The sequence below is a fragment of the Quercus suber genome, unplaced genomic scaffold (genome assembly GCF_002906115.3).
Source record: "Quercus suber isolate HL8 unplaced genomic scaffold, Cork oak 2.0 scaffold_919, whole genome shotgun sequence".
Taxonomy (NCBI): Eukaryota; Viridiplantae; Streptophyta; class Magnoliopsida; order Fagales; family Fagaceae; genus Quercus; species Quercus suber.
The window spans coordinates 23,419-75,071 of record NW_027070342.1 but is presented as its reverse complement, the minus strand read 5'-3'; the positions used below and the strand labels follow the sequence as shown (position 1 = coordinate 75,071).

The 51,653-nt window shown below is 32.1% G+C and overlaps 4 protein-coding genes and 1 long non-coding RNA gene across 6 annotated transcripts in view; 4 read left to right on the top strand and 1 right to left on the bottom strand.

Annotated features, from left to right (window-relative positions):
* LOC111985158 (clustered mitochondria protein) overlaps positions 1-9,833 on the top strand; it is a gene marked incomplete in the record, with an annotated part of 14,347 nt that extends 4,514 nt beyond the window's left edge. For both annotated transcript variants that reach the window (XM_065768288.1, XM_065768287.1), the window contains 14 exon segments: positions 2,628-2,759; positions 2,886-3,056; positions 3,225-3,311; positions 3,610-3,744; positions 4,091-4,246; positions 4,686-4,754; positions 5,788-5,946; positions 6,403-6,459; positions 6,539-6,579; positions 6,879-6,998; positions 7,726-8,035; positions 8,118-8,225; positions 8,326-8,397; positions 9,290-9,833. In XM_065768288.1, coding sequence (XP_065624360.1) covers positions 2,628-2,759; positions 2,886-3,056; positions 3,225-3,311; positions 3,610-3,744; positions 4,091-4,246; positions 4,686-4,754; positions 5,788-5,946; positions 6,403-6,459; positions 6,539-6,579; positions 6,879-6,998; positions 7,726-8,035; positions 8,118-8,225; positions 8,326-8,397; positions 9,290-9,757 — 2,085 coding nt within the window.
* A 6,172-nt stretch (positions 9,834-16,005) lies between these two features.
* On the bottom strand, positions 16,006-16,731 carry LOC136065293 (uncharacterized). The gene is made up of 2 exons (XR_010626915.1): positions 16,419-16,731; positions 16,006-16,225 (listed from the first exon to the last, which is right to left on the bottom strand). It is a non-coding gene; the product is annotated as an uncharacterized LOC136065293 (long non-coding RNA).
* A 3,887-nt stretch (positions 16,732-20,618) lies between these two features.
* LOC111985166 (cuscuta receptor 1) lies at positions 20,619-26,078 on the top strand. The gene is made up of 7 exons (XM_065768291.1): positions 20,619-21,118; positions 21,308-21,463; positions 21,659-21,814; positions 22,040-22,114; positions 22,231-22,377; positions 23,707-23,745; positions 23,834-26,078. The coding sequence occupies exons 1-7, from the start codon at positions 20,740-20,742 to the stop codon at positions 25,993-25,995; spliced, it is 3,114 nt and encodes a 1,037-aa protein (XP_065624363.1). The 5' UTR covers positions 20,619-20,739; the 3' UTR covers positions 25,996-26,078.
* Positions 26,079-33,452: 7,374 nt separating this feature from the next.
* LOC112008463 (receptor-like protein 15) lies at positions 33,453-39,980 on the top strand. The gene is made up of 5 exons (XM_065768302.1): positions 33,453-34,044; positions 34,224-34,382; positions 36,438-36,515; positions 36,645-36,791; positions 37,863-39,980. Exons 1-5 carry the CDS (start codon positions 33,666-33,668, stop codon positions 39,851-39,853), a joined length of 2,754 nt encoding a protein of 917 aa, XP_065624374.1. The 5' UTR covers positions 33,453-33,665; the 3' UTR covers positions 39,854-39,980.
* A 6,594-nt stretch (positions 39,981-46,574) lies between these two features.
* Positions 46,575-49,412, top strand: LOC112004871 (cuscuta receptor 1). Its single transcript, XM_065768301.1, is given in 3 exon segments — positions 46,575-46,940; positions 47,021-48,134; positions 48,136-49,412. Coding segments are annotated over 3 exon segments (2,439 nt in total). The 5' UTR covers positions 46,575-46,765; the 3' UTR covers positions 49,286-49,412.
* Positions 49,413-51,653: the final 2,241 nt, after the last annotated feature.

Sequence of the window (51,653 nt, the reverse complement as noted above, 5' to 3'; positions counted from 1 at the left end):
ACATGTTAAATTGCGACATTGCTTTGCTTTGTCTTTTAGTATAGATGCTTATTGCCTGTGAGAATTATTTACATTCTGTAATGCACTATTATGCAGTCTTATTATTGAGATAAAAAAAAGTCTTATTATTTAAGTGACAGATGCATTAATTTGTCAGATTAACATTAGGTTGTATCTTTTTATTTTTGGATATAGGTATGTTCACAACAATATATTCTTTAGTTTTGCTGTGGATGCGGACCTTTGAGCAGTTGTCCAAGAAGCGTTCATTAAATGCTAATTCAAACATTGAGAATTCAAGCTTGTCAAACAGTTATCATCTGATAAGGCTGTCCAGTTCTGTTGCTCGGGTAGGAAACAGTGAAGTATTCCCTAATGGGGAAATAATGTTGAACCAAAAAGTCATTTATGAATGTTAGCTCAGAAACTCTATGGTCAGACATACAAGAATTTGCTAAACTCAAATATCAGGTATCAGTTTTTATCAAGTCTCTACAAGGACACTGGATATTTCTAGAAGGTTGAAGGAGTCATTTCTTGCAAAAAGTATTTAAAATAAAAATATTTTTTTTGGGTTGCATCTTAGTAAATTTATTAGGCTATATCAAAAAAAATTTAATTAGGTGATTATTATTATTACTTTTATTTTTCCTTGCTTAGCTAAAAAACTTGTGCAATTGGGAGATCTTTTACTGTGATTTTTTTTTCCCAGTAGTACATCATCTGACGTCAAGGGGCCATATTCTGAAATGGGGTCACATTTTAGATTGGTCCTTTTCCTTTTGATGCTGTAGAAAATAAAATGGACTAATCTGTATCATATGGGATCCTCAAGCACATTCTTTCTTCCTTCCGTGATTCATGTCTAATGTGTGTTGGTATATGTTTGAAATATATTTTCTCATTGTTGTAGTTCTAGTTGCCAGAGGATGCAAGGTCACGTGTAATGAAAGTTTCTGTTATACGGAATCTTTGCCAGAAGGTAATTATAAGTTCATCTTCTCAAATTGATTCCCGTTTGAATTTCATAATGCCACAATATATTGCGGTGAAAATTAGGGGTGTTGTCCTTCTATAATATGATTGCCCATTCTTTACAAAAAAAATTGATTGTCCATTCTTATGCTACTATTGCCTAATGTGTAAAAAAAAAAAATTATGTTGAGCACATGCTCTGAAGGATGGACAATAGTTTTAAGATTAGTTCAATTACATATTTATGGTATATGATTTCTTACATTTACGCATTTTCCTTCTTATGCTTGGCGCTTTCTCATGGTATTGTCTGCTTTGTCTAGATATTTTCTATTATACATGTCAGGATTTCGGGACTTTTATAGTTGGACGTGTCTAGCTTATTATGCCTTAAATAATGTTCCACGAGTATTGATTTGTTAATATCTGAACATAAGGAACTACTATATATCATAGGGGTAAATTACTGTGCTTAGAGTCCCAGAATATGCTATTTCAGTCACAATATGTATAGTTGCAACAACAGATATGGATGTAAATATTTTGCCATTTTGGTTCCCGTGTTACCTGTCTGAACAATGAAAAATGATGTTATTTGTTACTTCATTGCCGAATTTTTTTTCTAAATAACAATAAATATTAAAAAATTTAGTTAGTTGTCACGTTGTAAAAGAATATTGAAAACTAGCATCTCGAGTGTCTAAAACTCGAGTTCCAAGAAAAAAATCAAGTTTTTAAGGCTTGATTGTAAAAAAAATGCAGCTTTTGATTGCTGTATAGTGGTGTTTTTGTTAGGAGTGTATTGCATCCTTGAAAGTTTATTCTGTGATTAAATATTTATTTATATTTTATTGGTTTTGTCCCCTTTTTTTCCCCACCTTGTATTCTTGGACTACCTACTGCTAACTCACTTTATGTGCCAATTATATATGATGCGGTATGATTCACAATGGAATTAGCAGTGATTTCAACTTTTTCTGTGTGTAATGCATGCATATTTATTAAATGACAATATCTCAATGCCCTTGAATTAGCAGAATCTGTCATGTTTGTGTTTCTAGAAGCTGCTTTGGTGTGAATATAGCTGCTATAGTTGAAGCAACAAATTGAGTTATACACTTAACCCCCATTGGAGTCATTTTTAGCAATTTGCCTATTTCTTGCAGTAAAGGTTGCCATACTTGAAATCGTAACTCTATGTGTTCTCACTCTCTTTCTCTCATTTTTATTATTATTATTTTTTCTAATGGATATGGTTCTGGAGTAGCACCTCCATCATGCCTGTGGTCCGTTTCTTGTGTCATTATTATTTCTGGTTTACTAGAGTGTTTAGTGAATGGGATATTTATGGGGGCCTATAGAATTAGCACATTCCAAGGTTGAATTGGAGTATATATTTTCATATTTTGTTAAAATTAATTGACGGAAAAAAATCTGGTGGGTGCAGTGGTTGTGGGCGTATATTTTCATTTAAGGAATTGTGTATTTACTTGGATTTGGGCATGAAACTATAAATCACATGTTTATGTTACTATCATCATGTAAGACCAGTTCAATTTCTGTTCGGTATATATTATAATAAGAAATAGCTTGTGCCCTGAATTTCCTCTTAGTAATCTGCAATATGTGGTTCTCTCTGTTTCTGTTCACAGGATGTAACAAAAGAAGGGAGGGATGAGAATGTTAAGGATTGTGCTTCTTCCCAAGCTGAAACTGAACCACATGAGGACATTCTTTTCAACCCTAATGTCTTAACTGAATTTAAGTTATCCGGGAGTCAAGAGGCAAGTTTGAACCTATTAATATTGTTTGTCAAGTTCGTTGGATTCTAAATTTGCTAATATTCAGTCAGAAAATAAAAAAAAAGAAAAGAAATATCTGATATGTTTTTGATCCTATGCCTTCACCAGGAGATAGCAGAAGATGAAGAAAACGTAAGGAAAGTGAGTTCATATCTTACGAATATTGTGCTTCCAAAGTTTGTACAAGATCTTTGCACGCTTGAAGTTTCACCTATGGATGGACAAACATTAACTGAAGCACTCCATGCTCATGGAATTAATGTTCGCTATATTGGAAAAGTAAGCGTTTGTGAATGCTTAAATATTAGCATATAACTATGGGAAATATATATAAATCAATGCCTGAATTGAAATTTATTATTTGTGTTAAAGCTGTCATGTTCATAACTTTTCCATCTTTCTGCAAATGATTGTATTGCTTTTGACATGTCTGGAGCTTTGCTACAGGTGGCTGATGGGACAAAACATTTACCTCATTTGTGGGATCTTTGTTCTAATGAGATTGTTGTTAGGTCTGCAAAGCACATCCTCAAGGTGATAAGCATAATCTAAGCAGCTTCTACATTATAAATGGTGTTACCAAACGTATACTTTGTTTCAATTAATTCCTCAGTTTCACCACAATACTTTGCAAAGAGGTGTCGCATGTTACTATGTCAATTGTAAAATGTGACATCTTTTTCCTGAAGTTGGTGTTAGAGACAGAAACCATCAACTTTGCCTACAAGAGGGCAGTCTGGCATAGCTTGCACACGTGCGTGTGGAAACACATTTCCTGTTCACATCCACTCTTCCCTTCCTAGTCTGATTAAAATGACTCCATCTTGAGCAGGATGTTTTGAGAGATATAGAGGATCATGATATTGCGCCAGCTATATCACATTTCTTCAACTGCTTTTTTGGAAGTATTCAAGCTGTTGGCTCAAAAGTTGCTGCCAACAATATGCAGTCCAGAACCCACAAAAAGGTATGTGTCACATGGATCGATAGTTTCAGGATTTCTTATGGTTTTTTTTTTTTTTGGCTTTTACTGCCTTTCAGCTTTGAGCTTTTTGTGAGCTAACTCTTGAGGCCATATGTTCACTCCATTTGTGGTCTGTCATTGTAATTGTACAACAATCAAAGCAATTTAGTTGCATCTTTTTCTTCAGAAGAAAGTTTAAATTTTTTCTTAAATTATTAAATGATGTTTAGAATCTAAAATCTTTACTAAATTCACTCAATTTTCTTAAATGGAAATGGTAACATGAAATTTTACTCTTGATGGAGAAATCTTGACCCAAGGCTGTTCTTTATGTTTATATTTTTTTTAGGACCAAGGAGGCCATCAATCTTCAGGAAAGCCTTCTAAGGGGCAAGGAAGGTTTAAAGGTGGGGCGTCTGCAAGGAAGAATCAATTGTCATTTATGAATGTTAGCTCAGAAACTCTATGGTCAGACATAAAAGAATTTGCTAAACTCAAATATCAGGTATCAGTTTTTATCAAGTCTCTACAAGGACACTGGATATTTCTAGAAGGTTGAAGGAGTCATTTCTTGCAAAAAGTATTTAAAATAAAAATATTTATTTTGGGTTGCATCTTAGTAAATTTATTAGGCTATATCAAAAAAAATATAATTAGGTGATTATTATTATTACTTTTTTTTTTCCTTGCTTAGTTAAAAAACTTGTGCAATTGGGAGATCTTTTACTGTGATTTTTTTTTCCCAATAGTACATCTGACGTCAAGGGGCCATATTCCGAAATGGGATCACATTTTAGATTGGTCCTTTTCCTTTTGATGCTGTAGAAAATAAAATGGACTAATCTGTATCATATGGGATCCTCAATCACATTCTTTCTTCCTTCTGTGATTCATGTCTAATGTGTGTCGGTGTATGTTTGAAATATATTTTCTCATTGTTGTAGTTCGAGTTGCCAGAGGATGCAAGGTCACGCGTAAAGAAAGTTTCTGTTATACGGAATCTTTGCCAGAAGGTAATTATAAGTTCATCTTCTCAAATTGATTCCCGTTTGAATTTCATTACACCACAATATATTGCAGTGAAAATTAGGGGTGTTGTCCTTTTGTAATATGATTGTCCATTCTTTATAAAAGAAAAATGATTGTCAGTTTAAAAAAAAAAAAAAAATTATGTTGAGCACATTCTCTGAAGGATGGATAATAGTTTTAAGATTAGTTCAATTGCATATTTATGGTATATGATGTCTTACATTTATGCATTTTCCTTCTTATGCTTGGTGCTTTCTCATGCTATTGTCTGCTTTGTCTAGATATTTCCTATTATACATGGCAGGAGTTCAGGTCTTTTATAGTTGGACATGTCTAACTTATTATGCCTTAAATCATGTTCCACAAGTATTGATTTGTTAATATCTGAACATAAGGAACTACTATATATTATAGGGGTAAATTACTGTGCTTAGAATCCCAGAATATGCTATTTTAGTCACAATATGTATAGTTGCAACAACAGAAATGGATGTAAATATTTTGCCATTTTGGTTCCCATGTTACCTGTGTGAACAATGATGTTATTTGTTACTTCAACAGTTTGTCTACCAGGATTACTCAGCTTCAAAATTCATTTTAAACCCAAGTATTAGATGGAAATTTCACTTCCAGAATTTGGAAAACTTATACCACACTTGCCAAACTAGCTGGTCTTCTTGAAACTAGCTATCGTCCAACACTTTGAAATAGCACTTTTCTAATATGTTTTTCTTGGTATACACTGCCTATTTTGATAAGTACTTGTGGAATAAGATTAGTTCTTGGAACCTGAGTACAGCCACCTAAATTCTTAATATTCTGGGTCCTGGGATTGCTTAATTTGATTTAGTTTGTACATGTGAGTTTCCTGTTTTGCAGCCCTGCTCCATTCTAGTTAGTTCAAGTGCTAAAATTTATCTGCCTTGATGAAACTAATCGCATATCTCATGTTAATATTTCTATAGCTTAAGCTTCTGAAATAGCATACAACTTGCTTGAATATTGTTTTCTTTACAGGTAGGCATAACTATTGCAGCTCGCAAATATGATTTTAATTCTGTAGCACCTTTCCAAACGTCCGACATCATGAATCTCCAACCTGTAGTGAAACATTCAGTTCCCTTGTGTTCAGAAGCCAAGGATCTTGTGGAAACGGGTAAAATCCAATTGGCTGAGGTATGATTTGCGCTTTGCTCTATTGTTGAGATCCTTACACGAATATGTATTGTCTAGTCAACAGAATGCCACATTAATCATAAAAAAACTTACAATCCCAAACATAATTTAGGATCACGAATTTGGTGGCCATTGTGATATTCATCTTGAGTATAATAATGCTTGGTCAAATTGGTTTAAAATTGAATCAACATTGGTTTAAGCTATTATTTACTATTGAAAGAGCATATAATGTATTTTGGAGTCATTTGAGTCTTTAAAAGAGTTTTTCCAGGGCATCTGTTAAGATAAAACGTACACTAGGTAGAACCAGTCGAGATAGATTTCATGAAACTTACACACGACTACCTATTGCAGAAAATTAAAAGTTCTGCCGAGTGATTGTTGTCATGACTTTTTATTTCGTATTCTTGTATGGAAAGATATGTTATTTAGTTGTGTGACTCTTTGTTCCAGGGAATGCTTAGTGAAGCCTACACATTATTTTCTGAGGCATTTTCAATACTTCAGCAGGTATGTTATTCCATTATTTTGCCCTCTTTGAATTCCTTTGGTATGGTTTATAATTTATTTATTTTTAATTGTGTTGCAGGTTACTGGACCAATGCATCGGGAAGTTGCAAATTGCTGTCGGTAGACATCTCAACTAAAATGATTCTGCATATTTGTTGCTAATATTGTTTGGTTGATCTTAGTGATATAAAAATTTATGCATCTTGTACTTTGATTTTGATCATAGCTATCAGGCACTAATGTTCCCCTGCAAGACACGACTGATTATAAAATTATGCATCTTTAAATTAGCTATTATTTGGTTATAAGATTGATTTTCAATTCATTGATCTGCACTTACAAGAGTAAAACAGATCAATATAAAAATTTGTTTATGATTTGCTTGAGCCTGACTGGTGTTCCCTTTCTTAACTTTTCAGGTATCTTGCCATGGTTTTGTATCATGCAGGAGACATGGCTGGTGCGATAATGCAACAGCACAAGGAACTTATAATAAATGAACGGTGCCTGGGTTTGGACCACCCTGACACTGCTCACAGGCATGCTCTTCTATTCTTTTCTTTTGTTTAATGCATTGAGGTGTTTGGATGGTATCTGTCAATTTGTAATGTTTGATGATATAAACTCATTGAACGTAGTTATTTACTTATCCACCCCCAAAAAAAAAAAAAACAATTACGGACGTGGTTATTTCATTTACCACAAGTTACTATTTCAAATATTAGCCAATGAGTTCTTTCTCAAACGACTCCTTCTGTTCTAAGTGCAAGTAGGAGGGTGAGGTCATGAGTTCAAAACCTACTTTATGCGTACGTAATTTACCAATAAAAACTAAGAATTCTCATATAGTGTCTGTTTGGCAAGATTATTTTTGCTAACTTATTTTACTATTCAGCTTATTTTTGCCATTATTCATGGGTTCTATTATATTTTTTGGTACTATTTATAGGTCCCATTGTACTATTTCGGCTAACTTTTACATTTATTTACAGTACTTTTAGCAAAAAGTTTTCAGTTTTAGCAAAATAAGTAGATCTCAAACAGACCCATAATGAAATCAAAGTGGATGCAGTTTTCAGAATGAGTTAGAAAATCATGTGTAACATGAAATAGATTTGTTTCTATGTATTACTTATCAAAAAAAGAAAAGAATAAAGATTTGTTTCTATTTCTGTGTATTAATAGGAGAAAATTTTGTTTTCTTTTTGGTGTCCAAGCAACCCTCTCTTACAGTCACATAGAGATCTAATTCTTGGTTAACTGCAGTTATGGCAATATGGCTCTTTTCTACCATGGACTTAACCAAACAGAACTTGCATTACGGCACATGTCTCGGGCATTGCTCTTGCTAAGCTTGTCATCAGGCCCAGATCACCCTGATGTCGCTGCAACTTTTATAAATGTTGCAATGATGTACCAAGACATTGGAAATATGAACACAGCTCTTCGTTATCTGCAAGAAGCTTTGAAAAAAAATGAAAGGCTTCTAGGTGAGGAACATATCCAAACTGCTGTATGCTATCATGCTCTTGCCATTGCATTCAATTGTATGGGTGCCTTCAAGCTTTCTCACCAGGTATGTGCCTTAGTAAAATTTAATTTTTATAATTGGGATACAATTAATTATAATTCACTAATTATTGCCTTTGGCATGCCAGCATGAGAAGAAAACCTATGATATACTTGTCAAACAACTTGGTGAGGAGGATTCAAGGACACGGGACTCCCAAAACTGGATGAAAACATTTAAGATGCGTGAGTTACAGGTAATATAGGATCTATAGAATTTCTTGGACAGTTGTTGTGTTCTTAACAAGATTTTGTATTCCCTTTTGGTTTCTGAATTTTGTAAACCTTGTTCGACAGATGAATGCACAAAAGCAAAAAGGCCAAGCTTTGAATGCAGCTTCTGCTCAAAAAGCTATTGATATTTTGAAGGTACTTTTGTTTCTACTTATTTGTTCTGGACATTTTCATCTTCATCCAAGATGAAAGGGAAGCGATCAGATCTCAGAACTGCTTCTGCTTGATAGATATAAATGCTTTCCTGTGCTCATGCTTTTTTCCTTTTTTGCATGTTCTGTTTCTCAATCTCTGTATGGTGTCTACAACCCCTACATTTCTGGTTTTGTGTTCTTAAAAACCAGGTCTTTTTATCCTGGTACTACAGTATAGCGTATTAAAATCCCTTGATGGATTCCTTTTCAAATTATTTTTTTTGTTAAAAGAAAAAGGCTTTAAATACACTGTCAACTCCTAAAGTTTAGTACGCAAGAAATTTTTTATTTTTTATTTATAAGTCCAGCGCACAAGAAATTTTAGCCCTTGAAGTTTAAAAATGTTGCTTTTACTTAGATGATGCGACCAAATTAAAAACTGACATGTCATCACTCAATTTGACACATTAGGAACTAAAAGTGATCACTTTTAAACTTTAAGCTTTCCAGGGACTAAAAAGGATCTCTTTAAGTTTGTAGGGACTAAAAGCTAGCACTTAAAACTTTAGGAACAAAATTGTTCATGGACTAAAGTTTAGGGACTAACAGTGTATTTTGGCCAAAGAAAAAAAAGAAAAAGTAAGAATTGCGAAGAGCTTTGTAGCTCAATTGATACCTTTTAGTGTTTTTAATGGAGACATCCAAGGTTCATATTCTCTACCCCCAAGTATTGAAGTATCAAAAAGAAAAATTGAGAACTGTAAAACGCTTCTGGGTGTCAATCAGGTGTTTGTTTCTTGCTTGGAGCTGTCCTAACTTCCCCAAAAGATATATTGTTTCTTTTTTGGTGGGTACTTAGAATTTCTCATTTGATATTTGATGTTGCACGACAGGCCCATCCTGACTTAATACAGGCATTCCAAGCTGCTGCAACAGCTGGAGGGTCTGGGAGTTCGGGCACCTCTGTCAACAAATCTCTTAATGCTGCGATAATTAGTGACAATCCTCCTCGAGGGAGGGGAGTTGATGAAAGAGCTGCCCGTGCAGCAGCTGAAGTCAGAAAGAAAGCTGCAGCTAGGGGCCTCTTGATACGTCCACATGGCGTTCCGGTACAAGCTATGCCACCACTTACTCAACTCCTCAATATTATCAATTCAGGTATGACCCCTGATGCGGCAGAAGGTGGGGAAACGGATGGAGTGAAGAAGGAAGCCAATGGCCATCCTTCAAATAGCCCAGTGGATTCCAAAAATGATGAATTGACATCAGGGCAAGAAGATCAGGCTCCTGTTGGATTGGGCACAGGCTTAGCATCATTGGATGCCAAGAAACAAAAAGCAAAAGCCAAAGCTGCTGCTTGAATTGTTGCACAGTTGAGATTACGCTGATCGGTAAGGAAACCCCTTATTTATTTATGAGAATTGGAATGATTTCCAATATGGCNTTTTTTTTCTTCACCTTTTTGTTTTATATTGGTTGAAAAAAAAAAAAAAAAAAAAAACTCTCGAGCAGGTGGGTGGAAAGATATGATAGGGTGCGAAGTCTTTGACTGTCGCGTTCTAGGTTATCTCAAATAGTTCAAAGGGGGTGGGTTGAAAGATATGATAGGGTTCGAAGTCTTCAATTGTTGCGTTCTAGGTTATCTCAAATAATGCAAAGTTCAAGACAAGTATTCACTATGAAACACTATCCAAGAAGGTAAGATACAAATTTACTTTTAAATTTCATGGTTCTTAAAAAAAATAAAAAAATAAAAATAAAAACCTTCATATTATGGAAAATTATTAAGTAATCATGATGTATGAAACACTTTCCAAGAAGGCAAGATACAAATTTAGCTTTAAATTTCATGGTTCTTACAAAGAAAAGCCTTCATATTATGGAAAAATTATAAGTAATCATGGTGTGTAATTGACGTGGCACTTCAAACCAATAAGAAAACCTTGCCTGGTTCAAAAATATGACATAACAACAAACAACTTTTCAACTCTTATCCAACGTACTTTTCCACTGATAGTATCATTTGAAAATGTCACATTCATAAAAACAATAAGAAATTAATAACCTCTTTTAGTTTAGCATAAATGATAAGAAAGTCATTATTTAAAGTAAAAAAAAAAAAAAAAAAAATCCTAGAGATGCCTTATTGGAGGAAGCTATGCCAAGTTACTTTTGTGGGAGATCAATGACACATAAAGTGAAATTATCTTATAAGACAGTCTTGTTATGATGTGTCTTTCTTATAACATGTGGGTCTTATAGGTGTATGAGCCTACCAAATATGAGAGGGGCACTTCATGAGATGTTCTAATAAGATACATTCTCCCATGCTGTCTCATGCAATTTAAATGGTGTATTTCTTACAGGTTATCTAATATCAAACACATGATAATTTTTACCTTGGGCCTTTGAGATTTTTCTTTTCTTTGGAAAATATTAAAGATATTATGCATTTTACCATATAACCTTTACAAATTATGATGATAACAGGTGTGATTGATGGATTTTAAAAAACATAATAATTAAGTGTTTGAATTTTCTTTTTTAAATTTTGGTGATTGGTAACACATTAGTTTGTAATGACAATATAGATTTTTTATTTTTTATTAGAGTATTCCTAGTATCACCCTTTTTGTTTTGTGTACAAAGATGTAAATTCATCTCCCTAGTTGTTATGTCGTTGTGAGGGCCGGCCCGAGACAAATTGAGGCTTAAGGAAACAATTTTATTTGAGGTTTTTATTTATTTATTCATTCAAATATCATAAAAATATCATTATTAAATTTTATATTGTAACTTTATTGTTATTTTTATTTTTCTAGCTTTTTGATATACGAAATTACTTATTTTATTTTTAAATTTAAGTTTTTCTAATATCTACTTTTAACATTTTTCAAATGATTTTTTATTTACCTTAAAGAAAGTGATACACGGTGAAAGAAAATTGAAATCTAATTTCCAATTTGATTTTGAGAGTGAGAGAGAGAGAGAGAGAGAGAGAGAGAGAGAGATTATTTGGTGTACGGTCATGTGAAAGATTGGATGGCTAATATTGACATTCCATTGTGTGGGAGAGGGGCATATAAAAAATTGAAATCTAAAGTCATTATGAGAAATTAACTTTAATGATAATTTGATGCATTCATATGATTTTATTTTTGTTAAAAAGTTTAGGATTTCAAATAAGTTGGGTTTTTACTTATTACTGAAAACTAAAAACTGAAAAAACTGTACCAAAATAATTTTTAAATGTGTGAATAGTGCTGTGAAACCCAGTTTTAAAGAAAAATTTATTGAAAAAGGTACTTGTGAGTCTCGTGAACAATACACTGAACCCACACAAAAACGCAAACTTATTTCTACTGCAAATGCAAACGCTATCCAAATGTATTCTTTAGAGGCCTTCTTGAAGTGAGGGAGTTCACATTTTTTTCTAATGATAAAAAATAATTATTAATTTAAAATTTTTGCTGCCCTAGCCAATGGCTTAAGTGGCTTTGCCCAAAGGCCAGCCCGGCTCATTGTGCCAATATTTTTTATTTTTTCATGTTGGAGCTACATCCTTATATCTTTTTATAATATCATATCACTTTCGTCTCTTTCGTGAAAGCACATATCTTTTGTCTTTTTTTCTTTTCTCAATGAAAGTAGATAATTTTTTCCCACCTTTTATTTTAGTTGAAAAACAATTTCCATGGTGGTGGCTGTAAGGATACAATTTACGCCAAAGTCTTTCAACTCTTGTGGCCCAGGTGCAAAGTTCATACTGCTAGTGATATAGACTAGGCATTTACCATTAAACACTTTCCAAGAAAGCGTAGGATATGAATTTATAAAAGGTAGTTGATCTGATGAGGCCTAAGTGCTCGGCATTTAGTTGAGTCCAAATCTCCAAAAAGAGGGAAAAGTTAAGGGATGGCCTGACAATTGCCCCCAAAGTCTTTGGCCATAATTTTCTCGAGTTTGTGTATTCTCAATTAATCTCACCGCATTTTGTGGTTGATCTTCATAATATTTTTACACTCTTTTTATAGGAATTTACCTAATTCCTGAATCTGTGAGAAACAAAAATAAAAGAAAATAGAAAAGAAAAATAACACATCTTATTTATTTTATTTGTTTTGTTTTTATCAAATTCATTCACGTTTTGCTCTCTATCTTAGTTTTTGTCTAATCCATTCAACAAGCAGGAAAGCTACATCACTACTAATACAAAGGTACGCAAGAGATTTGACTTTTTGTTGATTTCAATATCATTTTCATAATGTTTTTGCTTGAGTCCCAAGATGTAAAATTATATTCATCAGTAGTTGATCATGGAAGCTTTGAGTTGTAAGAGAGCTATTCTCTCTTGCTCCTAGCAACCAAAGCACCCTTTAAAATCTAATTGAACAAAACGAACACCACCAGCACCAAAAACAAAAACGTCCCAACTCATCTAATTTTTCTTTTCCTAAATTTCCGTGACAAAAATAAGACAAAGTTTTCTACAAACAAAGTGGCCTTCAGTTAAAATAGGCCACCAGCATGCTACATATTATACGGTGATTTTGTTTTCTTTCATTTGTAATTTGCAGTTACGTCCTACTCAAGAAGAGGCCAAAGTCTTTGGTTTGAATGTGCTGATCCTAGTTTTGTCTCTAGTTGACTAGTACTATCTTGGAAAATGTTTCGTTATGACTATTCTATTGGTACTACCAGCTTTGCATTAATTAAGAATACCCAAACTCAAGAAAATTAAGGCCNTATGAGATCAACCAAAAATGCGGTGAGTTTATTTATTTATTTTTTATTTTTTTATAAAAATTAAAATATCATTTAATATCATATTTAAATTTTATATTGTAACTTTATTTTTTAATTTCATTTTTCTTGCTTTTTTATATACAAAATTACTAACTATGTTTCTAAGTTTAAGTTTTTCTAGGATCCAGATCCTCTAGATTTCCTAGGGTACTCTACCAAATAGATTTCCATAAATCCTAACCACTCTTTAATGATTTAATGGTGTAAATTCTGCCATGTCAACATTTCACTAATAATAATCTTAATTGTTTTGTTTGCAACATTATTTTATTATTTTAAGAATATTGTAAATGGAATGCTGACTTCGCAGAATCTAGACTATTAAATCATTAAAGAGTGGTTATGATTTAAGGAAATCTATTGGTAGAGTATCCTAAAAAATCTAGAGGATCTGAATCTATTTTTCTAACATCTATTTTTCAAATTTGAGCCAATTTTGTAGTATCATGTGGAAGCATATCAATGTTTGATATATAAATAACTGTTAATTTCCCTCTAAAATGAGGTGAGTTTATTTCCTTTTCTTATGTAAAACAACATGCTTTTAATGTGGTATTATCTTTTTGCATATGCCTTTTAAGGGTGTGAGATTATCTCATACTGCATCCCTCTTATAGCATGTGAGTCTTCAAGTATGTGGGGACCATCAACCATGAGAGGAATGATCCATGAGATTGTTTTATAAGGTAATTTTTTTCTTCATTGACAAGGAATTTTTTTCACCTTTTTATTTTATTTTGGTTGGAAAAAAGAATAAAAAATAAAAACTCTCAAGGGGTGGGTGGAAAGATATGATTAGATGTGAAGTATTCAACTGTCGTATTCTAGGTTATCTCAAATAATGCAAAGTTCATGATGATAATACTTGTGATATAGACTAGTATTCACCATAAAACACTTTTCAAGAAGTTTAGGATTTCAAATGAGTTAGGTTTTTATTATTCCCATCATTTTAGAGGCCTTCTTAAAACTAGGGAATTTAATTTTTTTTTAAATTATAAAAAAATAATTATTAATTTAAAATTTTTGCCATCCTAAGCAATGACTTAAGTGGCCTTGCCCAAGGTCCAGCCCGGCTCATTGTGCCAATATTTTTTATTTTTTCACGTTGGAACTACATCCATATATTTTTTTTATAATATTCATAGCATTTTCACATCTTTGGTGAAAGCATATATCCTTTGCTTTTTTTTTTCTTTTCTCAAAGAAAATAAATAAAAATTTCCCACCTTTTATTTTAGTTGAAAAGTAATTTCCAGGGGGGTGGTGTAAGAATACAATGTACGTCAAAGTCTTCAACTCTACTCTAGTGGTCTATGTGCAAAGTTCATAGTACTAGTGATATAGACTAGCATTTACTATGAAACACTTTTCAAGAAAGCACTGGATATGAATTCATAAAAGGTAGTTGATCTGATGAGGCCTAAGTTCTCAGCATTTAGTTGAGTCCCAAGTCTTCAAAAAAGAGGGAAAAGTCAAGGGATGGCCTAACAATTGCCCCAAAAGTCTTTGGCTTTAATTTTCTTGAGTTTGGGTATTCTCGATTAATGCAAAGCTATTAGTATCAATAGACTAGTCATAAAGAAACATTTTCCAAGATAGCACTAGATATGAAATTAGGATTAGCAAGTAGCTACATTCAAACCAAATACTTGGCCTCTTGAGTGTTGGTCAACTTGGTCTTCTTGAGTAGGACGAAAGACAACAAATCACCGTATGTATGGAGAAATTCAGGAAAAGAAAAATTAGATTAGTTGGGAAGTTTTTGTTTTTAGGTGGTGGGTGGTGTTAGTTTTGTTCAATTAGATTTTAATGGGTGCTTTGGTTGCTGGGAGAAACAGAGAATAGCTCTCTTACAGCTCAAAGCTTCCATGATCAACTACAGATGAATATAATTTTACATCTTGGGACTCAAGCAAAAACATTATGAAATGATATTGAAATCAACAAAAAGTCAAATCTTTTGCGTACTTTTGTATGGAAAAGTTTAGGACTACATAATTTTTCACAACTTTTTACCACAACTGTAATGTGGCAGAGTGTGATTGGTAAAAAAAATTATGAGTTTATGTGTAAGTGATAGTTAACCATTCACAATCTGCCACGTCAGAGTTGTGACAAAAAAATTGTGGAATAATTTGTGGTCCTAGAACTACTCACCTTAGTAGTGAATGTAGCTTTCCTGCTTGTTGAATGGATTAGACAAAAACTAAGATAGAGAGCAAAAAGTGAATGAATTGGATAAAAACAAAAAAAAACAAAAAAAAAAAAATAAGTGTGTTATTTTTCTTCTATTTTCTTCTATTTTTGTTTATCACAAATTCAGGAATTAGGTAAATTCCTATAAAAGAGTGCAAAAATATTATGAAATCAACTAAAAATGAGGTGAGTTAAAAAAAAAAAAAATCAAATATCATTTAATATCATATTTAAATTTTATGTTGTAACTTTATTTTTTAATTTCATTTTTCTTGCTTTTTTATATACAAAATTACTAACTATGTTTCTAAATTTAAGTTTTTCTAACATCTACTTTTAAAATTTGAGCCGATTTTGTAGTATCATGTGGAAGCATTTCAATGTTTGATATATAAATCAGTGTTAATTTCCCTCTAAAATGAGTTNCAAAAAATACTTTTTTATTATGTGGAATAGTGCATTTGTGAAACGCCACTATAGACTCTACAAACGCCACTATAGCCAAAAAACACCAAAAAACTTTTTGATGACCAAAAATTAATTTTGGTATCCAGAATTTTATTTTTGACGTGAAAATTTTTTTTTTAATTCAATTAAGATGTAATTAAATTAATATTACAATTTTAATTAAATTAAAAGATACAAAACAAAATACAAACACATCCCAGCAACTCCAAATACAAACACTATGGCTATCCCAGGAAATTCAAAATAAAAACACAAACCCACCTAAAAAAATTCAAAATCAAACACAAAAAAAAAAAAAAAAAAAAAAAAAAAATAGCAACTCTACCCAACACATTCAGCCACCACAGACCAATAACCTGCAAAAAGAAATCATCAAATTGATTTTGAATTTTTCACTACTTGAGAAAGATATTATCACAACACTTGAGATCTCTAAACCTTAGAGACTCATGAAGCAAAGTTAACAGCAGACAAAGAATAGACCAAAACTATTATAAAAAAAGGAATAGACTTTACAAGCATTAAAATTTAAAAAAAAAAAATACTTACTTGCAACTATACAACCAATAGCATTCTTCCTTCAATCACAAATCCCATAATAGTAGCAACATTTACAAATTTGAACAAAATTAACTAGATGCAACTCCATCTTCAAATCCAAAACCCACTAGCATTAACACCACCACAAATAAAATAGGGGAAATAAAATCAAATAGGAGAGAAAGAGAAAAGAATAAATCCAGGTGTGTAGTGAAAGAAGAGTGAAAGAAGGAAAAAAAGAAACAGAAAAGAAGAGAAAGAAAGAAAGAAGTCTGATGAAGTGGAGATGAGGGAGCCAGAAAAAGAAAAGAAAAGAAATAAGAAGGCTGAAGAAGTTACGTAGTGGAGACAAGGATATAAGGTGAGTGGGGGTAGGTGGGGTTAGGTGGGTTTTGAATTTCGAATTTAAAATTTTTTTTTTAGTTCTTTTATATATATATATATATATATAAATGATATATACACAATATTCTTACAATAAATTTTAAGTGGCAAATTGTTACTAGTTGTTATTATTAGAAAAAAAAAAAAGTAATCTTAGTATTAAGTTCAAATTTGAACTAATAACAACTAACCACTTGTGATTTGTTGTAAAAATATTGTAAAAATGTTGTGGACGTAGCACCTCATATATATATATATATATATATATATATATATTTAAATAGAGAAATGACATGTTCACAACATTTTTGCGACAAATTTTAAGTGGCATATTGTTACTGATTGTTATTGTTGTGACAAAAAAGTAATCTTACTGTTTAGTTCAAATTTGAACTAATAAAAACTAACCATTTATAATTTGTTGTGAAAACGTTATAAAAATATTGTGAATGTAACACTTCTCATTTAAATATAAATATATAATAATATATACATTTAAAATATATATATATTAGCTGAACAATCAATTCGGATTTGAGTTTTTTGTTTTTTTATTTTTATTTTTTTATTTTTAGGAATAGTTTGGAATATGCCATAGAATATTCCTAGGATATTCTATGGCATATTCCTAGCTAGAATATATCACAGTTTTTTTTTTTTTTTTTTTTTTTTACGGATTGATTTTTTTTTTCTTTTTAAGAATAGTTTGAAATATATTATAGAATATTTTACAACAATATTTTTACAACAAATTTTAAATTGTGAGTTGTTATTGGTTCCTATTGTTGGGTTAAAAAAGTAATCTCAGTGCTAAATTCAAATTTAAACCAATAACAATTAACTACCCATGATTTGTTGTGAAAATATAGTGAATGAGGCACTTTTTTTTTCCCCTTAAAGAACCTATAGTGGCATTTGACAAACACCACTATAGGTCCTACACTTACAAAGGCCTATAGTGGCGTTTGACAAACGCCACTACAGGAAGGCCAATAGTGGCGTTTGACAAACGCCACTCTAGGTCTTTTTCTCTCCTACACAAATTAAAAAATCCCAACTGGGAAAAAAAAAAAAAAGGACCCATAGACTATAGGACACTTCAAACGCCACTATATGTACCCTATAGCAGCGTTTATGGAAACGCCATTATAGGTCCAGTTTTTTGTAGTGGCAATGGGTTAGTCATCACTATGAAACATTTTCTTTGAAAGCACTATTCATGAAACCAAAGTTTTCAGCCTCTTCTTGAGTGTTCGTCTTCTCAAATAATGCAAAACTCCAAACCATTGGCATGAAAGTCTTTGGCACCTTCTTGAGTTTGGTATTCTCAAATAATGCAAAGCTAGTAAATTATGACTAGTCATTACAGAAACATTTTCCATAGTAGTAAGATACAAAATTGACAATCAAAGTTCTCTAGCCTCTTCTTGAGAGTGGATCTTCGCAAATAATGCAAAACTCATAATATCATGAACTAGTGTTCACTATGAAACCCTTCCCAACAAGGCACTAAACTCTAAACACAAGTTGGGAAAGCACAATTGATTCCAAGTCTTTGTTCTTTTGTTGAGTCTAGGTCTTCCCAAATAATGCAAAACACAAACCTCATTCCAAAATATGACTTAAGTTCAACAGGCAATATATATATATATATATATATTGCTTTCTTTTGTGGTTTTATTTTTTATTTTTTATTTTTTAGATGTGATTTTTTTTTTCTAGACATGATTTTTATTTTTTAATAAATTTAGGCGATTGATTTTTTTTTTTTTGGTTGTTTATTCTTTTTTTGGATTTAATTGGGCATCATTTTTTAACAAGAGTATATGCGTAAATTTATACAAACTCACTTTTTACATCCTTCCATTTTTCCACTCTCAACCAAACAAAAAGGAAGGAAATTACAATATTTCTATCCTCCCATTTTTCCATCCTCCAACTTTCCCACCTTCCCACCCCTCCAACCAAATAGACGCTTAAGGGATCCTACCAATTGCCCTAAAATTCTTTGGCCTTAATTTTCTTGAGTTTAGGTATATTCTCAATTAATGCCAAGCTGGTAGTATCAATAGACTAGTCATAACTAAACATTTTCCAAGATAGTACTAGATACGAAATTAGGATCAACACCATTTAAACCAAAGACTTTGGTCTCTTCTTGAATATTGGTTTTCTTGAGTAGGACATAACTGCAAACTTATAGACGAAAGAAAACAAATCATTACAAAGAACACGCTTTGCATTATTAGACCAACCGCAATAATATAACATGGACCGTTTGATATAAGTATATATGTAGCATGCTTGCTTGTGGCCTATTTCAACTGAAGACCACTTTGTTTGGAGAAAACTTTGTCTTATTCTCATCACAGAAATTCAGGAAAAGAATAATGAGATGAGTTGGGACTTTTTTGCTTTTTGGTGGTAGGTGGTGTTAATTTTGTTCAATTAGATATTAAATTATTAATGGGTGCTTTGGTTGCTGGGAGTAAGAGAGAATAGCTCTCTTATAATTCAAAGCTATCATGATCAACTATAGATGAATATAATTTTACATCTTGGGACTCAAGCAAAAACATTATGAAATGATATTGAAATCAACCAAAAGTCAAATCTCTTTCATAAAAGTGTATCCGCAAGGCCATTGATTCTTTTTTATTCCCTCAATGAAAGTATTCATTCATTAAAAGAAAAGAAAATATCTTCTTGAAACTTTTCAATTTAGAAAAGGCTGTCATTGTGGTGGGTGGAAAGACACCACGATGTAGAGTTTTAGAGTGTGTTTGACATCAACTTTTAGTTTTTAGCTTTATGTACAACTTTTTAAAACCTCACTTTTTCAAAATTTTTTAAGGTACAAATATACTTTAACACACTTTTTACAAAAATTTTCAACAAAAAGCTATATAAATTGTTCCCAAATGGACATTTGGTCTTACTCATCTTGTTTCTCACATGGAGAGAAGAAATAAAAGAAATCTTAGTCATCTCAAATAATGGATTTAACTTTTTTTTCTTTGGAAAAAAAAGCACAAATATGATATGAGAAAGCTCCTTTGTATAGGGATGAAGCCAGGTGGGGTCCTAAGGGGCCCAAGTGGAAAGAGAAAAAGTATATTCTCCACAATTTTATATTTGGCTCCATTTTTCTTATAATTTTACAATGAATTTATTATAATAATGTAGTAAGAAATACTGATATTTTGTGTCTTGTAATGTATTACATATAAAACAATGTTTTTGTGTCTTTGTCTTTGTCTTTGGAATTTTATAATTTTTTTTTCTTATACTTTGCCTTCCTAACTTGAAATTCTGGTTCCATCCTTGACTACCTTTGTATTAGTAGTGGATGTAGCTTTCCAGCTTCTTGATTGAATTAGACAAAAAAAAACTAAGATAGAGAGGAAAACGTGAATGAATTAGATAAAAACAAAAATAAATAAATAAATAAGTGTGTTAATTTTCTTCTATTTTCTTTTGTTTTTGTCTCTCGGGGATCTAAGAATTTGGTAAATTCCTAGAAAAGAGTGCAACAACATTATGAGATCAACCAAAAGTCAAACTTGATACAATGAAACTATATCGATAAGTCCATTGGTTCTTTTTACTTCCCTTAATCAAAGTATTTATTGATCATCAAAAGAAAATAAATTATCTTGTTGCACTTTTTTTATTTAGAAAAGATCGTCATTGTACATAGCTGGGTGGAAAGACACCACGATGCGGATTGCAAAGTCTTAATCCAAGTCATTCATATAATGGATGTAACCTTTTTGTTTTTGGAAAAAGGACGGGATATCTGAGAAAGTTGTATATGTAGTAGGTATATATAGGATGGTGGTAGTATAATTTCAACTCAAAACCTATTGTGCTTGGAATTATAAATCAGAGTTGAGCAAAAACTTTGTCAGTCTTATTGTTATAGAAAGTAGGAAAATAAAAATTAATGGAGTTGGGATGTTATTGGTGGTGGCCAGTGGTGTTACTTTTGGTTCATTTAGGTATGAATGGGTGCTTTGGTTGCTGGGAGCAAGAGAGAATTGCACTCTTGCAATACAAAGCTTCCGTCAACTACACTGATGATTATCATGTTACACCTTGGGACTCAGCTGACAAAGAGAGTGATTGCTGTGAGTGGGAAGGTGTCAAGTGCAACATCACTACTGGCCGTGTAATCCAACTTGCTCTTAATAGCACGATTTCCTATTGGAGTGGAGAAAGTGGGGGAGGTTCGTACTTTAATGCCTCTCTGTTTCTTCCCTTTGAAGAGCTCCAGTACCTCGATTTGAGTGAAAATTGGATTCGTGGATGGGTCCCAAATGAAGGTACCGAGTTTATATCCTAAGAAAAGTAGGAAGTATTTAATTTGTTGATATTCGAATTTTATCTATTACATCCCTTTTTTTTAAAAAAAATAGTTGAGAAAAAAAATAGTTGTATTTTAGGAATCATTTTATACTGTTTTCTGGGAATATAGAGTTGCAGATGTAAAAATTGAAGCATCAAAATAACAGGTTTTGAAAGATTCTTTGCGTTGAGCAAGTTGGAGGTGCTTCACTTGGAGTATAATGATTTCAATGACAGCATTCTTTCATCCTTGAGTGGAATTGCTTCCCTCAAGGAACTATATTTGGGGTACAACAATTTGAATGGATCAATCCCCATCCAAGGTAAGCCTTTTGGGTAAAATCCTCCTACTAATTTGTTTGACCAAAGTAAATTGCTTGAAATTATTTTTTTTCTTTTTTACCTTCTCTTTAAAAATAAATGTAGACCACAGATTAGTTGCATGTTAAGATTCATTTTGTATTGTTTTGTGGGAATATAAAGTCACAGATATGCAAATTGAATAATCTAAATTGCAGGTTTTGAAAGATTCTCTTTGTTGAGCAAGCTAGAGGTGCTTCACTTGGATCATAATAATTTCAATCATAGCATTCTGCAATCCTTAAGTGGTATTGCATCGCTCAAGGAACTAGATTTGAGTTACAACAATTTGAATGGATCAATCCATATCAAAGGTAAAACTCTCATTGATTTGCAAAGGAATATTATTGGAAGAGTGTTTCATGCACGCTTATTGAGCATGTAACATTTCTTATTTCCCTCCTATCAATCATTGATATTTATGCAACTAAATTTCACCCCTTTTTTCTTATTTATTTTAAATGAAAAGTATTTATGCACCTAAAGTTCCTTTTTTTTTTTTTTTTCTCACGATTTTTTATGTAATTTTTTTATCGTAGAATTTAAAGCATTTAGCAACTTGGGGAAGCTTTACTTGAATCAGAATAATATCCATGACTTCGTGACAACAAAAGGTATATAGGCTATACAAATATATGTTCATTGATTCAAATCAAATACTTCTTTGGTATGGTATGCCAAACGAAATTATCATGTTGATGTTTTTGAGATATTTCTTTTTGTCCTATAGATTCAAACATCTTAACTAAGCTGCAACTCCTAGACTTGAGTGGGAATGATTTCAGTGCACAAGTTCTTGAGTCATTAACTGCCTTCCCATCGTTGAAGACATTAGATCTTTCAAATAACAATTTGGAGGGATCGTTCACCACTAAAGGTAAGTTATACCATTGACATCAAGGTGGCGTTGTTTTGCATTTTACTTTTAATCAATGGCATAATAGTAGAAAATCTCTATAAAAACCCTATTCTAAATATCGATAATCAAATTTCTTGAAATTCAATGAGACTAAACTTATTGTCATAAGTATCATAATCTATTTTTGTCTTGTTAAAATTATGTTTTCAAAATGTTAAAAACAAAGACTACACTGCAGAGATTTTAATATCGGTTTTTTAGCGTACCTTTCTTGGCCTAAACCAACAATCACATAGGAGCTCCAAGGTCGTTTTACGTTGGCCAGACTGAGCAATTCAAACTCGTTCTATATTCCTACTTTAGTAACCTACGAATAGGGTTCCAGTTAGCTCAACTGGTAAAGTCTCTAATGGTTGTATAAGAGATATGGGGTTCAATCCCCACCTAAGCGAAAAACCGATTGGTGTCTTGGTCTGATGATAAATAGCTATTAGTAGGAGCGGACGCCATAGGTTGAAACTCTCTCAAAAAAAAAGAAAAAAGAAAAAGTAACCCAGGAATAAAATGTTTCTCCAATGGTGTTGCACACGACTAAGAGTAATGCAAACAAAATCCACGCCCTAAGAGCCTTACAACAATATTACAATAGATTCATATTCTAAATTATATTAATCTTAAAAAAATACATTATCTATTTTTATAATGACTTGTAAATAATTGAAATTCATTAGTCAAATATTATAATACTTATTTATTATTATAAATTGATCATAAAAATAATTTCTTATCAAATATTTCAAAATAAACTTATAACATACACGCACATCAAATGGGACACTAGCTAGATTTTACAAATTGAAGAGTTCAAATAAAAAAAATGGTTTTGATATGATTTGTGTAAAAAGGAATTTACCTAAATCGGAAGTAACTGTAGCAAAAAAAATGATTTAGATGTGGTAGAAAAAGGGGAAAAAAAAAGGTTTAACAACACACTCTTAAAATAAGACTGATATCTTCAAGGAAATGCATCATCTTTAGTTGAAATAAATTAATTTCATAATTTGAATTAAATTCTAAAATATGAAAGTATATAGACTGCCACATTACGTGGTAGTCTATACTCTATACACTATTATTAGATAAAATAAAATAACTTTCTTTCAAAGAATCTTAGTTACGGAAGTGGTCTTGGCTACTTTAACACTTCTGTGTGGTATCTAAATAATTTTGAGCAATTAGTAATACTTTATGCTCTACCGTATCATATATATATTTTTTAATTTTTTATTGATTGATAAAATTCTTCTTCGTAAGATTGGAGTTATGACTTCTCTAATGTATTGGCAGCGAGTTTTTCTGGACTGAATGGCACCCTACCTGATCGAGGTAGGGTTTTTTTTTTTTTTTTTTACAATGATATTACTTCCAATAATTACAATAGTAGAACCTAATAGCTAATTATCACATTATACAGGCTGGTGTGAACTTAAGAAGCTCCAAGAGATAGACCTCAGCAGCAATAATTTTGAAGGGAGACTACCTTCATGTATGGCAAACTTGACATCACTCCGGGTATTGGATCTCTCTAATAATCATTTCAATGGGAACATTGTCCAGTCTCCATTATCAAGTTTGACATCAATTGAGTACCTTTCTTTCTCAGATAACAACTTCTCGATCCCATCCACATTGTCCTTCCTTTCCAACCTCTCAAATCTTAAGATCCTATTAAGTGATAACAATATATTAGCTTTGGAGCCTGACTCTCTTACTTGGATTCCAACCTACCAATTAAAGGTTTTCAGTTTGTCAAATTGTTCATCTAACATTCACAATAGGACACTTCCCAGACTTCTTCATTACCAATATGATTTGCGAGTTATTGTTCTCTCTCACAACAAGTTGGTTGGGCAGTTCCCTAACTATTTGTTAGAGAACAAGACAAGATTGGAGATTTTTATTGTAAATAATAACTCTTTCATGGGGCCTTTTATGGTGCCATATGATATTCGTCCCAACATGTTGCGCATAGATATTTCTAATAATTACTTACATGGTCCAATTCCCACAAACCTGGGTTTAATTTTTCCAAATTTGGAATCTTTAAAAATGTCAGGAAATGAATTTGAAGGCAATATTCCTTCTTCTTTTCAGAATTTGGTTTTCTTATGGGGTCTAGACTTGTCTGAGAATCATTTCTCAGGAACCATACCAATGCATTTCATAATGGGTTGCTACAATTTAGAATTTCTCATATTATCAAACAATAGCTTTAGTGGCCAAATATTTCCTGCCAATTCTAATTGGACTAATCTAAGAAATTTACATTTGGACAACAATCACTTCTCAGGCACGCTTCCAACATGGATAGGGAATGTGACATCTTTAGAAGATATTGTTATGGCCAAAAATCATTTTGAAGGTCCTATTCCAATTGAGTTATGCAAACTCGTTGATCTTGCATTTCTTGACCTTTCTGACAACAATCTTTTTGGCTCTGTTCCATCTTGCTTCAATTCCTCAAGTATTAGTTTTTTTCAATTAAATAAAAATTGCTTGAGCGGTCCAATTCCAAGCTCTTTCCAAAACAACTCCTATCTACTTGCACTGAATCTTCGAGATAACCATCTAACTGGAAACATTCCCAATTGGATTGGTAGCCTCTCATCATTGAGAATTCTCCTCTTGAAAGCGAATCATTTAGGAGGTCAAATTCCAATTCAAGTATGCCTTTTGCAGAATTTAAACATTTTGGATCTTTCCTACAATAAATTTTCAGGTCTAATTCCTCATTGCTTGAGTAACATTACTTTTGATGCATCTGCCCACAAAACTTCTTTAAGAGGTTTATCTTCAGGGGTAACTTTTTTAAGGAGTTTGTCATTATATTTGAACACAAAGTCAAATATTATCAAATATCTCCCTTATGATCTATCTACGTTTGACGGATTTGTGGATCTTGAAGAAAAAGTAGAGTTCACTACAAAAACTAGAACTTACTCCTACAAGGGTGACATCCTCGAGGACATGTTTGGAATTGACCTCTCATGCAACAACCTAGCAGGTAAAATCCCACTGGAACTCGGTAGGATGAGTAGCAACATTCGTGCATTGAACTTGTCACACAACAATCTATCCGGACCCATCCCAGTAACATTCTCAAATCTAAATCAAATAGAAAGTCTGGATCTTTCCTACAATAATTTGAATGGCAAAATTCCACCTCAGTTGACTGAAATGACCTCTCTAGCGGTCTTTATTGTGGCACACAACAACTTATCAGGAACAACACCCGACAGAAAAAATCAATTCGTTACTTTTGGTGAAAGCAGTTATGAGGGGAACCCTCTCTTGTGTGGACCTCCATTACATAAGAGTTGCACCAAAATGAGACCACTATCTCTAATGCCAATGCATATTGACGGGGAAGAAGGTGATAGTTTCATGGACATGGGTATCTTCTACATAAGCTTTGTGGTGGCTTACATAACAGTCCTGTTGGAAATGGCTGCAGTTCTCTACTTAAAACCATACTGGCGTAGGGCTTGGTTTAATCTCATTGAAGATTGTATTGAGACATATCGCTGTTTTTTTGTGGTTCTTTACCGTAAGTTGTTGAATTTCAGCCTTGCATAGCCTTGTATTGCTACTATTTTGTTGTGGTTTATTATCTTAAGTTGTTTAATTTCAGACTTGCATAGCCTTGCATTTTAATGATTGCATGTATGTGTGTCTCTTCTTGTTGGATTTTGAATCTAAAGATTGAATTTTAATACTACGTTGTACAAAATCTGTATTTGCTGTGTAATTTTAAAGGACTAAAATTGTATTTTTGCATTGTTGCTTTAATTGAATATATGAGTTATGCAAAGACAGAAATACAACTACCCCCAAAGGGGCTAGGAGTCTAGCCATGAAGTGCCATGTAACGGTAAGAAAATCTTAAATCTTGCAAATTATTTTGAAATTGCAAACTCTTTTTCTGCTCACCATGAACTCTGCCAAATCACATAAAACATGCTCATGAATTCACAATGTTCAAAACCAAAATATGGGGACATCCAATCCTATGTAGAAGCACTTGTCTGATCTGACAGCTCCAAAGAAAGCCAATAAATAGTGTTTTTTCTAAATGCTTCAGTAAATATTCAAAAAATTTGTTCCAAGTGACATCTAAATATCCATGTACGAGACATTATTCATAACATAATACAAAAATGACAAATAAACTGATTTGACGTTCTTGATAGTGAAAAATATTAAAGAACAATAAATAATATGTACAATAACAAATTAGATACTCTAGATTCAAGTGATCAAATGTTGTCGCCTCAAATAAAACTACCATTGTGATTTGTAAGAAAAAAAATTACCCACCCCCAAAAAAAAAGGACAATAACGACCCAGTCACTCCTACAAAACTTATAGAGTGGGTGGGTCTTTCAACAATTGATGCTTTTTCTTCAGTTGCCTATATCCTTTTTTGCTAAGAATTAGAAACAAATGACACCAATTGGTCTACATTTTACCCTGATGCTCCAGCAGTAGCATGCTTATCATATTCCCCTTGCTCTTCTTTGGCAAACTCTTCAATCAATTCACGTTGCCTTGGGGTCAAATTCCTGCACAAATCAAGCATTTTAATCTACTATAAAAATAAGAGGCTGCAAACACATTCCCATACGATGCTATAGTTTGTATCTTTAGTATTACTCTTAATGCTAAAGTCACTATGAAATATTTTCCAAAAGAGTACTACATACGAATTAGGAATTAAAGCACGATTAACGCCAAAGTCTTTGATGTCTTCTTTAATTTAGTTTAGTACTCTTTCATAGAAAATGCAAAATTTATAACACAAATGGTACGAGATAGTCATCATTAAACATTTTTCAAGAAAGTAATGGATACGAAACTTGGAAAGCACCATTGACGCTAAATTTTTTGGCTGTGCAGTTGAGTCAAGTCTTCTTCAGTATTTTCTCAACAAAAAACACAAGTCCTCTTGAGCAGGACCTCATTGAAAAATTAAATCCGAAAGATATAGGAGTAAGTCAATTAAAGTATTTACTTATCAGAAGAGAGTGAATTATCTTTTTGGGGAAAGTACTTAAAAAAAATCTTAATTTTATTCTTGCGACACACTAAATCCCAGACTTTTAAATGAGACACGTTATACTTCATACTTTTACCCAAAAAAAAAAAAAAAACCCCAATCTAGGGAGGTTTTAAACTTTAAAGTGTTTTATTTATTTAAGTTCGTTGTTTAAACTTTGAAGTGCATGTTTCATTTAAAATTGTGAGCTTAATTATTTATTTAAGTTTGTTCTTTTCTTTTTTTCTTTTTTTAACGTACTTTCCCCAATCTCTTCTCCCACCTTTTTAGTTTATATTAATAAAATAGAAATATATTATCACGGTATAGGGTGGAAAACTCACCATGGATGCCAACTCCTAGTCTAGGTCTTCTCAATGATTTTCAAAGAAAGCACATGAAGAGTTTGTATTTTTTTTTTTTTAACTATGTTTTCATATGTTAAATTTGCAAATTTTTTAAGATGGACAAAATTTAAGTACAATACTTAGATGCTGTTTCTTAGTTTTTCTTCTTAAAATTTAGTTATGTGGCTGTACTTAATTAAAAATATACTTTCATCTCATAAAAAAAAATCACATGGTTAAATCTTAAGAGGAGAACTTAATGAACAACACTTAAGTACTATACCTAAATTTTATCCTTTTAAGATATAAACATTTTTGCATTCAATTAGGAATATTATGTAAAATAGTAAAATGAAAATTTGAAGCTTTAACCAACACGCTATGCATTATTAGAGCAATTGTTCCCAAAAAAAAATAAAAAAATAAAAAAAGACAATCAATTGTTTTACTGTGACGTGGACCGGTTTTATAACATTATATATAAGTAGGACGCTGGTGGTATATTTTAACACAAAAGCTATTTTGCTTAATTGGAAGCATCCATGAGAGTTGGATAAAAACTTTGTCAGTCTTTGGTAGGGTTGTAAAACTTGTTTATGTTTTTTTTTGTTTGTAAACAAGTCAAGCTTGTTCATTCTTTTGAGACTTGTTTTGTAATCAAGTTGAGCTTCAGAAAATTGTTTTGTTTCTTAACAAACTCTTGAACACAGAACCTTAGAAAAAAAACAATCCAAACATGAATCAGGCTTGCAATTTAATTGGTTTGAGCTTCAAAAAAAAGAGCTTGGCCCAACCCATAAACATGATTCTACATTCCCAACAAATAGGAGTAAACAAAAGCTCAGCTAAGCGAAAAGGCAACTCATAACTGTCAACAATCTAAGGAAATTTTTAGCTGGAAGCACATTTCGCCATATGGGTTAATTTGTCAAAAAACAAACTTGGTAAAAGTTATGGTGGTTGGTAGAAACTGGAAAGACACGAAGTCTTCGACTATGAAACACGCTTTGCATTATATAAATCTCTAGCCTCTTCTTGATTTTGGGTAATTATTCTCAAATAATGCAATGCTCTTAATACCAAGGGCATAGGTTAGTCATCACTAAACATTATCTAAGAAGAAAGTATTGGATACACCGACAAAGTCTTTGGCTTCTTGTTGAGGGTCTTCTAATTGCAAAATTATTGGTGAGAGGAAACAAATAACAGAGGTCAATGGTTATCACCACAAAGAACTAACGTGCGAACGGACTCAAAAGGGGCCGGAGTATAACCAAAAAAAAAAAAAAAAATTTAAATAAACATTCACATGGTATTAACAAACTATCAACTAAGACAAATACAAAAATCATTGTTTCTTAATATATTAAGAATTTAAGATGTTGTTTCTTAACACATAACACTATTATTTCTTAATACACTACAATTAAGGGAGTCAATTTCATACCTAAAGCTATTTTAGTTTGACTAAAAAAATAATATATATTTCGATATCAACGAATATTGTTGTACTATTTCACAATTACCACTATATATATAGATATATATACATTTAATAAATTACTAAAAGGAATGTAAATTAGTAAATATATTTATTTTTAGTCATATCTCAACCACCAACCAACAATTTTTTTTTAACTGTCTCTCTAAACTCCTTTATTCAAATGTTAAAACTTAATCCTTCATAAGTCCACACCTACCTAGTCTACGTATTATAGTTAGCTCTACTTTTAATTAAGTTTTATCTCTTTTTTATATTTTTTATTATTACTATTTTTTATCTTTTGTCTTTTAGTAATGTGGTCATGGGGTGTGCATGGGTCGAGTTGGGTCGGGTTGAGGGAATTTTTTGACCCAACCCACCATGGTGGGTAAAAAATAATTCAACCCAACCTAACCCATCACATAAGTTCAACCCAACCCAACTCAACCCACATGAGTCGAGTTGGGTCGGGTTGAACTCATGGGTTTGATAAATTATTATTATTAAATTTATTAAATATATTATTATTAGTATATATATATTATATATATACATATAATATATTATATATAAGCACTTATAGTATATAATATTATTATTAGTATATATTAAATTTACAGTTGATTTAAAAAAAATTATTAAATACATAATATATTTTAAATATATATTAAACATGGGTGGGTAGGGTCGGGTTTGGCGGGTTTGTAATTTTATGACCCACACCCAATCCGACCCGCTATAAAAAAAATTTGTGACCCAACGTAACCCACCAAGCCTTAAAAACCGACCCAATCCAGCGGATCGAGTTGAGTTGGATCGAGTTTGGTGGGTCGGTGGATTTTCTACACACCCCTAACGTGATGTCACATAAAATAATATAATTTGTGTTAAAATTTATTCACATAATGAGTTTTGATCGGTAAAAATGTGTCACTATCATTACTTTTTTTGCCTTCATTTTTTTTCTTATACACGTTTTGCATTTCTTTTCAGTCTTGTCACTTTTTTTTTTTTTTAGGAACTTCAGTCCTGTCACTTTGCTTCAATTTATTGCCCTTGACTGACTACTCAATAGAGTCAATACTCAGTACTCACTGCTCAGTTTCACATGAGGGTGACTATCTTTGAATTACGAATTCATTTGAATCCAATGGTGTACTCAGAGTCAGTTTCACTTGTAAAGACACCCAAAACAAAATAAAATAAAAGATACAGAATGCTAAATGCAGTACTTACTGAGATAGAGAAAAACAAAGAAGACGCATAACAGCACTCACACTGTGGCTGTCTCACACAGTCAACAATTGTGGCTGTGAGACACTCAACAATGAGAATTTCCCTCGAGAATTGTCTCACACAGCCACTGCACTCACACAGTCCGTCTCACACAGTCAACAATTGTGGCTGTGAGACAGTCAACAATGGGGAATTCTTAAGAATTTCCCTCAAGAATTGTCTCACACAGCCACTGCACTCACACAGTCTGTCTCACACAGTCAACAATTGTGGCTGTGAGACAGTCAACAATGGGAANCCTTTTAAGATATAAACATTTTTGCATTCAATTAGGAATATTATGTAAAATAGTAAAATGAAAATTTGAAGCTTTAACCAACACGCTATGCATTATTAGAGCAATTGTTCCCAAAAAAAAATAAAAAAATAAAAAAAGACAATCAATTGTTTTACTGTGACGTGGACCGGTTTTATAACATTATATATAAGTAGGACGCTGGTGGTATATTTTAACACAAAAGCTATTTTGCTTAATTGGAAGCATCCATGAGAGTTGGATAAAAACTTTGTCAGTCTTTGGTAGGGTTGTAAAACTTGTTTATGTTTTTTTTTGTTTGTAAACAAGTCAAGCTTGTTCATTCTTTTGAGACTTGTTTTGTAATCAAGTTGAGCTTCAGAAAATTGTTTTGTTTCTTAACAAACTCTTGAACACAGAACCTTAGAAAAAAAACAATCCAAACATGAATCAGGCTTGCAATTTAATTGGTTTGAGCTTCAAAAAAAAGAGCTTGGCCCAACCCATAAACATGATTCTACATTCCCAACAAATAGGAGTAAACAAAAGCTCAGCTAAGCGAAAAGGCAACTCATAACTGTCAACAATCTAAGGAAATTTTTAGCTGGAAGCACATTTCGCCATATGGGTTAATTTGTCAAAAAACAAACTTGGTAAAAGTTATGGTGGTTGGTAGAAACTGGAAAGACACGAAGTCTTCGACTATGAAACACGCTTTGCATTATATAAATCTCTAGCCTCTTCTTGATTTTGGGTAATTATTCTCAAATAATGCAATGCTCTTAATACCAAGGGCATAGGTTAGTCATCACTAAACATTATCTAAGAAGAAAGTATTGGATACACCGACAAAGTCTTTGGCTTCTTGTTGAGGGTCTTCTAATTGCAAAATTATTGGTGAGAGGAAACAAATAACAGAGGTCAATGGTTATCACCACAAAGAACTAACGTGCGAACGGACTCAAAAGGGGCCGGAGTATAACCAAAAAAAAAAAAAAAAATTTAAATAAACATTCACATGGTATTAACAAACTATCAACTAAGACAAATACAAAAATCATTGTTTCTTAATATATTAAGAATTTAAGATGTTGTTTCTTAACACATAACACTATTATTTCTTAATACACTACAATTAAGGGAGTCAATTTCATACCTAAAGCTATTTTAGTTTGACTAAAAAAATAATATATATTTCGATATCAACGAATATTGTTGTACTATTTCACAATTACCACTATATATATAGATATATATACATTTAATAAATTACTAAAAGGAATGTAAATTAGTAAATATATTTATTTTTAGTCATATCTCAACCACCAACCAACAATTTTTTTTTAACTGTCTCTCTAAACTCCTTTATTCAAATGTTAAAACTTAATCCTTCATAAGTCCACACCTACCTAGTCTACGTATTATAGTTAGCTCTACTTTTAATTAAGTTTTATCTCTTTTTTATATTTTTTATTATTACTATTTTTTATCTTTTGTCTTTTAGTAATGTGGTCATGGGGTGTGCATGGGTCGAGTTGGGTCGGGTTGAGGGAATTTTTTGACCCAACCCACCATGGTGGGTAAAAAATAATTCAACCCAACCTAACCCATCACATAAGTTCAACCCAACCCAACTCAACCCACATGAGTCGAGTTGGGTCGGGTTGAACTCATGGGTTTGATAAATTATTATTATTAAATTTATTAAATATATTATTATTAGTATATATATATTATATATATACATATAATATATTATATATAAGCACTTATAGTATATAATATTATTATTAGTATATATTAAATTTACAGTTGATTTAAAAAAAATTATTAAATACATAATATATTTTAAATATATATTAAACATGGGTGGGTAGGGTCGGGTTGGCGGGTTTGTAATTTTATGACCCACACCCAATCCGACCCGCTATAAAAAAATTTGTGACCCAACGTAACCACCAAGCCTTAAAAACCGACCCAATCCAGCGGATCGAGTTGAGTTGGATCGAGTTTGGTGGGTCGGTGGATTTTCTACACACCCCTAACGTGATGTCACATAAAATAATATAATTTGTGTTAAAATTTATTCACATAATGAGTTTTGATCGGTAAAAATGTGTCACTATCATTACTTTTTTGCCTTCATTTTTTTTCTTATACACGTTTTGCATTTCTTTTCAGTCTTGTCACTTTTTTTTTTTTTTAGGAACTTCAGTCCTGTCACTTTGCTTCAATTTATTGCCCTTGACTGACTACTCAATAGAGTCAATACTCAGTACTCACTGCTCAGTTTCACATGAGGGTAAAAAAAACTTGTTTGAAAAATACGGGTCAACTCGACCCGTCCCGTGACCCGTTTGACCCACGACCCGTTTGACCCGCAACCCGTTTGACCCGCGACCCGTTTGACCCGCAACCCGTTTGACCCATTTAAAAATGACACGTTTTGACCCGTGACCCGTTTTGACCCGCGACCCGATTGACCCGACCCGAACCCGACTCGACCCGCCCGTTTTGCCATGTCTATATATAACTCTCTAAAATAAATTATCTTGCTGCACCTTTTTTTTATTTAGAAAAAATCGTTATCGTAGCTGGGTGGAAAGACACATGATGCGAATTGCAAAGACTTAATTAGTCCAAGTCATCTCAAATAATGGATGTAACTTTTTGCTTTTGGAAAAAGCACAAGATATGATCTAAGAAAGTGGTACATGTAGTGGGTATATGTAGGATGGTGGTGGTAGTGTTATTTCAACTCAAGACCTATTTTGCTTGGGAGTATAAATCATAGTTGAGCAAAAACTTTGTCAGTCTTATTGTTGTAGAAAATAGGAAAAGGAAAAAGTAATGGAGTTGGGACGTTATTGGTGGTGGCCGGTGGTGTTAGTTTTGGTTCATTTTGGTATGAATGGGTGCTTTGGTTGCTGGGAGCAAGAGAGAATTGCTCTCTTGCAATACAAAGCTTCCACCATCAACTACACTAATGAATATTATTTTACACCTTGGGACTCAGCTGACAAAAGGAGTGATTGCTGTGAGTGGGAAAGAGTCGAGTGCAACATCACTACTAGCCATATAATCAAACTTGCTCTTGATTATACAATTCATCAGAGTGGAGAAAGTGGGAGAGGTTGGTACTTTAATGCCTCTCTATTTCTTCCATTTGAAGAGCTCCAATACCTCGATTTGAGTTTTAATTCCATTTCTGGATGGATCCCAAATGAAGGTACTAAATTTATATCTTAAGAAAAGTAGGTAGTATTTGTCAATATTTTCCTTTTTTCTATTACCTCTTTGTTTTTTTTAATGGATGTGAAAAAAATTAGTTGCATGTTAGAATCATTTTATACTATTTTGTGGGAATATATAGTTGCTGACATGCAAATTGAAGCATCTAAATTGCAGGTTTTGAAAGATTCTCTACGTTGGGCAAGTTGGAAGTGCTTCACTTGGGTTATAATAGTTTTAATAACAGCATTTTACAATCCTTTAGTGGTACTATTGCTTCGCTCAAGGAACTACATTTGGATTCCAACAATTTGAATGGATCAATCCACATCCAAGGTAAAATTATAATTAATTAATTTGCAAATGAATAAGATTAGAAGAGTGTTTCATGCTTATTGAGAACGTAATATTTTTTTTTATTTCCCTCCTATATTAATCATTGAGATTTATACAACTAAATTTCACCTTTTTTTTTTCCGTTAGTTCTTTTAAATGTTTATCTATGGAACTGTAGTTCCTTTAAGAAAAACTAAATTACTGGCCATTTATATTATTGAGAAATGTTAGTGGGCACTTTAACCTAATTAAAATGAGAAATGATATGTCCACAATATTTTTACAATATTTTTACAATAAATCATAAGTGGCAGGTTGTTACTGGTTGTTATTGTTGGGGTAAAAAAGTAATCTTAGTGTTAGGTTCAAATTTGAACCAGTAACAACTAACCACCTATAATTTGTTGTAAAAATGTTGTGGACATAGCACATCTCATTAAAAATTAGAATAAATAAATGAAGTGACTGAAAATATTACTTAAATGACAAATGAAATTCAAAAAATTAGTTTTACTGGCTCTACATCTTAAAAAGTTGGTAAAAAATTTGACATAAATTAAAATGATTTGATATAAAGTTATTTTTGAGTCTACCCTATATTGATAGACCTCTTCATTAAAATATGTGTGTATATATATATATATATATATTGTTAGACGTCTCAAGACTCCATAACAATTAATTATTAATAAATTTAAGATAGATAGTATGACAATATGTGGACAATTTGGCCGACAGGCCTAAGGCGCCAGATTTTACTATTTTAGGCACTGGTCTGAAAGTCCGTGTTCCAATCCCACTGTGAAGTTTTGCGTAGCCTGTAATCTTTATTTATTAGACACATTTAAAGTCCTTGTTAACAAAGTCCAATGAAAAAAATAAATGAATGAAAAATGAAAAAGGGTGCTATACCTTGCATTGGGTATACTATTAATAGGGTTATTATTTATTATACCCTATTAAATGCGAAGATTCAAATGATTGAATTCCGTGCTTATTTATTGCCGTGATTCCCAGGAGGTGTATGCAAATGTCATGGATGATTGGATACTTAGGTAACAATCTCAGATAATGTGAAAAAAAAGTGTGACTCGGCATTCCAAAGGAAGAAAAAGAATAGGTAACAATAAGTCAGTAATAAAGTTTGGAACTTTGCTTTTTGGTAAGTGATAAAATTTGGAACCTAGCATGTCATAAATAATTAGAAAAATCATTCTAATTGATCTCAAAAAAAAAAGAAAAAGAAAAATCATTCTAATAACCCATGAGAGAGATCTTGAAGTTGAAACACTGACAAAATTTAGGGGGAAAATAGGTAAAAATGACAAACTATTATATGACGACATAGAAAAAAAAAAAAAAAAAAAAACACACACACACACACACACATTCACATGCCCTTTTTATTTTGGGTAAATAAGGATAACAAAAACAAGCACAGTGGGTCAAGTTATAGGCCATTCCATTGATGGATATGGGGCAAAAGAAAAAAAAGATATATCATCAAATATAGAACAATTAGACTAAAATATTAGCAGAGTCATTCAATCATATAGTATAATGTTAGTCAATGATGACTCTTTTTTTAAGTTGACTAATTAAGTATCATTAAACAAAAATAAAACGGCAACAAAAAGTCATTTGATCCAAAGTCCAAACTATCTTCATCCTCTAAGAGAAAGGAATGGAAGAATGAGATAGTTTAAGAGGAATAATTCTAGAGACATAACCAATCACACATTTAATTTTACAATTTACTAAGTTGTGTCATTGTGAATGGTGGATATTTTCTACTTTATGCAACTCAGTACTTCATGTAGACCACTCAAACTCACACAAGTCAGCAAATTATGAAATTGGGTGTGGGAGTGATTGTGTACAAGAAGTCCAAACAGTATGTACAAGAAACCCAAACAGCTAGCAAATGGAAATGAACATTACAATCCTTGTTAACAAAATGAATTTAAGATTCTCAAATTGAAATTCAATCGTTAATCTAGACAAATTGAACTACTAAAATCTACAATCTTTTAATTAATTTATTTTTTCATGTAGACTTCAAAGCATTTAACAACTTGGAGGAGCTCTACTTGCGCGGAAATCGTTATATCAATGACTTCGTGACAACGGAAGGTATGAGTATGACAGGTTGTCAAATACATGTTCACGAATTAAAATAAAATCCTTATTTTACATGGTATGCCGTATGCCTAATGAAACTACAACATTATTATTTATGAAATATTTTATTTTTCCCTATAGATTCAAACAGCTTAAGTAAGTTGCAAGTCCTAGATTTGAGTGACAACAATTTTAATACACGAATTCTTGAGTCATTAGCTGCCTTCCCATCGTTGAAGATATTAAACACTGGAAGCAACAATTTGGAAGGATCATATACTACTAAAGGTAAGTTATACAATTCTTAGACTCTTATATACACAGTAAGATAATCATTACCAGCATAATTTTAGAAAACCATAACCTATTATAAACATTTTATAAATATTTTTCATGAAATTTCATTTTAAAAAAATGAAACTAAACTTGTGTTCCTTAACATTGGAACCATTCTAACACATGATTCTTTTGTAATTTAAAATAAATTTCGTATTACATTTTCCAATCCTTTATTATTCTAGATAATAATTTTGCATCTCTTGCAATTCTAGTTATAATAATTTGGAATCACTTGTTAAAATTCCATAGTCTTCGAAAGAACATAGAGATCTTATCTAACTCAATCAGTTAATGCACATATTTGAAGACCAATGGAACTCGAAAAATGGTTGTCATGTTTACTTTACCACTTTCTCAAGAAAATAACAAAAGCAGAAGTTTCAGACATTGAAAGTTTATTTCATGCTTTTGAAAACCATATTGTACAGATTTTGGATTTTAGGAAAAAAAAAAAAAAAGGAACAAGTAAAAAGTCGTAATAGAAGCATGTACTTTTAAATTTGTTGACATTCTTGTTATAAAATTCCACTAAATAGGAAAAATGTCTTTTACTATGGACAAATTATTCAGTTTTCACCCCTCTCACTGATGATGTTGATGATAAAAACAAAGTGGACATTTCTACTTCTTTCTTGGATTTGTTAAACCAAAATCTGTATATATTGCTTTTATTTAAACTTTACATATAGCATGCCACATATCTTTCTTACAGTAGTAACTATTTCATAGTATACAATATTAATAATTTTTTCTTTTTTTACAATTTCCATGTCTAAAAATTTTATTATTATTTTTGAGTTAGGTGCACTAAACAACCTAGAGCAGCTATACTTGGATTATTCATCAATTGATAACAGCTTCCTTCACAAAGTTGGAGTAATGAATTCTCTTAAAGTATTGTCAATGCTAGGCTGTCACCTCAACGGTAGCTTACCTGCACAAGGTAGGTTGCTTTCACAATGATATTACTTAGGAAAGATACAATACTAGAATCTAATCAATACGAATCTCATTTTACAGGCTGGTGTGAACTTAGGAAGCTCCAAGAGATAGACCTCAGCTACAATAATTTTGAAGGGATACTACCTTCATGTATGGCAAACTTGACATCACTTCAAGTATTGGATCTCTCTAACAATAACTTCACCGGGAACATTGCCCACTCCCCACTACCAAGTTTGACATCACTTCAATTATTGGATCTCTCTCACAATAATTTGGTCGGAAAGTTTCCCACTTGGTTGCTAGAAATCAATACAAAATTGGAGTCCCTTCTCTTAAATAATAACTCTTTCACGGGGCCTTTCATGCTGCCATATGATATTTGTCACAACATTAGGAACATAGATATTTCAGATAATCACTTACAGGGTCCAATCCCCATAAATTTTGGTTTAATTTTTCCAAATTTAGAAAATTTAAACATGTCTAAAAATGCATTTCAAGGTAGTATACCTTCTTCTTTTGGGAAATTGGTTTTCTTACAACTTCTAGACTTGTCTAAGAATCATTTATCAGGAACAATACCAATGCATTTCGGAATGGGCTGCCACAACTTATATTTTCTCAAATTGTCATATAATAACTTCAGTGGCCAAATATTTCCCACCCATTTCAATCTGACTAATTTAGAGTCTTTACTTTTGGATAACAATCTCTTTTCGGGAATGATCCCAAATAGCATCTCAATATTAAACAATCTTTGGGCAATTGATTTTAGTAATAACCATTTTTCAGGCATGCTTCCAACGGGGTTGGGGAACATGTCTGGTTTAACAGAACTTGTTATGGCCAAAAACCAACTTGAAGGTCCTATTCCAATCGAGTTGTGCAAACTTGTTGAACTTGAATTTCTTGACCTTTCCGAGAACAATCTTTCTGGCTCTATTCCATCTTGCTTCAATTCATCATATATTACATCAATTTATCTGAATAAAAATTGGTTGAGCGGTCCAATTCCATGTGCGTTCAAAAACAACTCTAATCTAGTTACATTAAATCTTCGAGATAACCTCCTAACTGGAAACATTCCTGATTGGATCGGCAACCTCTCATCCTTGAGCATTCTTCTTTTGAGAGAAAATCATTTAGAAGGTAGGATTCCAAATCAATTATGCCTTTTGCAAAACTTACACTTGTTGGATCTTTCCTACAATAAATTTTCAGGTACAATACCACATTGCTTGAGTAACATTACTCTCGTGGCATCCACCCAAGAGCCCATTGTAAGAGATTTCTCATTTGAGTTTACTATGTATAGTATTAGAATGCCATACTCGAAGACAAAATCAACAAATATGAAAGACTGGAATCATATGGGTTATTTGTCGACAGAAGTAGTTCAGACAGATGAAGCAGAGTTCACAATAAAGAATAGAATCGACTCCTATCATGGAGACATTCTCAACTACATGTTTGGAATTGACCTCTCATGCAACAAGTTAGTAGGTGAAATCCCACCTCAACTTGGAATGATGAGCACCATCCGGGCAATGAACTTATCACACAACAATCTGACTGGACCAATCCCTACAACATTCTCAAACTTGAAGCTGATGGAGAGTTTGGATCTTTCCTATAACAATTTAAGTGGTAAAATTCCACCTGAATTGACCGAAATTACCTTTCTAGCTGTCTTCAGTGTGGCACATAATAACTTATCAGGTACAACACCAGAAAGAAAAAATCAATTCGGGACTTTTGGTGAAAGTAGTTATGAGGGTAACCCTCTTTTGTGTGGACCTCCATTACATGCTTGCACCAAAATCGGACCTCCGTCTACAATGCCAGTGGATCATGATGGGGAAGATGGTGGTAGTTTCATTGACATGGCTGTGTTCTACATAAGCTTTGTGGTGGTTTACATAACAGTGTTGTTGGGACTTGTTGTAGTTCTCTACATAAATCCTTACTGGCGTAGGGCGTGGTTTAACCTCATTGAGGTGTGCATTGACAATTGCTACTATTTTGTTGTGGTTCATTACCATAAGTTCAATTTCAAGCTTGCATAGCTCTGCATTTTAATGGTTACATGTACGTGTGTCTCTTCCTAGTGGATTTTGAATCTAAAGTTTGAACTTTGAATAAATATTTTAGTTGTGTAAATTTTGAATTTGGCTATGTTATTCTAATTATGAAGATTGTGTCTTTTGATATTAATTAGACATTTGTCAAAACATTGTATTTAACCAATTTTAAATCCAAGTAAATTATTAGATCCATTATGGAAGATTTAGGTTAAACACATAATCATCAATATTATGCATGTGCGAAAATTTAAAAGATACAAGATATGATGACCCAAGAAACCAATGAAACAAAATAGTTTCAAAGGAAAAACTTGGGGGAACTTGACCTTATAAATTCGATTGAGGTGAACAATTTTACTATAAGATAGATATTTATAGTCAAAATAACCTCATTCTTTGTAAATCTAACTATAGTTAGCAAACTAAGCTTTGAATTTCATAGACATCTCTAATAGTGATCTACTGCAACATGAACATCCGGCCCACACACTTCAATGTCCCTTTGAAGATTTGAATCCAATGCACTTGATATTTGGAGATCAATAACTTGAATCCACCAATTCAGAGAGTGTGAGTGATCATTGATGGATACTTTGAAAGAGCAGTAAGTGTAAACCTTTAGATATCAAATTGAGCAGCTCCAAAGTCTTGAAAAATGTGCCCTAGGATTTCCCTTAAAGACTTAGTAAAATAGGTTTGAAACCTAGTCATTTGATGGGTTGAATTTCTAATTTTGAAATACAACTTTCGATTAGTCAAACTTAATTACGATTGGTCAAAACTGTTTAAAATTTTGTTCCTTGAATCAACTAGTTTCCTGTTCTTGCACACTTGAAGCAGTACCTTGAGCATTGTCTAATCATTTCTATAGACTCTATGAGCTATATTTAGACAAGTTTGTGTTCATGTATTTGCCAATATAACTATACAAGTACAGAACCTAATAGTATCCTTACATTTTTGTTTTCATTGCTAATAATAATATACTAGCCGCAGACTCATGCATTGCTTACAAATATATAAATATTATGTAATGTGGTATAATATATAAAAAGTAACAATTACTTCAAATATTAATTATTTTTAAAAAAAGATTTCTACAAGTATTTTTTTATCTTTTTATCTCTACAAAGTACAAATATATCATACTATTATATTTTGTATGTTTGATTAATATTTGTTAGGTTCTAAAAGTTTAGAAGAATTGGTAAATCGTGAACACAAACTTGTCTAGATATAGATCTTAGAGTCTATAGGTATTATTAGACAATGCTCAAAGTGATACAAGTCAAGATCCAAGAACAAGCAAGCTGCAGAAAAGATAATTTGAAATTTGCCTGGTTTGATCGATCGAAAGACAAGCTTAACCCATCAAAACACATATCTGCAAAATTTTATTTCAGCCCAAACTCTATTTAAACATATTGGGTTTTAAGTAAAACACTACTAGTATATCAAGGAAAACTTAAGCACGTTTTTATTAGGCTTTTCAGAGAGAGAAGAGTGTGCCTCTTTTTGTATCTAGGGTTTTGTACCTAAAAAACTCTCTCATGTCTTCTACCGGTGTTATTCCTTGAAGAATCTCAAGATCCGGTGTTGTAGAAGTTGCTGCCTTCTCTAGTCATCAAAGGTGCTGATGATCTAAACCTTCAAGGGTGGTCTTGGAGTCACAAACAAGAGAGTTTGTATTTTTTATCACAAGTGTGGGTGCTTATGTTGCAAAGGCCTAGGAAAGAAGTAGTCTGTGGACTCGGAGCTGTCACATAGTCATTGTAATAAGTTTTCTACTCGAGGTAGCAATAGGATGTTAGTGGTCTAAGTTCTATTGTACAAACTTCAATTCTTTCTAGTGGATTTGTTTTTCACCTTGAGGATAGTTAGGTTAAATCCTTTCTAGGTTTTTTACCGGTTTGGTTTTCTAGGGTTATCATATCTTTGTATTCTTTATTTTCCACTGCTTTACATGATATGATTTATGATTGTTTAACCTAGATCTGAATAATAAACCTAAGTATTCACTTGGTTAATTAATTACATTAAACAATCTAGTTTATAGGGGTCTTAAAACATACAATATTATCTTAAAGTGAACTATATTTTTCTAACTTCTGTTGTAGTGTGTTATATTTGATATACAACTAAACTTTATAAGTTTCAAATTTCTTATCTCTTAGATTGTGTTTTGACATAAACTCAAATTCCTATTTTCAAAAAAACTAAGTATTAACCCAAATCAAAATTACTAGAGCTATAAATGGGAGAGAGAAGACTTTTTAATTAATGGAAAATTAAAAAAAAAAAAAACCCATCAACTTGAATCATTATTAGCATTAGGAAGTCGAGCGGGGAGCTTGTAGTCCTTTTGTATGAACTTCAATTCTTTCATAGTGAATTCAGGTTAGCCTTGAGGATCGGTGGGTCAAATCCTCCCCAGGTTTTTACCGTGTGATTTCCTGGGTGATCATATCTTGTGTTATTTATTTTCCGCTGCTTTATATTCTTGATATGATTGTTTGGATTGTTTTAACCTAGAATTGCTTAATTTGACTAAGTAACAACTTGGCTAATTAATCTAGGCTACGCAATCTGGTTGTTTAAGGGGTCTAAATTTCTGTCACTAGGGATACAACATTGTTGGATGAAGCTAAAAATCCTAGAGATACGACCTTGTTGGATGAAGCTATGTCATATTACTTTTTGAGGGAGATGCACAATGCAATGACCCATATAGTAAAAACTATTTTATTAGATTTTCTCATGGCGTGTCTTTCTTACAACATGTGGGTTTCACATGTGCTTTGACCTACCAAATATGAGAGGGGTGCCTCATGAGATGTTCTAATGAGATACTTTCTCACGTGTATGATGGTCTTGTGCAATCTAAATGTTGTATTTCTTACATGCTATCTAATATCAAATACATGATGATGTTTCCTTTGGGTTTTTTTGGGATTTTTTTTTTCTTTGATTTGAAAAAAATTTAAGATATTACACATTTTACTACATAACCTTTGCAATTTGATGTGATAATAAGTGTGCTTGGCGGACTTTCAAAAATAATAAGTGAATGTCTAAAATATAAATTTTATAGTATTTCTAGCATCACTCTTTCTCTTTTGCGTATAGACAATAGTGATGTAAATTCGGCTCCTCAGTTTGCCAATATAACCTTCGAGGTCCATCCTTAATTCATAATATTCATTGCATTTTTACCTCTCTAGTGAAACCACATACGTACACTCGAGTCTTTTTTCTTTCCTCAATGAAAATGAAAAAAAAAAATAATAATCCCACCTTTTATTTTTAATTAGATTTTAGTTAACAAAGAGAAATTTCCCACTCTCGTGGTATGGATTATCTAAAATATTGCAAAATTTATAATACTAGTGACATAAAGTAGCATTCACTATGAAACACTTTCCAAGAAAGTACTAGATACTAATTTATAAAAAGTAGTTGACGCCAAGTCCTCGGCCTTAGTTGGGTCCAAGTCTTCACAAATAATGCCAAGTTCATAATATATATTTTATTAAGAAAGATCGTAACTTTTATTTATAAAAAGATTAAAAACAATATATCTTGAATCGCAGCAAATTTAAAATTGCCAATATCATTGAACGAACTAGATAAAAGCTGCGAGACTTCCGAATGGCCAAGTTCATAAGTTGCCGACATGCAAATTGAAGCATCTAAATTGCAGGTTTTGAAAGATTCTCTACGTTGGGCAAGTTGGAAGTGCTTCACTTGGGTTTTAATAGGTTTAATAACAGCATTTTACAATCCTTTAATGGTACTATTGCTTCGCTCAAGGAACTACATTTGGATCACAACCGTTTGAATGGATCAATCCACATCCAAGGTAAAATAATCATTAATTAATTTGCAAATGAAGATTAGAAGAGTGTTTCATGCTTATTGAGAACGTAATTTTTTTATTTCCCTCCTATGTCAATCATTGAGATTTATACAACTAAATTTCACTTTTTTTTTTCTTTTTTTCTTTTAAATGTTTATCTATGGTACTATAGTTTCTTTAAGAAAAACTAAATTACTGGCCATTTATATTATTGGGAAATGTTAGTGGGCACTTTCACCTAATTAAAAATTAGTATTAATTAATGAAGTGACTGAAAATATTACTTAAATGACAAGTGAAATTCAAAAAAAATTAGTTTTATTGGCTCTACATATTAAAAAGTTAGTAAAAAATTTGACATAAATTAAAATGATTTGATGTAAAGTTATTTCTTAGACTAACCTATATTGATAGACCTCTTCTTTAAAATTTATGTGTGTATATATATATATATATATATAGGATTTTACTAATGTGTGCTCTTAGGGCACACATTAATTTCTATTTTTGAAAAAAGTTTTCTCGAGAATTGAAAAAGTAATGACAATTAACCGGACCCATATATATATTGTTAGACGTCTTAAGACTCCATAACAATTAATTATTAATAAATTTAAGATATATAGTATGACAATATGTGGACAGTTTGGCCGACAGGCCTAAGGTGCTAGATTTTACTATTTTAGGCACTGGTCCGAAAGTCCGTGTTCAAATCCCACTGTGAAGTTTTGCGTAGCCTGTTATATTTATTTATTAGACATATTTAAAGTCCCGTTTAATGAAAAATTATACCTTGCATTGGGTATACTATTAATAGGGTTATTATACCCTATTATATGCGAAGATTAAAATGATTGAATTCCGTGCTTATTTATTGCCGTGATTCCTAGGAGGTGTATGGAAATGTTATGGATGATTGGATGCTTAGGTAACAATCTCATATAATGTGAAAAAAAAGTGTGACTTGGCATTCCAAATGAAGAAAAAGAATAGGTAACAATAAGTCCGTAATAAAGTTTGGAACTTTGCCTTTTGGTAAGTGATAAAATTTGGAACCTAGCATGTCATAAATTAGAAAAATCATTCTAATAACCCATGAGAGAGCTCTTGAAGTTGAGACACTGACAAAATTTAGGGGGAAAATAGGTAAAAATGACAAACTATTGTATGACGACATAGAAAAAAAAAACACACACACACACATTCACATGCCCTTTTTATTTTGGGTAAATAAGGATAACAAAAACAAGCCCAGTGGGTCAAGTTATAGGCCATTCCATTGATGGATATGGGGCAAAAGGAAAAAAAAGATAAATCATCAAATATAGAACAATTAGACTAAAATATTAGCAGAGTCATTCAATTATTTAATATAATGTTAGTCAATGATGACTCTTTTTTTAAGCTGACTAATTAAGTATCATTAAACAAAAATAAAACGACAACAAAAAGTCATTTGATCCAAAGTCCAAACTATCTTCATCCTCTAAGAGAACGGAATGGATGAATGAGATAGTTCAAGAGGAATAATTTTAGAGACATAACCAATCACACATTTAATTTTACAATTTACTAAGTTGTGTCACTGTGAATGGTGGATATTTACTACTTTATGCAACTCACTACTTCATGTAAACACTCAAACTCACACAAGTCAGTAAATTATGAAATTGGGTGCGGGAGTGATTGTGTACAAGAAGTCCAAACAGTACGTAAAAGAAACCCAAACAACTAGCAAATGGAAATGAACATTACAATCCTTGTTAACAAAATGAAATTAAGATTCTCAAATTGAGATTCAACCTTTAATCTAGACAAATTGAACTTCTAAAAAATCTACAATCTTTTAATTAATTTATTTTTTCATGTAGACTTCAAAGCATTTAACAACTTGGAGGAGCTCTACTTGCGCGGAAATCATTATATCAATGACTTCGTGACAATGAAAGGTATGACAGGTTGTCAAATACATGTTCACGAATTAAAATAAAATCCTTATTTAACATGGTATGCCATATGCCTAATGAAACTGCAACATTATTTATTTATAAAATATTTTATTTTTCCCTATAGATTCAAACAGCTTAAGTAAGTTGCAAGTCCTAGATTTGAGTTACAACAATTTTAATGCACGAATTCTTGAGTCATTAGCTGCCTTCCCATCATTGAAGATATTAAACATTGGAAACAACAATTTGGATGGATCGTATACTACTAAAGGTAAGTTATACAATTCTTAGACTCTTACATACACAGTAAGATAATCATTACCAGCATAATTTTAGAAAACCATAACCTATTATAAACTTTTTATAAATATTTTTCAGGAAATTTCTTTAAAAAAAAAAAAATTGAAACTAAACTTGTGTTCCTGAACATTGGAACCATTCTAACACATGATTCTTTTGTAATTTAAAATAAATTTCGTATTACATCTTCAAATCCTTTATTATTCTCGATAATAATTTTGCATCTCTTGCAATTCTAGTTATAATGATGTGGAATCACTTGTTAGAATTCCATAGTCTTCGAAAGAACATAGAGATCTTTTCTAACTCAATCAGTTTATGCACATATTTGAAGACCAATGGAACTCGAAAAATGGTTGTCATGTTTACTTTACCACTTTCTCAAGAAAATAACAAAAGAAGAAGTTTCAGACATTGAAAGTTTATTTCATGCTTTTGAAAACCATATTGTACAGATTTTGGATTTTAGAAAAAAAAGGAACGAGTAAAAAGTCGTAATAGAAGCATTTACTTTTAAATTTGTTGACATTCTTGTTATAAAATTCCTCCTAAATTGGAAAAATGTCTTTTACTATGGACAAATTATTCAGTTTTCACTTTTCACTCCTCTCACTGATGATGTTGACGATTAAAACAAAGTGGACATTTCTAATTCTTTCTTGGATTTGTTAAACCAAAATCTGTATATATTGCTTTTATTTAAACTTTACATATGGCATGCCACATATCTTTCTAACAGTAGTAACTATTTCATAGTATACCATATTAATAATTTTTTTTACAATTTCCATGTCTAAAAATTTTATTATTATTTTAGAGTTAGGCGCACTAAACAACCTAGAGCAGCTGTACTTGGATGATTCATCAATTGATAACAGCTTCCTTCACAAAGTTGGAGTTATGAATTCTCTTAAAGTATTGTCAGTGCCAGGCTGTCATCTCAACGGTAGCTTACCTGCACAAGGTAGGTTGCTTTCACAATGATATTACTTATTAGGAAAGCTACAATACTAGAATCTAATCAATACTAATCTCATTTTACAGGCTGGTGTGAACTTAGGAAGCTCCAAGAGATAGACCTCAGCTACAATAATTTTGAAGGGATACCACCTTCATGTATGGCAAACTTGACATCACTTCAAGTATTGGATCTCTCTAACAATCACTTCACCGGGAACATTGCACACTACCGACTACCAAGTTTGACATCACTTCGAGTATTGGATCTCTCTAACAATCACTTCACCGGGAACATTGCCCACTCCCAACTACCAAGTTTGACATCACTTGAGCACCTCTCTCTGTCAAATAATGACTTCTTGATCCCAGCCACAATGTCCACTTTTTCTAACCTCTCAAATCTTAAGGACTTATTAAGTGCTAACAATAAAATTGCCTTTGAACCTAACTCTCATACTTGGATTCCAACCTTCCAATTACAGGTTTTGAGTCTTTCTAACGGACTCAATGTCAATGGCACAACTCCTGGATTTCGTCATTACCAATATAAGTTGGTAGTGATTGATCTCTCTCACAATAATTTGGTCGGAAAGTTTCCCACTTGGTTGCTAGAAATCAGTACAAAATTGGAGTCCCTTTTCTTAAATAATAACTCTTTCACGGGGCCTTTCATGCTGCCATATGACATTTGTCACAACATTAGGAACCTAGATATTTCAGATAATCACTTACAGGGTCCAATCCCCATAAATTTTGGTTTAATTTTTCCAAATTTAGAATATTTAAACATGTCTAAAAATGCATTTCAAGGTAGTATACCTTCTTCTTTTGGGAAATTGGTTTTCTTACAATTTCTAGACTTGTTTGAGAATCATTTATCAGGAACAATACCAATGCATTTTGGAATGGGCTGCCAGAATTTATGGTTTCTCAGATTGTCATATAATAACTTCAGTGGCCAAATATTTCCCACCAATTTCAATCTGACTAATTTATGCTTTTTACTTTTGGATAACAATCACTTTACGGGAATGATCCCAAAGAGCATCTCAAAATTAAATCGTCTTCTGACAATTGATTTTAGTAATAACCATTTTTCAGGCATGCTTCCAACGTGGTTGGGGAACATGTCCTTAATGGACCTTGTTATGGCCAAAAATCAACTTGAAGGTCCTATTCCAATCGAGTTGTGCAAACTTGGAGAACAATCTATCCGGCTCTATTCCATCTTGCTTCAATTCATCATCATATATTACATCAGTTTATCTGAATAAAAATTGGTTGAGTGGTCCAATTCCATGTGCGTTCAAAAACAACTCTAATCTAGTTACATTAAATCTTCGAGATAACCTCCTAATTGGAAACATTCCTGATTGGATCGGCAACCTCTCATCCTTGAGCATTCTTCTTTTGAGAGAAAATCATTTAGAAGGTAGGATTCCAAATCAATTATGCCTTTTGCAAAACTTAAACTTGTTGGATCTTTCCTACAATAAATTTTCAGGTACAATACCACATTGCTTGAGCAACATTACTTTCGTGGCATCCACCCAAAAGCCTATTTTAAGAGGTTTCTGGTTAGGGTTAGAAAAGTACCAAATTAGAATGCCATACTTGAAGACAAAATCAACAAATATGAAAGACTGGAATCATATGGGTTATTTGGCGACAGATGTAAGTGAGACAGATGAAGATGAGTTCACAACAAAGAATAGAATTGACTCCTATCATGGAGACATTCTCAACTACATGTTTGGAATTGACCTCTCATGCAACAAGTTAGTAGGTGAAATCCCACCTCAACTTGGAATGATGAGCACCATCCGGGCAATGAACTTATCGCACAACAATCTGACTGGACCAATCCCTACAACATTCTCAAACTTGAAGCTGATGGAGAGTTTGGATCTTTCCTATAACAATTTAAGTGGTAAAATTCCACCTGAATTGACCGAAATTACCTTTCTAGCAGCCTTCAGTGTGGCACATAATAACTTATCAGGTACAACACCAGAAAGAAAAAATCAATTCGGGACTTTTGGTGAAAGTAGTTATGAGGGTAACCCTCTTTTGTGTGGACCTCCATTACATGATTGCACCAAAATCGGACCTCCGTCTACAATGCCAGTGGATCATGATGGGGAAGATGGTGGTAGTTTCATTGACATGGATGTCTTCCACATAAGCTTTGTGATGGTTTACATAACAGTATTGTTGGGACTTCTTGTAGTTCTCTACATAAATCCTTACTGGCGTAGGGCGTGGTTTAACCTCATTGAGGTGTGCATTGACAGTTGCTACTATTTTGTTGTGGTTCATTACCATAAGTTCAATTTCAAGCTTGCATAGCTCTGCATTTTAATGGTTACATGTACATGTGTCTCTTCCTAGTGGATTTTGAATCTGAAGTTTGAACTTTGAATAAATATTTTAGTTGTGTAAATTTTGAATTTGGCTATGTTATTCTAATTATGAAGATTGTGTCTTTTGATATTAGACCCCTGTCAAAACATTGTATTTAACCAATTTTAAATCCAAGTAAATTATTAGATCTATTATGGAAGATTTAGGTTAAACACATAATCATCAATATTATGCATGTGTGAAAATTTAAAAGATACAAGATATGATGACCCAAGAAACCAATGAAACAAAATAGTTTCAAAGGAAAAACTTGGGGGAACTTGACCTTATAAATCCAATTGAGGTGAACAATTTCACTATAAGATAGATATTTATAGTCAAAATAACCTCATTCTTTGTAAATCTAACTATAGTTAGCAAACTAAGCTTTGAATTTCATAGACATCTCTAATAGTGATCTACTGCAACATGAACCTCCAGCCCACACACTTCAATGTCCCTTTGAAGATTTGAATCCAATGCACTTGATATTTGGAGATCAATAACTTGAATCCACCGATTTAGAGAGTGTGAGTGATCATTGATGGATACTTTGAAAGAGCAGTATGTGTAAACCTTTAGATATCAAACTGAGCAGCTCCAAAGTCTTGAAAAATGTGCCCTAGGATTTCCCTTAAAGACTTAGTAAAATAGGTTTGAAACCTAGTCATTTGATGGGTTGAATTTCTAATTTTGAAATACAACTTTCGATTAGTCAAACTTAATTACGATTGGTCAAAACTATTTAAAATTTTGTTCCTTGAATCAACTAGTTTCTTGTTCTTGCACACTTGAAGTAGTACCTTGAGCATCGTCTAATCATTCCTATAGACTCTATGAGCTATATTTAGACAAGTTTGTGTTCATGTATTTGCCAATATAACTATACAAGTATAGAACCTAATAGTATCCTTACATTTTTGTTTTCATTGCTAATAATAATATACTAGCTGCAGACTCATGCGTTGCTTACAAATATATAAATATTATGTAATGTGGTGTAATATATAAAAAGTAACAATTACTTCAAATATTATTTATTTTTTAAAAAAGATTTCTACAAGTATTTATTTATCTTTTTATCTCTACAAAGAACAAATATATCATACTATTATATTTTGTATGTTTGATTAATATTTGTTAGGTTCTAAAAGTTTAGAAGAATTGGAAAATCATGAACACAAACTTGTCTAGATATAGATCTTAGAGTCTATAGGTATTATTAGACAATGCTCAAGGTAATACAAGTCAAGATCCAAGAACAAGCAAGCTGCAGAAAAGATAATTTGAAATTTGCCTGGTTTGATCGATCGAAAGACAAGCTTAACTGATCGAAACACGTATCTGCAAAATTTTATTTCAGCCCAAACTCTATTTAAACATATTGGGTTTCAAGTAAAACACCACTAGTATATAAAGGAAACCTTAAGCACATTTTTATTAGGCTTTTCAGAGAGAGAAGAGTGTGCCTCTTTTTGTATCTACGGTTTTGTACCTAAAAAGCTCTCTCATGTCTTCTACCGGTGTTATTCCTTGAAGAATCTCAAGATCCAATGTTGTAGAAGTTGCTGCCTTCTCTAGTAATCAAAGGTGTTGATGATCTAAACCTTCAAGGGTGGTCTTGGAGTCACAAACAAGAGAGTTTGTGTTTTTTATCACAAGTGTGGGTGCTTATGTTGCAAAGGCTTAGGAAAGAAGTAGTCTGTGGACTTGGAGCTATCACGTAGTCGTTGTATTAAGTTTTCTACTCAAGGTAGCAATAAGATGTTAGTGGTCTAAGTTCTATTGTACAAACTTCAATTCTTTCTAGTGGATTTGTGTTTTACCTTGAGGATAGTTAGGTTAAATCCTCTCCACGTTTTTTACCGATTTGGTTTTCCTAGGTCATCATATATTTGTATTCTTTATTTTCCACTGCTTTACATGATATGATTTATGTTTGTTTAACCTAAATCTGAATAATAAACCTAAGTATTCACTTAGTTAATTAATTACGTTAAACAATCTAGTTTACAGGAGTCTTAAAACGTACAATATTATCTTAAAGTGAACTATATTTTTTTAATTTCTGTTGTAGTGTGTTATATTTGATATACAACTAAACTTTATAAGTTTCAAATTTCTTATCTCTTAGATTGTGTTTTGACATAAACTCAAATTTCTATTTTCAAAAAAACTAAGTATTAACCCAAATCAAAAATACTAGAGCTATAAATGGGAGAGAGAAGACTTTGTAATTAATGGAAAATTAAAAAAAAAAAAAAAAAAAAAAAAAAAAAAAAAAAAAAAAAAAAAAAAAAAAAAAAAAAAAAAA

What these genes read in the sequence shown, in the direction of transcription:
- LOC112008463 (XM_065768302.1), top strand. Translation starts at nt 33,666, where the DNA reads ATGGAGTTGGGACGTTATTGGTGGTGGCCGGTGGTGTTAGTTTTGGTT. An exon ending in TGGATCAATCCACATCCAAG is followed by an intron (nt 34,383 to 36,437) that starts GTAAAATTATAA and finishes TTTTTCATGTAG; the next exon opens with ACTTCAAAGCATTTAACAAC. An exon ending in TGACTTCGTGACAACGGAAG is followed by an intron (nt 36,516 to 36,644) that starts GTATGAGTATGA and finishes TTTTCCCTATAG; the next exon opens with ATTCAAACAGCTTAAGTAAG.
- LOC111985166 (XM_065768291.1), top strand. Translation starts at nt 20,740, where the DNA reads ATGGAGTTGGGATGTTATTGGTGGTGGCCAGTGGTGTTACTTTTGGTT. An exon ending in TGGATCAATCCATATCAAAG is followed by an intron (nt 21,815 to 22,039) that starts GTAAAACTCTCA and finishes TTTTTATCGTAG; the next exon opens with AATTTAAAGCATTTAGCAAC. An exon ending in GGGATCGTTCACCACTAAAG is followed by an intron (nt 22,378 to 23,706) that starts GTAAGTTATACC and finishes ATGTATTGGCAG; the next exon opens with CGAGTTTTTCTGGACTGAAT.